General features: G+C 47.9%; 2 protein-coding genes across 2 annotated transcripts; both read left to right on the top strand.

The window, feature by feature from the left end:
• The first annotated feature begins 11,444 nt into the window (after nt 1-11,444).
• On the top strand, nt 11,445-39,181 carry LOC129867620 (lipoma-preferred partner homolog). The gene is made up of 3 exons (XM_055941136.1): nt 11,445-11,617; nt 13,190-13,310; nt 29,560-39,181. Exons 1-3 carry the CDS (start codon nt 11,478-11,480, stop codon nt 29,686-29,688), a joined length of 390 nt encoding a protein of 129 aa, XP_055797111.1. The 5' UTR covers nt 11,445-11,477; the 3' UTR covers nt 29,689-39,181.
• A 20,379-nt stretch (nt 39,182-59,560) lies between these two features.
• LOC129866583 (uncharacterized) lies at nt 59,561-61,636 on the top strand. Its single transcript, XM_055939330.1, has 2 exons — nt 59,561-59,656; nt 59,975-61,636. The coding sequence occupies exons 1-2, from the start codon at nt 59,561-59,563 to the stop codon at nt 61,634-61,636; spliced, it is 1,758 nt and encodes a 585-aa protein (XP_055795305.1).
• Nucleotides 61,637-66,245: the final 4,609 nt, after the last annotated feature.

Below are 66,245 nucleotides of genomic sequence, written 5' to 3'. Positions count from 1 at the left end.
AGAGAGAGAGGCAGAGAGAGAGAGAGAGAGAGAGAGACAGAGAGAGAGAGAGAGAGAGACAGAGAGAGAGAGAGAGAGAGAGAGAGAGAGAGACCTGCGGGACAGCCAGTGAAAAATGCAAAGTAATATTGATAATATTTCCCATTTAGCTTAGTTTTGTTTTGTCTTTCATACCAGGTCATATGTCTTCTCAAGTCATATTGACACTGGTCTACTACCAGGTCATGTGTCTTCTCAAGTCATATTGACACTGGTCTACTACTGTTGCTTTAATTTATTGTTGTTCTGATTAATATTGTTGTTGTAGTTGTTGTTAATGGTAATCCCATGTACACTACTACTGTTATTATTGCTGTTGGTCCCACCATTTATTTGTATATAAATATATATATATTTTGTATATATATACATATATATTTGATTTTTATTTTTCGATATGTATACTTTGACAATGTAAGTAATAACGAACCTACCATGTCAATAAAGTCAATTGAATTGAATTGAATTGAGAGAGAGAGAGAGAGATGCATAGAGAGTGGAGGAGAGAGGCAGGGGTAGAGAGTGGAGGAGAGAGTGGAGGGGAGAGTGAAGGAGAGAGGCAGGGGTAGAGAGTGGAGGAGAGAGTGGAGGGGAGAGTGAAGGAGAGAGGCAGGGGTAGAGAGTGGAGGAGAGAGGCAGGGGTAGAGAGTGGAGGAGAGAGGCAGGGGTAGAGAGTGGAGGAGAGAGGCAGGGGTAGAGAGTGGAGGAGAGAGGCAGGGGTAGAGAGTGGAGGAGAGAGGCAGGGGTAGAGAGTGGAGGAGAGAGGCAGGGGTAGAGAGTGGAGGAGAGAGGCAGGGGTAGAGAGTGGAGGAGAGAGGCAGGGGTAGAGAGTGGAGGAGAGAGGCAGGGGTAGAGAGTGGAGGAGAGAGGCAGGGGTAGAGAGTGGAGGAGAGAGGCAGGGGTAGAGAGAGGAGGAGAGAGGCAGGGGTAGAGAGTGGAGGAGAGAGGCAGGGGTAGAGAGTGGAGGAGAGAGGCAGGGGTAGAGAGAGGAGGAGAGAGGCAGGGGTAGAGAGTGGAGGAGAGAGGCAGGGGTAGAGAGTGGAGGAGAGAGGCAGGGGTAGAGAGAGGAGGAGAGAGGCAGGGGTAGAGAGAGGAGGAGAGAGGCAGGGGTAGAGAGAGGAGGAGAGAGGCAGGGGTAGAGAGTGGAGGAGAGAGGCAGGGGTAGAGAGAGGAGGAGAGAGGCAGGGGTAGAGAGTGGAGGAGAGAGGCAGGGGTAGAGAGTGGAGGAGAGAGGCAGGGGTAGAGAGTGGAGGAGAGAGGCAGGGGTAGAGAGAGGAGGAGAGAGGCAGGGGTAGAGAGTGGAGGAGAGAGGCAGGGGTAGAGAGTGGAGGAGAGAGGCAGGGGTAGAGAGTGGAGGAGAGAGGCAGGGGTAGAGAGTGGAGGAGAGAGGCAGGGGTAGAGAGTGGAGGAGAGAGGCAGGGGTAGAGAGTGGAGGAGAGAGTGGAGGAGAGAGTGGAGGAGAGAGGCAGGGGTAGAGAGTGGAGGAGAGAGTGGAGGGGTAGAGAGTGGAGGAGAGAGGCAGGGGTAGAGAGTGGAGGAGAGAGGCAGGGGTAGAGAGTGGAGGAGAGAGGCAGGGGTAGAGAGTGGAGGAGAGAGGCAGGGGTAGAGAGTGGAGGAGAGAGGCAGGGGTAGAGAGTGGAGGAGAGAGGCAGGGGTAGAGAGTGGAGGAGAGAGGCAGGGGTAGAGAGTGGAGGAGAGAGGCAGGGGTAGAGAGTGGAGGAGAGAGGCAGGGGTAGAGAGTGGAGGAGAGAGGCAGGGGTAGAGAGAGGAGGAGAGAGGCAGGGGTAGAGAGTGGAGGAGAGAGGCAGGGGTAGAGAGTGGAGGAGAGAGGCAGGGGTAGAGAGTGGAGGAGAGAGGCAGGGGTAGAGAGTGGAGGAGAGAGGCAGGGGTAGAGAGTGGAGGAGAGAGGCAGGGGTAGAGAGTGGAGGAGAGAGGCAGGGGTAGAGAGTGGAGGAGAGAGGCAGGGGTAGAGAGTGGAGGAGAGAGGCAGGGGTAGAGAGTGGAGGAGAGAGGCAGGGGTAGAGAGAGGAGGAGAGAGGCAGGGGTAGAGAGTGGAGGAGAGAGGCAGGGGTAGAGAGTGGAGGAGAGAGGCAGGGGTAGAGAGTGGAGGAGAGAGTGGAGGAGAGAGTGGAGGAGAGAGGCAGGGGTAGAGAGTGGAGGAGAGAGTGGAGGGGAGAGTGAAGGAGAGAGGCAGGGGTAGAGAGTGGAGGAGAGAGGCAGGGGTAGAGAGTGGAGGAGAGAGTGGAGGAGAGAGGCAGGGGTAGAGAGTGGAGGAGAGAGGCAGGGGTAGAGAGTGGAGGAGAGAGGCAGGGGTAGAGAGAGGAGGAGAGAGGCAGGGGTAGAGAGTGGAGGAGAGAGGCAGGGGTAGAGAGTGGAGGAGAGAGGCAGGGGTAGAGAGAGGAGGAGAGAGGCAGGGGTAGAGAGTGGAGGAGAGAGGCAGGGGTAGAGAGTGGAGGAGAGAGGCAGGGGTAGAGAGTGGAGGAGAGAGGCAGGGGTAGAGAGTGGAGGAGAGAGGCAGGGGTAGAGAGTGGAGGAGAGAGGCAGGGGTAGAGAGTGGAGGAGAGAGGCAGGGGTAGAGAGTGGAGGAGAGAGGCAGGGGTAGAGAGAGGAGGAGAGAGGCAGGGGTAGAGAGTGGAGGAGAGAGGCAGGGGTAGAGAGAGGAGGAGAGAGGCAGGGGTAGAGAGTGGAGGAGAGAGGCAGGGGTAGAGAGTGGAGGAGAGAGGCAGGGGTAGAGAGTGGAGGAGAGAGTGGAGGAGAGAGTGGAGGAGAGAGGCAGGGGTAGAGAGTGGAGGAGAGAGTGGAGGGGAGAGTGAAGGAGAGAGGCAGGGGTAGAGAGTGGAGGAGAGAGTGGAGGAGAGAGGCAGGGGTAGAGAGTGGAGGAGAGAGGCAGGGGTAGAGAGTGGAGGAGAGAGTGGAGGAGAGAGGCAGGGGTAGAGAGTGGAGGAGAGAGGCAGGGGTAGAGAGAGATGCAGTGATCCGGTAAATGTCTAAGCACAGCACAAGCCCCCCGCACACCTTCCCCGTCCCATCAGCCAATCACGTGGCCTGTCAGTCAGCTAATTGATCACACTCAGATGATGTCTCTATCTCCTTCCCTGCCCTCCTCCTCTCCCACCTCTCCCTCCTCTCTCCTTCCCTCCTCTTCCTCCTCTCCCTCCTCTCCCTCCTCTCTCTCTTCTCCCTCCCTCTCTCCTTCCCTCCTCTCTCTCCCTCCTCTCTCTCTTCTCCCTCCCTCTCTCCTTCCCTCCTCTCCCACCTCTCCCTCCTCTCTCCTTCCCTCCTCTCCCTCCTCTCCCTCCTGTCCTTCCCTACCCTCCTCTCTCTCCTCTCCCTCCTCTCTCCCCTCTCCCCCCTCTCTCTCCTTCCTCTCTCTCCTCTCCCTCCTCTCTCCCCTCTCCCTCCTCTTTCCCCTCTCCCTCCTCTCTCTCCCTCCTCTCCCTCCTCTCTCTCCCTCCTCTCCCTCCTCTCCCTCCTATCCTTCCCTGCCCTCCTCTCTCTCCTCTCCCTCCCCTGTCTCCCTCCCTCCCTCCCCACCTCCAGTCCCCTGTAATTGCAGACCTGTTTAGAGTGGGCCAATCTTTATTTATGAAATATTGGAGTAACAAGCGACAGCGTATCGTAGATATTAAGGAGAGGGATGTCTGAGATCAGTCACAGTTGGATGAGTCTGCCACGTCCCCCTACGGTCTGCCTGCCCAGCGAGTCTGCCAACCTGGAGGGTCTGCCACGTCCCCCTACGGGCTGCCTGCCCAGCGAGTCTGCCAACCTGGAGGGTCTGCCACGTCCCCCTACGGGCTGCCTGCCCAGCGAGTCTGCCACGTCCCCCTACGGTCTGCCTGCCCAGCGAGTCTGCCAACCTGGAGGGTCTGCCACGTCCCCCTACGGGCTGCCTGCCCAGCGAGTCTGCCACGTCCCCCTACGGTCTGCCTGCCCAGCGAGTCTGCCAACCTGGAGGATCTGCCACGTCCCCCTACGGGCTGCCTGCCCAGCGAGTCTGCCACGTCCCCCTACGGGCTGCCTGCCCAGCGAGTCTGCCAACCTGGAGGGTCTGCCACGTCCCCCTACGGGCTGCCTGCCCAGCGAGTCTGCCAACCTGGAGGCTCTGCCACGTCCCCCTACGGGCTGCCTGCCCAGCGAGTCTGCCAACCTGGAGGGTCTGCCACGTCCCCCTACGGGCTGCCTGCCCAGCGAGTCTGCCAACCTGGAGGGTCTGCCACGTCCCCCTACGGGCTGCCTGCCCAGCGAGTCTGCCAACCTGGAGGGTCTGCCACGTCCCCCTACGGGCTGCCTGCCCAGCGAGTCTGCCAACCTGGAGGATCTGCTACGTCCCCCTACGGGCTGCCTGCCCAGCGAGTCTGCCAACCTGGAGGGTCTGCCACGTCCCCCTACGGGCTGCCTGCCCAGCGAGTCTGCCAACCTGGAGGGTCTGTCACGTCCCCCTACGGGCTGCCTGACCAGCGAGTCTGCCAACCTGGAGGGTCTGCCACAACCCTACGGGCTGCCTGCCTAGCGAGTCTGCCAACCTGGAGGAGGAAAACCTGCAGTCATCAAGTATTTACTGCTCCCGCCAACCCACTCACCAATCAGAGAGGGGGGAACGTCGGTCGCTAGGCGGCTGAAAAACGACTGTGTTTGAGAATAAAATGCTGATCAGAGTCCCTCAGTTCACAGAGAGAGGGAGAAACAGAGAGAGAGGGTGAGAGAGGTGGAGAGAAACAGAGAGTGACAGAGAGAGTGACAGACAGAAAAAGGGAGAAACAGAAAATGAGAGAGAGTGACAGACAGAGAAAGGGAGAAACAGAAAATGAGAGAGAGTGACAGACAGAGAAAGGAAGAAACAGAAAATGAGAGAGAGCGACAGACAGAGAAAGGGAGAAACAGAAAATGAGAGAGAGCGACAGACAGAGAAAGGGAGAAACAGAAAATGAGAGAGAGCGACAGACAGAGAAAGGGAGAAACAGAAAATGAGAGAGAGCGACAGACAGAGAAAGGGAGAAACAGAAAATGAGAGAGAGTGACAGACAGAGAAAGGGAGAAACAGAGTGACAGAGAGAGAGACAGAGAAAGTTTCAAAATTCAATTCAAGGGGCTTTATTGGCATGGGAAACATATGTTAACATTGCCAAAGCAAGTGAGGTAGACAATATACAAAAGTGAAACATACAATACAAATTAACAGTAAACATTACACATACAGAAGTTTCAAAACAATAAAGACATTACAAATGTCATATTATATATATACAGTGTTGTAACATTGTACAAATGGTTAAAGCACACAAGTTAAAATAAGTAAGCATAAATATGGGTTGTATTTACAATGGTGTTTGTTCTTCACTGGTTGCCCTTTTCTTGTGGCAACAGGTCACACATCTTGCTGCTGTGATGCAACACTGTGGAATTTCACCCAGTAGATATGGGAGGTTATCAAAATTGGATTTGTTTTCGAATTCTCTCTCTCTATCCTCTCTCTCTCTCTCCTCTCTCTGTCTCTCTCTCCTCTCGTCTCTCTCTCTCTCCCTCTGTCTCTCCTCTCTCTCCTCTCTCTGTCTCTCCTCTTTCTCTCTCTCTCTCTCTCTCTCTCTCTCTCTCTCTCTCTCTCTCTCCTCTCTTTGTCTCTCCTCTTTCTCTCTCTCTCCCCTCTGTCTCTCTGGAGTTAGTTGTGTTAGGGTGCTATGGGTGGTGTCAGATTGCTGTCACTTGTTGTGACATTTCTTTCTTATGTATTTGTCTTTTCCCCTGCTGCCAGCTGCTGTCTTTTCCCCTGCTGCCAGCTAAGTGATTTATTTTAGTGGTGACCTAGACTACATTGTTGGTGAGTTAGTGGCTTTTTGTTCGGTGGGAGTAGGGGATGGCGTCTCACGTGGAGAAGCCGTCCCCGTCTCTCCTTCGACCGGTTCAGGTGTGTGCCTGGGCCCGGATGTGACAGAGTAGGATGCTCTCCTCGCTGTGGAAAAACACGAAGGCTGTGAAAAACCGTTCAACTACGTTGTGAATTAAACCAGTGTTTCTGAAAGAGGAGTAACTTGTCAACAGGCTGGATGATGATGATGATGATGATGATGATGATGATGATGATGATGATGATGTCTCACGCTGCTTTTCTCCAGGACCTGACACGACAACTCGTTATGGGAACTTCGCCAGGTCCAATGAGAGTAATTACTTGAATATCAAATCCCGTTCGTTGAAACACGTTGTCGAGTCTGGCTTCAGATCTGAGAGCGGGCAGGCCCCGACCGCCAAACCCCAGAGGTCCAGACTCAACCCCAAACATCGGAGTGAAAAGATTCTCCCGTACTGTTGATGTAAACGTTGATGATGTTGATGTAGCCGAGGTTGCTGTGGCGGGGAGCTCAAGGGCGGGCGTGTGACTCCTGGGTGTGGCTACCGGCTGACTCCGAGGGTAATACACCTATCTTACAGAGGACGGAGAATGATGTGTCCAGTGTAATTACAGACACCTGGGTGATGTGCCCAGTGTAATTACAGACACACAGGGTGATGTGCCCTGTGTAATTACAGACACGCAGGGTGATGTGCCCTGTGTAATTACAGACACGCAGGGTGATGTGTCCAGTGTAATTACAGACACACAGGGTGATGTGTCCAGTGTAATTACAGACACACAGGGTGATGTGCCCTGTGTAATTACAGAGACCTGGTGATGTGCCCTGTGTAATTAGAGACATGCAGGGTGATGTGCCCTGTGTAATTACAGACACGCAGGGTGATGTGCCCTGTGTAATTACAGAGACCTGGTGATGTGCCCAGTGTAATTACAGACACATTACAGTGATGTGCCCTGTGTAATTACAGACACGCAGGGTGATGTGCCCTGTGTAATTACAGACACGCAGGGTGATGTGCCCTGTGTAATTACAGACACGCAGGGTGATGTGCCCTGTGTAATTACAGACACACAGGGTGATGTGTCCAGTGTAATTACAGACACACAGGGTGATGTGCCCAGTGTAATTACAGACACGCAGGGTGATGTGTCCAGTGTAATTACAGACACGCAGGGTGATGTGCCCTGTGTAATTACAGACACACAGGGTGATGTGCCCTGTGTAATTACAGACACGCAGGGTGATGTGCCCGGTGTAATTACAGACACACAGGGTGATGTGCCCTGTGTAATTACAGACACACAGGGTGATGTGCCCTGTGTAATTACAGACACGCAGGGTGATGTGCCCTGTGTAATTACAGACACACAGGGTGATGTGCCCTGTGTAATTACAGATACACAGGGTGATGCACCCAGTGTTATTACAGACACGCTCCTTTTGATGGGGTAGAAGGCCCTTCACAGCTTTTAGGAAGTTACCTGTGGTGCTGATATTTAGGCCGAGGTACGTATCGTTTTTTTGTGTGCTCTAAGGCAACGCTGTCTAGATCTTTTTGTCTTACTGAGATTTACTGTCAGGGCCCAGGTCTGACAGAATGTGTGCAGAAGATCTAGGTGCTGCTGTAGGCCCTCCTTGGTTGGGGACAGAAGCAGCAGATCATCAGCGAACATTTGACTTCAGATTCTAGTAGGGTGAGGCCAGGCGCTGCAGACTGTTCTAGTGCCCGCGCCAATTCGTTGATATATATGTTGAAGAGGGTGGGGCTTAAGCTGCATCCCTGTCTCACACCACGGCCCTGTGGAAAGAAATTCATTTTTTTGCCAATTTTAACCTCTCTGGGGCAGGTGGGATGCAATCGTCCCACCGGCCAATAGCCAGGGAAAATAAAGCGCGCCAAATTCAAATAAAATTATATAAAAATCAAACTTTCATTAAATCACACATGTAAGATACCAAATTAAAGCTACACTCGTTGTGAATCCAGCCAACATGTCAGATTTCAAAAAGGCTTTTCGGCGAAAGCATAAGATGCTATTATCTGATGATAGCACAATGTCAACAAAGAGAGTAGCATAATTCAACACTGCAAGCACGACACAAAATGCAGAAATAAAATATAAATCATGCCTTACCTTTGACGAAATTCTTTTGTTGGTACTCCAATATGTCCCATAAACATCACAAATGGTCCTTTTGTTCGATTAATTCCGTCGATATATATCCAAAATGTCCATTTGGACCGTTTCATCCAGAAAAACACAGCTTCCAACTTTCGCCAAGTCACTACAAAATATATCAAAAGTTACAGGTGAACTTTACCAAAACATTTCAAACTACTTTTGTAATACAACGTTAGGTATTTTTAAACGTTAATAATCAATCAATTTGAAGACGGGATGATCTGTGTTCAATACAAAAAAGAAAACAAACTGACGCAACTTTTTTCGTAACGTGCCACTCTCAAAAAATTTACTTCATGTGACCCTCATTTACGATAGCCCTACTTCTTCATTACACAAAGGAATAACCTCAACCGATTTACAAGGACTGGTGACATCCAGTGGAAGCGGTAGGAACTGCAAGCAAGTCCATTAGAAATCTGGTGTCTCTAAGAAAACTAATTGAAATGACAGTGACATCAAAAAAATAAAAATTCTGAATGGTTTGTCCTCAGGGTTTTGCCTGCTACATAAGTTCTGTTATTCTCACAGACATGATTCAAACAGTTTTAGAAACTTCAGAGTGTTTTCTATCCGAATCTACTAATCATATGCATATCTTATATTCTGGGGATGAGTAGCAGGCAGTTGAATTTTGGCATGCTATTTATCCGAAAGTGAAAATGTTGCCCCCTGCCAACAAGAAGTTAACCACTTACTTGTTGTTTGTGTACATGGATTTTATAGTGTCGTATGTTTTACCCCCAACACCACTTTCCATCAGCTTGTATAGCAGGCCCTCGAGCAAAATTGAGTCAAAAACGTTTTGGGAATCAACAAAGCATGAGAAGACTTTGCCTTGTTTTGTTTTTGGTTTTTTTGTCAGTTAGGGTGTGCAGGGTGAATACGTGGTCTGTTTTACGGTAATTTGGTAAACATACAATTTGACATTTGCTCAGTACGTTGGTATAAAGGGATTTGGGAGACAGGATTGTGTCATCGTTTTTTTTTTATTAAGCCCAAATTAAGGCGTGCCGTGTAAAGGACACGGGGACGAAGACCAAACAAACACGTCACCAAAACACATCCGTGTCAAGTACATTGTTCTCACTGAGGAAATGTACGAGTCTGCTGTTAATCAGTTAGTGGAGGACTAGTCTAGTCTGCTGTTAATCAGTTAGTGGAGGACTAGTCTAGTCTGCTGTTAATCAGTTAGTGGAGGACTAGTCTAGTCTGCTGTTAATCAGTTAGTGGAGGACTAGTCTAGTCTGCTGTTAATCAGTTAGTGGAGGACTAGTCTAGTCTGCTGTTAATCAGTTAGTGGAGGACTAGTCTAGTCTGCTGTTAATCAGTTAGTGGAGGACTAGTCTAGTCTGCTGTTAATCAGTTAGTGGAGGACTAGTCTAGTCTGCTGTTAATCAGTTAGTGGAGGACTAGTCTAGTCTGCTGTTAATCAGTTAGTGGAGGACTAGTCTAGTCTGCTGTTAATCAGTTAGTGGAGGACTAGTCTAGTCTGCTGTTAAATACAATGCAGAGGATTTTCCCAAGGTTGCTGTTGACGCGTATCCCCCGGTAGTTATTGGGGTAAAATTTGTCTCCACTTTTGTGGATTGGGGAGGATCAGTTCTTGGTTCCAAATATTGGGGAAGATGCCAGATCTGAGGATGGGGGGTGAGTGGAGAGAGAGTATATTTTGATGGCTGGAAACTCTTTTTACAGTTGTGGTTCTTACTGCAATGCTGAGTGAGTATGATACTCAACTGTATGTTACAATTACCCTCTATGTCTCTGATCTTCTTCCCCATCTTAAGTTCAATTACCCTCTATGTCTCTGATCTTCTTCCCCATCTTAAGTTCAATTACCCTCTATGTCTCTGATCTTCTTCCCCATCTTAAGTTCAATTACCCTCTATGTCTCTGATCTTCTTCCCCATCTTAAGTTCAATTACCCTCTATGTCTCTGATCTTCTTCCCCATCTTAAGTTCAATTACCCTCTATGTCTCTGATCTTCTTCCCCATCTTAAGTTCAATTACCCTCTATGTCTCTGATCTTCTTCCCCATCTTAAGTTCAATTACCCTCTATGTCTCTGATCTTCTTCCCCATCTTAAGTTCAATTACCCTCTATGTCTCTGATCTTCTTCCCCATCTTAAGTTCAATTACCCTCTATGTCTCTGATCTTCTTCCCCATCTTAAGTTCAATTACCCTCTATGTCTCTGATCTTCTTCCCCATCTTAAGTTCAATTACCCTCTATGTCTCTGATCTTCTTCCCCATCTTAAGTTCAATTACCCTCTATGTCTCTGATCTTCTTCCCCATCTTAAGTTCAAGTCAGTCAATTGATACAACATGTTCAGTCGGATGATGTCAAAAAGTTTAACCAATTGGAATTTGTGGTCTGTATATTTTATCATTTAGGATATCGTCAACAACACAGACATTTTTTGGGTTGGAGGGTTTGTATTTTGTCCTGTAGCTCATTCAAGGTAATTGGAGAATCCAGTGGGTTCTGGTAGTTTTTAATAGTTGATTCTAAGATTTGTATTTGATCCCCGAAGTGGTTAGAGTCTTTGGATTCTTCAACTATATTGAGCTGATTCCTGACGTGCTGTTCCTTCTTTTTCCGTAGTGTATTTCTGTATTGTTTTAGTGATTCTCCAGAGTGAAGGCGTAGACTCAGGTTTTCTGGGTCTCTATGTTTTTGGTTCAACAGGTTTCTCTATTTCTTTCTTAGGTTTTTGCATTCTTCATCAAACCATTTGTCATTGTTTTTCATTGTCTTCGGGTTGTCTGTATGAAATGTTTAGATTTTATAAGGTTTTCTATTTGAGATTTCTAGATTTGATAGGGAAGCTGAAAGGTCAAATATACTGTTAAGGTTTCCTACTGCCAAGTTTACACCTTCACTATTACAGTGGAACGTTTTACCCAGGAAGTTGTCTAAAAGAGATTGAATTTGTTGTTGCCTAATAGTTTTTTGGGTAGGTTTCCACACTACTTTCCTTCCATCTATAGCATTTCTTAATATCATTCAGTTCCTATTGGCTTTGATGCCTCTCTCTCCCTCCTACATGGCTGGGGAGGCCAGACCTCAGACTCAACAGCAGGATAATATGTTCGGTCAATTAAAGGAGACTGACTGATCTATTCCTCTCAATTCAATTCAAGGGGCTTTATTGGCATGGGAAACATGTGCTAACATTGCCAAAGCAAGTGAGGTAGACAATACCTCACTTGCTCACAATACCTTGCTCACAATGCCTCTCTATCCCTCCTACATGGCTGGGGAGGCCATACCTCAGACTCAACAGCAGGATAACATGTTGGTCAATTAAAGGAGACTGACTGATCTATTCCTCTCTCTCTCTCTCTGCGTGTTTCAGAACACCCTGGAGTCCTGTAACATCTGCAGTAAACCCATCATGGAGCGTATCCTGCGGGCGACAGGGAAGGCCTACCACCCCCACTGCTTCACCTGTGTGGTGTGTCAACGCAGCCTGGACGGTATCCCGTTCACCGTGGACGCTGCCAACCACATCCACTGCATCGACGACTTCCACAAGTAAGGGGCTGCCGCCAACTCACACGGACGGACACACGCTCCCCCCGCACATTACCATCGACACACACACACACACACACACACACACACACACACACACACACACACACACACACACACACACACACACACACACACACACACACACACACACACACACACACACACGCACACACACACAAGTATGTTAATAGGTCATAAATAGGCTATAAATTAATGCCTAGTTTATGAGGAGAGAAACAGAAGTACAAATGTCACTCTCACTACCTCACATTCAGTAAGTACAGGAGTCGTGTAGCGTACCCCTGTGGGTCAATTCCTCATCACAAGTCTGACCTCAACAAAGCAATCTCTGTGTTGAAGAACAGATTAGGCTTTTTTTTTTCACTGCCTGAGCTGTAATCTCACGAAGCCACCACCCACCTCACTTCCTGCTTCTGAGCCAATCACCAAGCCACCACCTACCTCACTTCCTGGTTCACTTCCTGGTTCTGAGCCGTTCATTGGGCCTCACGTCCAATCACCTGATAGGAGCAGAAACCTCTGTCTTCACTTCCTCATGGGTGTTCTTGTTAGAGAGGCCTGTTCCTCCAGTAGGAGTTTCCTATATGACTTTAGTTCAATGAGGCTTGAAGATCAGTAGTATTTGTATCTCTTTCTCTCTCAATTCAATTCAAAGGGCTTTATTGGCATGGGAGACATATGTTTAAATTGCCAAAGCAAGTGAAATAGACAGGAAGTTAACAAGTGGAATAGTAAACAAGGGAAATAAACAAAAAAATGTAAAAGAATAAAGACATTTCAAATGTCATACTATGTCTATATACAGTGTTGTAACGATGTACAAAAGGGAAAATAAATAAGCATAAATATGGGTTGTATTTACAATGGTGTTTGTTCTTCACTGGTTGCCCTTTTCTTGTGGCAACAGGTCACACATCTTGCTGCTGTGATGTCACACTGTGGTATTTCACCCAGTAGATATGGGAGTTTATCAAAATTTTCGAATTCTTTGTGGATCTGTGTAATCTGAGGGAAATATGTGTCTATAATATGGTGTTACATTGGGCAGGAGGTTAGGAAGTGCAGCTCAGTTTCCACCTCGTGTTGTGGGCCTTCGGTGGCCTTTCTCAATTACAAGGCTATGCTCACTGAGTCTCTACATTGTCAAGGATTTTCTTAATTTTGGGTCAGTCACAGTGGTCAGGTATTCTGCTATTGTGTACTGTCTGTTTAGAGCCAAATAACATTCCAGTTTGCTTAGGTCTAATTGTGTTACTGTCCTGGGGCTCTCTGGGCCTCTCTCTCGTCTCTGTCTCTGTCTCTCTTCTCTGTCTCTCTCTCTCTGTTTCTCATCTCTCTGTCTCTGGTCTCTGTCTCTCATCTCTGTCTCTCTCTCTCTCTGTCTCTCTGTCTCTCTCTCTGTCTTCTCTGTCTCTCATCTCTCTGTCTCTGGTCTCTGTCTCTCTCTCTGTCTTCCCTGTCTCTCATCTCTCTGTCTCTGGTCTCTGTCTCTCTCTCTGTCTTCCCTGTCTCTCTTTTTCTGTCTCTCTCCTCTGTCTCCCCCATTAGGAAGTTTGCCCCTCGTTGCTGTGTGTGTTCTGAGCCCATCATGCCAGCTCCAGGCCAGGAAGAGACTGTTCGTATCGTCGCCTTGGATCGAGACTTCCACGTTCAGTGTTACCGCTGTGAGGTGTGTATCTATAATGTTATCTCTGTGAGGTGTGTATCTACAGTGTTATCTCTGTGAGGTGTGTATCTACTATACAGTGTTACCTCTGTGAGGTGTGTATCTACAGTGTTACCTCTGTGAGGTGTGTATCTACTATACAGTGTTACCTCTGTGAGGTGTGTATCTACTATACAGTGTTACCTCTGTGAGGTGTGTATCTACAGTGTTACCTCTGTGAGGTGTGTATCTACAGTGTTACCTCTGTGAGGTGTGTATCTACAGTGTTACCTCTGTGAGGTGTGTATCTATAATGTTACCTCTGTGAGGTGTGTATCTACAGTGTTACCTCTGTGAGGTGTGTATCTACAGTGTTATCTCTGTGATGTGTATCTACAGTGTTACCTCTGTGAGGTGTGTATCTACAGTGTTACCTCTGTGAGGTGTGTATCTACTATACAGTGTTACCTCTGTGAGGTGTGTATCTACTATACAGTGTTACCTCTGTGAGGTGTGTATCTACTATACAGTGTTACCTCTGTGAGGTGTGTATCTACTATACAGTGTTACCTCTGTGAGGTGTGTATCTACAGTGTTACCTCTGTGAGGTGTGTATCTACTATACAGTGTTACCTCTGTGAGGTGTGTATCTACTATACAGTGTTACCTCTGTGAGGTGTGTATCTACTATACAGTGTTATCTCTGTGAGGTGTGTATCTACTATACAGTGTTACCTCTGTGAGGTGTGTATCTACTATACAGTGTTACCTCTGTGAGGTGTGTATCTACAGTGTTACCTCTGTGAGGTGTGTATCTACTATACAGTGTTACCTCTGTGAGGTGTGTATCTACTATACAGTGTTACCTCTGTGAGGTGTGTATCTACTATACAGTGTTACCTCTGTGAGGTGTGTATCTACTATACAGTGTTACCTCTGTGAGGTGTGTATCTACTATACAGTGTTACCTCTGTGAGGTGTGTATCTACAGTGTTATCTCTGTGAGGTGTGTATCTACTATACAGTGTTATCTCTGTGAGGTGTGTATCTACTATACAGTGTTACCTCTGTGAGGTGTGTATCTACAGTGTTACCTCTGTGAGGTGTGTATCTACAGTGTTACCTCTGTGAGGTGTGTATCTACTATACAGTGTTATCTCTGTGAGGTGTGTATCTACTATACAGTGTTACCTCTGTGAGGTGTGTATCTACTATACAGTGTTACTGCTGTGAGGTGTGTATCTACAGTGTTACCTCTGTGAGGTGTGTATCTACTATACAGTGTTACCTCTGTGAGGTGTGTATCTACAGTGTTACCTCTGTGAGGTGTGTATCTACTATACAGTGTTACCTCTGTGAGGTGTGTATCTACAGTGTTACCTCTGTGAGGTGTGTATCTACTATACAGTGTTACCTCTGTGAGGTGTGTATCTACTATACAGTGTTACTGCTGTGAGGTATGTATCTACTATACAGTGTTACCTCTGTGAGGTGTGTATCTACAGTGTTACCTCTGTGAGGTGTGTATCTACTATACAGTGTTACCTCTGTGAGGTGTGTATCTACTATACAGTGTTACCTCTGTGAGGTGTGTATCTACTATACAGTGTTATCTCTGTGAGGTGTGTATCTACAGTGTTACCTCTGTGAGGTGTGTATCTACAGTGTTACCTCTGTGAGGTGTGTATCTACTATACAGTGTTACCTCTGTGAGGTGTGTATCTACAGTGTTACCTCTGTGAGGTGTGTATCTACTATACAGTGTTACCTCTGTGAGGTGTGTATCTACAGTGTTACCTCTGTGAGGTGTGTATCTACAGTGTTACCTCTGTGAGGTGTGTATCTACTATACAGTGTTACCTCTGTGAGATGTGTATCTACAGTGTTACCTCTGTGAGGTGTGTATCTACTATACAGGGTTACCTCTGTGAGGTGTGTATCTACAGTGTTACCTCTGTGAGGTGTGTATCTACAGTGTTACCTCTGTGAGGTGTGTATCTACAGTGTTACCTCTGTGAGGTGTGTATCTACTATACAGTGTTACCTCTGTGAGGTGTGTATCTACTATACAGTGTTACCTCTGTGAGGTGTGTATCTACTATACAGTGTTACCTCTGTGAGGTGTGTATCTACTATACAGTGTTACCTCTGTGAGGTGTGTATCTACTATACAGTGTTACCTCTGTGAGGTGTGTATCTACTATACAGTGTTACCTCTGTGAGGTGTGTATCTACTATACAGGGTTACCTCTGTGAGGTGTGTATCTACAGTGTTACCTCTGTGAGGTGTGTATCTACTATACAGTGTTACCTCTGTGAGGTGTGTATCTACTATACAGTGTTACCTCTGTGAGGTGTGTATCTACTATACAGTGTTATCTCTGTGAGGTGTGTATCTACAGTGTTACCTCTGTGAGGTGTGTATCTACAGTGTTATCTCTGTGAGGTGTGTATCTACTATACAGTGTTATCTCTGTGAGGTGTGTATCTACTATACAGTGTTACCTCTGTGAGGTGTATATCTACAGTGTTACCTCTGTGAGGTGTGTATCTACAGTGTTACCTCTGTGAGGTGTATATCTACAGTGTTACCTCTGTGAGGTGTATATCTACTATACAGTGTTACCTCTGTGAGGTGTGTATCTACAATACAGTGTTACCTCTGTGAGGTGTGTATCTACTATACAGTGTTACCTCTGTGAGGTGTGTATCTACAGTGTTATCTCTGTGAGGTGTGTATCTACTATACAGTGTTACCTCTGTGAGGTGTGTATCTACAGTGTTATCTCTGTGAGGTGTGTATCTACTATACAGTGTTACCTCTGTGAGGTGTGTATCTACAGTGTTATCTCTGTGAGGTGTGTATCTACTATACAGTGTTACCTCTGTGAGGTGTGTATCTACTATACAGTGTTACCTCTGTGAGGTGTGTATCTACAGTGTTACCTCTGTGAGGTGTGTATCTACTATACAGTGTTACCTCTGTGAGGTGTGTATCTACTATACAGTGTTACTGCTGTGAGGTATGTATCTACTATACAGTGTTACCTCTGTGAGGTGTGTATCTACAGTGTTACCTCTGTGAGGTGTGTATCTACTATACAGTGTTACCTCTGTGAGGTGTGTATCTACTATACAGTGTTACCTCTGTGAGGTGTGTATCTACTATACAGTGTTATCTCTGTGAGGTGTGTATCTACAGTGTTACCTCTGTGAGGTGTGTATCTACAGTGTTACCTCTGTGAGGTGTGTATCTACTATACAGTGTTACCTCTGTGAGGTGTGTATCTACAGTGTTACCTCTGTGAGGTGTGTATCTACTATACAGTGTTACCTCTGTGAGGTGTGTATCTACAGTGTTACCTCTGTGAGGTGTGTATCTACAGTGTTACCTCTGTGAGGTGTGTATCTACTATACAGTGTTACCTCTGTGAGATGTGTATCTACAGTGTTACCTCTGTGAGGTGTGTATCTACTATACAGGGTTACCTCTGTGAGGTGTGTATCTACAGTGTTACCTCTGTGAGGTGTGTATCTACAGTGTTACCTCTGTGAGGTGTGTATCTACAGTGTTACCTCTGTGAGGTGTGTATCTACTATACAGTGTTACCTCTGTGAGGTGTGTATCTACTATACAGTGTTACCTCTGTGAGGTGTGTATCTACTATACAGTGTTACCTCTGTGAGGTGTGTATCTACTATACAGTGTTACCTCTGTGAGGTGTGTATCTACTATACAGTGTTACCTCTGTGAGGTGTGTATCTACTATACAGTGTTACCTCTGTGAGGTGTGTATCTACTATACAGGGTTACCTCTGTGAGGTGTGTATCTACAGTGTTACCTCTGTGAGGTGTGTATCTACTATACAGTGTTACCTCTGTGAGGTGTGTATCTACTATACAGTGTTACCTCTGTGAGGTGTGTATCTACTATACAGTGTTATCTCTGTGAGGTGTGTATCTACAGTGTTACCTCTGTGAGGTGTGTATCTACAGTGTTATCTCTGTGAGGTGTGTATCTACTATACAGTGTTATCTCTGTGAGGTGTGTATCTACTATACAGTGTTACCTCTGTGAGGTGTATATCTACAGTGTTACCTCTGTGAGGTGTGTATCTACAGTGTTACCTCTGTGAGGTGTATATCTACAGTGTTACCTCTGTGAGGTGTATATCTACTATACAGTGTTACCTCTGTGAGGTGTGTATCTACAATACAGTGTTACCTCTGTGAGGTGTGTATCTACTATACAGTGTTACCTCTGTGAGGTGTGTATCTACAGTGTTATCTCTGTGAGGTGTGTATCTACTATACAGTGTTACCTCTGTGAGGTGTGTATCTACAGTGTTATCTCTGTGAGGTGTGTATCTACTATACAGTGTTACCTCTGTGAGGTGTGTATCTACAGTGTTATCTCTGTGAGGTGTGTATCTACTATACAGTGTTACCTCTGTGAGGTGTGTATCTACTATACAGTGTTACCTCTGTGAGGTGTGTATCTACAGTGTTATCTCTGTGAGGTGTGTATCTATAATGTTACCGCTGTGAGGTGTGTATCTACTATACAGTGTTATCTCTGTGAGGTGTATATCTACTATACAGTGTTACCTCTGTGAGGTGTATATCTACTATACAGTGTTATCTCTGTGAGGTGTATATCTACTATACAGTGTTACCTCTGTGAGGTGTGTATCTACTATACAGTGTTACCTCTGTGAGGTGTGTATCTACAGTGTTACCTCTGTGAGATGTGTATCTACTATACAGTGTTATCTCTGTGAGGTGTGTATCTACTATACAGTGTTACCTCTGTGAGGTGTGTATCTACAGTGTTACCTCTGTGAGGTGTGTATCTACAGTGTTATCTCTGTGAGGTGTGTATCTACTATACAGTGTTACCTCTGTGAGGTGTGTATCTACTATACAGTGTTACCTCTGTGAGGTGTGTATCTACTATACAGTGTTACCTCTGTGAGGTGTGTATCTACTATACAGTGTTACCTCTGTGAGGTGTGTATCTACAGTGTTATCTCTGTGAGGTGTGTATCTACTATACAGTGTTACCTCTGTGAGGTGTGTATCTACTATACAGTGTTACCTCTGTGAGGTGTGTATCTATAATGTTACCGCTGTGAGGTGTGTATCTACTATACAGTGTTACCTCTGTGAGGTGTATATCTACTATACAGTGTTATCTCTGTGAGGTGTGTATCTACTATACAGTGTTATCTCTGTGAGGTGTGTATCTACTATACAGTGTTACCTCTGTGAGGTGTGTATCTACTATACAGTGTTACCTCTGTGAGGTGTGTATCTACAGTGTTACCTCTGTGAGGTGTGTATCTACAGTGTTATCTCTGTGAGGTGTGTATCTACTATACAGTGTTACCTCTGTGAGGTGTGTATCTACTATACAGTGTTACCTCTGTGAGGTGTGTATCTACAGTGTTATCTCTGTGAGGTGTGTATCTACTATACAGTGTTACCTCTGTGAGGTGTGTATCTACTATACAGTGTTACCTCTGTGAGGTGTGTATCTACAGTGTTATCTCTGTGAGGTGTGTATCTACTATACAGTGTTACCTCTGTGAGGTGTGTATCTATAATGTTACCGCTGTGAGGTGTGTATCTACTATACAGTGTTATCTCTGTGAGGTGTATATCTACTATACAGTGTTACCTCTGTGAGGTGTATATCTACTATACAGTGTTATCTCTGTGAGGTGTATATCTACTATACAGTGTTACCTCTGTGAGGTGTGTATCTACAGTGTTACCTCTGTGAGGTGTGTATCTACAGTGTTACCTCTGTGAGGTGTGTATCTACTATACAGTGTTACCTCTGTGAGGTGTGTATCTACTATACAGTGTTACCTCTGTGAGGTGTGTATCTACTATACAGTGTTACCTCTGTGAGGTGTGTATCTACAGTGTTACCTCTGTGAGGTGTGTATCTACTATACAGTGTTATCTCTGTGAGGTGTGTATCTACTATACAGTGTTACCTCTGTGAGGTGTGTATCTACTATACAGTTTTACTGCTGTGAGGTGTGTATCTATAATGTTACCGCTGTGAGGTGTGTATCTACTATACAGTGTTACCTCTGTGAGGTGTATATCTACTATACAGTGTTATCTCTGTGAGGTGTGTATCTACTATACAGTGTTATCTCTGTGAGGTGTGTATCTACTATACAGTGTTACCTCTGTGAGGTGTGTATCTACTATACAGTGTTACCTCTGTGAGGTGTGTATCTACAGTGTTACCTCTGTGAGGTGTGTATCTACAGTGTTATCTCTGTGAGGTGTGTATCTACTATACAGTGTTACCTCTGTGAGGTGTGTATCTACTATACAGTGTTACCTCTGTGAGGTGTGTATCTACAGTGTTATCTCTGTGAGGTGTGTATCTACTATACAGTGTTACCTCTGTGAGGTGTGTATCTACTATACAGTGTTACCTCTGTGAGGTGTGTATCTACAGTGTTATCTCTGTGAGGTGTGTATCTACTATACAGTGTTACCTCTGTGAGGTGTGTATCTATAATGTTACCGCTGTGAGGTGTGTATCTACTATACAGTGTTATCTCTGTGAGGTGTATATCTACTATACAGTGTTACCTCTGTGAGGTGTATATCTACTATACAGTGTTATCTCTGTGAGGTGTATATCTACTATACAGTGTTACCTCTGTGAGGTGTGTATCTACAGTGTTACCTCTGTGAGGTGTGTATCTACAGTGTTACCTCTGTGAGGTGTGTATCTACTATACAGTGTTACCTCTGTGAGGTGTGTATCTACTATACAGTGTTACCTCTGTGAGGTGTGTATCTACTATACAGTGTTACCTCTGTGAGGTGTGTATCTACAGTGTTACCTCTGTGAGGTGTGTATCTACTATACAGTGTTATCTCTGTGAGGTGTGTATCTACTATACAGTGTTACCTCTGTGAGGTGTGTATCTACTATACAGTTTTACTGCTGTGAGGTGTGTATCTACTATACAGTGTTACCTCTGTGAGGTGTGTATCTACAGTGTTACCTCTGTGAGGTGTGTATCTACTATACAGTGTTACCTCTGTGAGGTGTGTATCTACTATACAGTGTTACCTCTGTGAGTTGTGTATCTACTATACAGTGTTACCTCTGTGAGGTGTGTATCTACTATACAGTGTTACCTCTGTAAGGTGTGTATCTACAGTGTTACCGCTGTGAGGTGTGTATCTACTATACAGTGTTACTGCTGTGAGGTGTGTATCTACTATACAGTGTTACCTCTGTGAGGTGTGTATCTACTATACAGTGTTACCTCTGTGAGGTGTGTATCTACAGTGTTACCTCTGTAAGGTGTGTATCTACAGTGTTACCGCTGTGAGGTGTGTATCTACAGTGTTACCTCTGTGAGGTGTGTATCTACAGTGTTACCTCTGTGAGGTGTGTATCTACTATACAGTGTTACCTCTGTGAGGTGTGTATCTACTATACAGTGTTACCTCTGTGAGGTGTGTATCTACTATACAGTGTTACCTCTGTGAGGTGTGTATCTACAGTGTTACCTCTGTGAGGTGTGTATCTACTATACAGTGTTATCTCTGTGAGGTGTGTATCTACAGTGTTACCTCTGTGAGGTGTGTATCTACAGTGTTACCTCTGTGAGGTGTGTATCTACAGTGTTACCTCTGTGAGGTGTGTATCTACAGTGTTACCTCTGTGAGGTGTGTATCTACAGTGTTATCTCTGTGAGGTGTGTATCTACTATACAGTGTTATCTCTGTGAGGTGTGTATCTACAGTGTTACCTCTGTGAGGTGTGTATCTATAATGTTACCTCTGTGAGGTGTGTATCTACTATACAGTGTTACCTCTGTGAGGTGTGTATCTACAGTGTTACCTCTGTGAGGTGTGTGTCTACTATACAGTGTTACCTCTGTGAGGTGTGTATCTACAGTGTTACCTCTGTGAGGTGTGTATCTACTATACAGTGTTACCTCTGTGAGGTGTGTATCTACTATACAGTGTTACCTCTGTGAGGTGTGTATCTACAGTGTTATCTCTGTGAGGTGTGTATCTACTATACAGTGTTATCTCTGTGAGGTGTGTATCTACAGTGTTATCTCTGTGAGGTGTGTATCTACTATACAGTGTTATCTCTGTGAGGTGTGTATCTACTATACAGTGTTACCTCTGTGAGGTGTGTATCTACTATACAGTGTTACCTCTGTGAGGTGTGTATCTACTATACAGTGTTACCTCTGTGAGGTGTGTATCTACTATACAGTGTTACCTCTGTGAGGTGTGTATCTACTATACAGTGTTACCTCTGTGAGGTGTGTATCTACTATACAGTGTTACCTCTGTGAGGTGTGTATCTACTATACAGTGTTACCTCTGTGAGGTGTGTATCTACTATACAGTGTTACCTCTGTGAGGTGTGTATCTACTATACAGTGTTACCTCTGTGAGGTGTGTATCTACAGTGTTACCTCTGTGAGGTGTGTATCTACAGTGTTATCTCTGTGAGGTGTGTATCTACTATACAGTGTTACCTCTGTGAGGTGTGTATCTACAGTGTTATCTCTGTGAGGTGTGTATCTACTATACAGTGTTACCTCTGTGAGGTGTGTATCTACTATACAGTGTTACCTCTGTGAGGTGTGTATCTACAGTGTTATCTCTGTGAGGTGTGTATCTACTATACAGTGTTACCTCTGTGAGGTGTGTATCTATAATGTTACCGCTGTGAGGTGTGTATCTACTATACAGTGTTATCTCTGTGAGGTGTATATCTACTATACAGTGTTACCTCTGTGAGGTGTATATCTACTATACAGTGGTATCTCTGTGAGGTGTATATCTACTATACAGTGTTACCTCTGTGAGGTGTGTATCTACAGTGTTACCTCTGTGAGGTGTGTATCTACAGTGTTACCTCTGTGAGGTGTGTATCTACTATACAGTGTTACCTCTGTGAGGTGTGTATTTACTATACAGTGTTACCTCTGTGAGGTGTGTATCTACTATACAGTGTTACCTCTGTGAGGTGTGTATCTACAGTGTTACCTCTGTGAGGTGTGTATCTACTATACAGTGTTATCTCTGTGAGGTGTGTATCTACTATACAGTGTTACCTCTGTGAGGTGTGTATCTACTATACAGTGTTACTGCTGTGAGGTGTGTATCTACTATACAGTGTTACCTCTGTGAGGTGTGTATCTACAGTGTTACCTTTGTGAGGTGTGTATCTACTATACAGTGTTACCTCTGTGAGGTGTGTATCTACAGTGTTACCTCTGTGAGGTGTGTATCTACTATACAGTGTTATCTCTGTGAGGTGTGTATCTACAGTGTTACCTCTGTGAGGTGTGTATCTACAGTGTTACCTCTGTGAGGTGTGTATCTACAGTGTTACCTCTGTGAGGTGTGTATCTACAGTGTTACCTCTGTGAGGTGTGTATCTACAGTGTTATCTCTGTGAGGTGTGTATCTACTATACAGTGTTATCTCTGTGAGGTGTGTATCTACAGTGTTACCTCTGTGAGGTGTGTATCTATAATGTTACCTCTGTGAGGTGTGTATCTACTATACAGTGTTACCTCTGTGAGGTGTGTATCTACAGTGTTACCTCTGTGAGGTGTGTATCTATAATGTTACCTCTGTGAGGTGTGTATCTACAGTGTTACCTCTGTGAGGTGTGTGTCTACTATACAGTGTTACCTCTGTGAGGTGTGTATCTACAGTGTTACCTCTGTGAGGTGTGTATCTACTATACAGTGTTACCTCTGTGAGGTGTGTATCTACTATACAGTGTTACCTCTGTGAGGTGTGTATCTACAGTGTTATCTCTGTGAGGTGTGTATCTACTATACAGTGTTATCTCTGTGAGGTGTGTATCTACAGTGTTATCTCTGTGAGGTGTGTATCTACTATACAGTGTTATCTCTGTGAGGTGTGTATCTACTATACAGTGTTACCTCTGTGAGGTGTGTATCTACTATACAGTGTTACCTCTGTGAGGTGTGTATCTACTATACAGTGTTACCTCTGTGAGGTGTGTATCTACTATACAGTGTTACCTCTGTGAGGTGTGTATCTACTATACAGTGTTACCTCTGTGAGGTGTGTATCTACTATACAGTGTTACCTCTGTGAGGTGTGTATCTACTATACAGTGTTACCTCTGTGAGGTGTGTATCTACAGTGTTACCTCTGTGAGGTGTGTATCTACAGTGTTATCTCTGTGAGGTGTGTATCTACTATACAGTGTTACCTCTGTGAGGTGTGTATCTACTATACAGTGTTACCTCTGTGAGGTGTGTATCTACTATACAGTGTTACCTCTGTGAGGTGTGTATCTACAGTGTTACCTCTGTGAGGTGTGTATCTACTATACAGTGTTATCTCTGTGAGGTGTGTATCTACAGTGTTACCTCTGTGAGGTGTGTATCTACAGTGTTACCTCTGTGAGGTGTGTATCTACAGTGTTACCTCTGTGAGGTGTGTATCTACAGTGTTACCTCTGTGAGGTGTGTATCTACAGTGTTATCTCTGTGAGGTGTGTATCTACTATACAGTGTTATCTCTGTGAGGTGTGTATCTACAGTGTTACCTCTGTGAGGTGTGTATCTATAATGTTACCTCTGTGAGGTGTGTATCTACTATACAGTGTTACCTCTGTGAGGTGTGTATCTACAGTGTTACCTCTGTGAGGTGTGTATCTATAATGTTACCTCTGTGAGGTGTGTATCTACAGTGTTACCTCTGTGAGGTGTGTGTCTACTATACAGTGTTACCTCTGTGAGGTGTGTATCTACAGTGTTACCTCTGTGAGGTGTGTATCTACTATACAGTGTTACCTCTGTGAGGTGTGTATCTACTATACAGTGTTACCTCTGTGAGGTGTGTATCTACAGTGTTATCTCTGTGAGGTGTGTATCTACTATACAGTGTTATCTCTGTGAGGTGTGTATCTACAGTGTTATCTCTGTGAGGTGTGTATCTACTATACAGTGTTATCTCTGTGAGGTGTGTATCTACTATACAGTGTTACCTCTGTGAGGTGTGTATCTACTATACAGTGTTACCTCTGTGAGGTGTGTATCTACTATACAGTGTTACCTCTGTGAGGTGTGTATCTACTATACAGTGTTACCTCTGTGAGGTGTGTATCTACTATACAGTGTTACCTCTGTGAGGTGTGTATCTACTATACAGTGTTACCTCTGTGAGGTGTGTATCTACTATACAGTGTTACCTCTGTGAGGTGTGTATCTACTATACAGTGTTACCTCTGTGAGGTGTGTATCTACTATACAGTGTTACCTCTGTGAGGTGTGTATCTACAGTGTTACCTCTGTGAGGTGTGTATCTACAGTGTTATCTCTGTGAGGTGTGTATCTACTATACAGTGTTACCTCTGTGAGGTGTGTATCTACAGTGTTATCTCTGTGAGGTGTGTATCTACTATACAGTGTTACCTCTGTGAGGTGTGTATCTACTATACAGTGTTACCTCTGTGAGGTGTGTATCTACAGTGTTATCTCTGTGAGGTGTGTATCTACTATACAGTGTTACCTCTGTGAGGTGTGTATCTATAATGTTACCGCTGTGAGGTGTGTATCTACTATACAGTGTTACCTCTGTGAGGTGTGTATCTATAATGTTACCGCTGTGAGGTGTGTATCTACTATACAGTGTTATCTCTGTGAGGTGTATATCTACTATACAGTGTTACCTCTGTGAGGTGTATATCTACTATACAGTGTTATCTCTGTGAGGTGTATATCTACTATACAGTGTTACCTCTGTGAGGTGTGTATCTACAGTGTTACCTCTGTGAGGTGTGTATCTACAGTGTTACCTCTGTGAGGTGTGTATCTACTATACAGTGTTACCTCTGTGAGGTGTGTATTTACTATACAGTGTTACCTCTGTGAGGTGTGTATCTACTATACAGTGTTACCTCTGTGAGGTGTGTATCTACAGTGTTACCTCTGTGAGGTGTGTATCTACTATACAGTGTTATCTCTGTGAGGTGTGTATCTACTATACAGTGTTACCTCTGTGAGGTGTGTATCTACTATACAGTGTTACTGCTGTGAGGTGTGTATCTACTATACAGTGTTACCTCTGTGAGGTGTGTATCTACAGTGTTACCTTTGTGAGGTGTGTATCTACTATACAGTGTTACCTCTGTGAGGTGTGTATCTACTATACAGTGTTACCTCTGTGAGTTGTGTATCTACTATACAGTGTTACCTCTGTGAGGTGTGTATCTACTATACAGTGTTACCTCTGTAAGGTGTGTATCTACAGTGTTACCGCTGTGAGGTGTGTATCTACTATACAGTGTTACTGCTGTGAGGTGTGTATCTACTATACAGTGTTACCTCTGTGAGGTGTGTATCTACTATACAGTGTTACCTCTGTGAGGTGTGTATCTACAGTGTTACCTCTGTAAGGTGTGTATCTACAGTGTTACCGCTGTGAGGTGTGTATCTACAGTGTTACCTCTGTGAGGTGTGTATCTACAGTGTTACCTCTGTGAGGTGTGTATCTACTATACAGTGTTACCTCTGTGAGGTGTGTATCTACTATACAGTGTTACCTCTGTGAGGTGTGTATCTACTATACAGTGTTACCTCTGTGAGGTGTGTATCTACTATACAGTGTTACCTCTGTGAGGTGTGTATCTACTATACAGTGTTACCTCTGTGAGGTGTGTATCTACTATACAGTGTTACCTCTGTGAGGTGTGTATCTACAGTGTTACCTCTGTGAGGTGTGTATCTACAGTGTTATCTCTGTGAGGTGTGTATCTACTATACAGTGTTACCTCTGTGAGGTGTGTATCTACAGTGTTATCTCTGTGAGGTGTGTATCTACTATACAGTGTTACCTCTGTGAGGTGTGTATCTACTATACAGTGTTACCTCTGTGAGGTGTGTATCTACAGTGTTATCTCTGTGAGGTGTGTATCTACTATACAGTGTTACCTCTGTGAGGTGTGTATCTATAATGTTACCGCTGTGAGGTGTGTATCTACTATACAGTGTTATCTCTGTGAGGTGTATATCTACTATACAGTGTTACCTCTGTGAGGTGTATATCTACTATACAGTGTTATCTCTGTGAGGTGTATATCTACTATACAGTGTTACCTCTGTGAGGTGTGTATCTACAGTGTTACCTCTGTGAGGTGTGTATCTACAGTGTTACCTCTGTGAGGTGTGTATCTACTATACAGTGTTACCTCTGTGAGGTGTGTATCTACTATACAGTGTTACCTCTGTGAGGTGTGTATCTACTATACAGTGTTACCTCTGTGAGGTGTGTATCTACAGTGTTACCTCTGTGAGGTGTGTATCTACTATACAGTGTTATCTCTGTGAGGTGTGTATCTACTATACAGTGTTACCTCTGTGAGGTGTGTATCTACTATACAGTGTTACTGCTGTGAGGTGTGTATCTACTATACAGTGTTACCTCTGTGAGGTGTGTATCTACAGTGTTACCTCTGTGAGGTGTGTATCTACTATACAGTGTTACCTCTGTGAGGTGTGTATCTACTATACAGTGTTACCTCTGTGAGTTGTGTATCTACTATACAGTGTTACCTCTGTGAGGTGTGTATCTACTATACAGTGTTACCTCTGTAAGGTGTGTATCTACAGTGTTACCGCTGTGAGGTGTGTATCTACTATACAGTGTTACTGCTGTGAGGTGTGTATCTACTATACAGTGTTACCTCTGTGAGGTGTGTATCTACTATACAGTGTTACCTCTGTGAGGTGTGTATCTACAGTGTTACCTCTGTAAGGTGTGTATCTACAGTGTTACCGCTGTGAGGTGTGTATCTACAGTGTTACCTCTGTGAGGTGTGTATCTACAGTGTTACCTCTGTGAGGTGTGTATCTACTATACAGTGTTACCTCTGTGAGGTGTGTATCTACTATACAGTGTTACCTCTGTGAGGTGTGTATCTACTATACAGTGTTACCTCTGTGAGGTGTGTATCTACAGTGTTACCTCTGTGAGGTGTGTATCTACTATACAGTGTTATCTCTGTGAGGTGTGTATCTACAGTGTTACCTCTGTGAGGTGTGTATCTACAGTGTTACCTCTGTGAGGTGTGTATCTACAGTGTTACCTCTGTGAGGTGTGTATCTACAGTGTTACCTCTGTGAGGTGTGTATCTACAGTGTTATCTCTGTGAGGTGTGTATCTACTATACAGTGTTATCTCTGTGAGGTGTGTATCTACAGTGTTACCTCTGTGAGGTGTGTATCTATAATGTTACCTCTGTGAGGTGTGTATCTACTATACAGTGTTACCTCTGTGAGGTGTGTATCTACAGTGTTACCTCTGTGAGGTGTGTATCTATAATGTTACCTCTGTGAGGTGTGTATCTACAGTGTTACCTCTGTGAGGTGTGTGTCTACTATAAAGTGTTACCTCTGTGAGGTGTGTATCTACAGTGTTACCTCTGTGAGGTGTGTATCTACTATACAGTGTTACCTCTGTGAGGTGTGTATCTACTATACAGTGTTACCTCTGTGAGGTGTGTATCTACAGTGTTATCTCTGTGAGGTGTGTATCTACTATACAGTGTTATCTCTGTGAGGTGTGTATCTACTATACAGTGTTACCTCTGTGAGGTGTGTATCTACTATACAGTGTTACCTCTGTGAGGTGTGTATCTACTATACAGTGTTACCTCTGTGAGGTGTGTATCTACTATACAGTGTTACCTCTGTGAGGTGTGTATCTACTATACAGTGTTACCTCTGTGAGGTGTGTATCTACTATACAGTGTTACCTCTGTGAGGTGTGTATCTACTATACAGTGTTACCTCTGTGAGGTGTGTATCTACTATACAGTGTTACCTCTGTGAGGTGTGTATCTACTATACAGTGTTATCTCTGTGAGGTGTGTATCTACAGTGTTACCTCTGTGAGGTGTGTATCTACTATACAGTGTTACCTCTGTGAGGTGTGTATCTACAGTGTTACCTCTGTGAGGTGTGTATCTACAGTGTTACCTCTGTGAGGTGTGTATCTACTATACAGTGTTACCTCTGTGAGGTGTGTATCTACTATACAGTGTTACCTCTGTGAGGTGTGTATCTACAGTGTTATCTCTGTGAGGTGTGTATCTACTATACAGTGTTATCTCTGTGAGGTGTGTATCTACTATACAGTGTTACCTCTGTGAGGTGTGTATCTACTATACAGTGTTACCTCTGTGAGGTGTGTATCTACTATACAGTGTTACCTCTGTGAGGTGTGTATCTACTATACAGTGTTACCTCTGTGAGGTGTGTATCTACTATACAGTGTTACCTCTGTGAGGTGTGTATCTACTATACAGTGTTACCTCTGTGAGGTGTGTATCTACTATACAGTGTTACCTCTGTGAGGTGTGTATCTACTATACAGTGTTACCTCTGTGAGGTGTGTATCTACTATACAGTGTTATCTCTGTGAGGTGTGTATCTACAGTGTTACCTCTGTGAGGTGTGTATCTACTATACAGTGTTACCTCTGTGAGGTGTGTGTTTTGTGTAATTGTACTGTATGTACTTCATGAACTGCACAGAGTATACCAAACATTAGGGACACCTTTCTAATATTGAGTTGCCCCCCTGCTTGACATTAGAACAGCCTCAATTCATCGGGTCGTGGACTCAAGACTTAAAAATCCTTCTTTAACTTGTCTCCTCCCCTTCATCTACACTGATTGAAGTGGATTTAACAGGTGACATCAATAAGGGATCATAGCTTTCACCTGGATTCACCTGGTCAGTCTGTCATGGAAAGATGTTTGGTCAACTCTGTGTATATCAGCCATGTGTAATGTTTGGTAGAGCATGGTGACAGATGTCTGTCTCTCACGTGTCTGCCTGTCTGTGTGTGCCTCTCACGTGTCTGCCTGTCTGTGTCTGTCTCTCACGTGTCTGCCTGTCTGTGTCTGTCTCTCACGTGTCTGCCTGTCTGTGTGTGCCTCTCACGTGTCTGCCTGTCTGTGTGTGTCTCTCACGTGTCTGCCTGTCTGTGTGTCTCTCACGTGTCTGCCTGTCTGTGTGTGTCCCTCACGTGTCTGCCTGTCTGTGTGTGTCTCTCACGTGTCTCCCTGTCTGTGTGTGTCCCTCACGTGTCTGCCTGTCTGTGTGTGTCCCTCACGTGTCTGCCTGTCTGTGTGTGTCCCTCACGTGTCTGCCTGTCTGTGTGTGTCTCTCACGTGTCTGCCTGTCTGTGTGTGTCCCTCCCCTGCAGGACTGTGGTTCTCTGCTGTCTGAGGGGGACAACCAGGGCTGTTACCCTCTGGACGGCCATGTCCTCTGTAAGAGCTGTAACACCAGTCGTATCCAGGCCCTCACCGCCAAGGCTACCACTGACCTCTGAGCCCCCAGCCCTGCTACCCCGCTTCCCGCTAAGCGCTCCCCCGGTCCAGCCCGGTCACCTCTACTGCCTGGCTGGCTGCCCTTCAGCCCGACACGCACACACACACACACACACACACACCCACACGCACACACACACACACACACACACACGCACGCATCTATGAATATTATGAAATTGCTAATGGGGAGAAACGAGGATGTGATGTCCCTGAAATGTTGACAGTCTCGGTACGATCGTCAGCCTGTTGATACCTTTATTGCTGTCGTTATTATTATATTATTATTAATGCCTGTTCCCTCTACTTGCATTTACTCTTTGACATTGTAGTCGCCTAGCAGACACCCCTTATTCAGAGAGATTCACAGTAGAGTCAGCAGACACCCCTTATTCAGAGAGATTCACAGTAGAGTCAGTAGACACCCCTTATTCAGAGAGATTCACAGTACAGTCAGTAGACACCCCTTATTCAGAGAGATTCACAGTAGAGTCAGCAGACACCCCTTATTCAGAGAGATTCACAGTAGAGTCAGTAGACACCCCTTATTCAGAGAGATTCACAGTACAGTCAGTAGACACCCCTTATTCAGAGAGATTCACAGTACAGTCAGTAGACACCCCTTATTCAGAGAGATACACAGTACAGTCAGTGTACATCTTTGATTTCTTCCTCATTTTTATTGCTGTTGTTTCTCCTAGTTGACTAGCAGATTGTCTCCTGTCCTGTCATGTCATGGGTGCGGACCAATTGGTAGCCTATTCCCTATATACAAGTCTAGTACTTTGGGCCATGGTTTACAATAGTGTACTGTAATAGGGAATAGGCTGTCATTTGTGACGTCTCCGCGGTCCTTCATTCCAATATGCCCGAGCTGATCTGGTCTCTCTGATCTCTGGCCTGTTTAACATCTTCACAGTACTTAATTAAGCCATAAAGCATGACTGGGGTGTGGTATATTGGCCATATACCACAAATCCCCGAGGTGTCTTATTGCTATTATAAACTGGTTACCAATGTAATTAGAGCAGTAAAAATAAAATGTTTTGTCATACCTGTGGTATACGGTCTGGTTGTCAGCCAATCAGCATTCAGGGCTGGAAACACCCAGTTTATAATAGAAGATATTCAACACGTGGAGAAGAGACTGATTGGCTGACTGGCTGACTGGCTGGCTGACTGACTGGCTGGCTGGCTGACTGACTGGCTGACTGACTGACTGGCTGGCTGGCTGGCTGACTGACTGGCTGACTGACTGGCTGGCTGGCTGGCTGACTTACTGACTGGCTGACTGACTGATTGGCTGACTGACTGGCTGGCTGGCTGGCTGACTTACTGACTGGCTGACTGGCTGGCTTGCTGGCTGACTGGCTGACTGATTGACTGACTGACTGATTGGCTGACTGACTTACTGACTGGCTGGCTGACTTACTGACTGGCTGGCTGACTTACTGACTGGCTGGCTGACTGGCTGACTGATTGGCTGGCTGGCTGACTTACTGACTGGCTGACTGCCTGGCTGGCTTGCTGGCTTGCTGACTGGCTGGCTGGCTGGCTGGCTGGCTGACTGGCTGGCTGACTGGCTGACTGACTGGCTGACTGACTGACTGGCTGACTGGCTGACTGACCTTTTTAAATTCCAGTCAATTCAGGATGTAAAACAAACTCCCAATTCCAAATGTTCCTCATTGAAAAACATTGAAGCGAATTGGAATTTCAGTGTACTTCCTGAATTGACTGGAATTGAAATGGAATTGACCCCAGCCCTGGCTTAATGTATACAGAGAGTGGACCAAGCCTCTCAACCGTGACCTCTCAACTCTAACAGATGGTTCCTAAGCCGTGACCTCTCAACTCTAACAGATGGTTCCTAAGCCGTGACCTCTCAACTCTAACAGATGGTTCCTAAGCCGTGACCTCTCAACTCTTAACAGCTGGTTCCTAAGCCGTGACCTCTCAACTCTTAACAGCTGGTTCCTAAGCCGTGACCTCTCAACTCTTAACAGCTGGTTCCTAAGCCGTGACCTCTCAACTCTTAACAGCTGGTTCCTAAGCCGTGACCTCTCAACTCTTAACAGCTGGTTCCTAAACCGTAACCTCTGAACTCTTAACAGCTGGTTCCTAAGCCGTGACCTCTCAACTCTTAACAGCTGGTTCCTAAGCCGTGACCTCTCAACTCTTAACAGCTGGTTCCTAAACCGTAACCTCTGAACTCTTAACAGATGGTTCCTAAGCTGTGACCTCTCAACTCTTAACAGATGGTTCCTAAGCCGTGACCTCTCAACTCTTAACAGCTGGTTCCTAAACCGTAACCTCTGAACTCTTAACAGATGGTTCCTAAGCTGTGACCTCTGAACTCTTAACAGATGGTTCCTAAGCCGTGACCTCTCAACTCTTAACAGATGGTTCCTAAGCCGTGACCTCTCAACTCTTAACAGCTGGTTCCTAAGCCGTGACCTCTCAACTCTTAACAGCTGGTTCCTAAACCGTAACCTCTCAACTCTTAACAGCTGGTTCCTAAGCCGTGACCTCTGAACTCTTAACAGCTGGTTCCTAAGCCGTGACCTCTGAACTCTTAACAGCTGGTTCCTAAGCCGTGACCTCTGAACTCTTAACAGCTGGTTCCTAAGCCGTGACCTCTGAACTCTTAACAGCTGAGTTAGCTGAATGCTCTGCCTGCCGGAATCCATTTTCATCACACCTCTTGTCTATAAGGAGAGAGGAACGGGTTGTCAGTTTTTATAAGAAACGTTGTTTTATGTTTTTTTTTCTTCGAATGCTGAGAATGCGTCATAAATAGCACCCTATTCTCTATCTAGTGCACTACTTTTGGCCAGAGCTCTATGGGCCGTTTGTCAAACGTAGTGCACTATGAAGGGAATAGGGTGCCATTTGGTACGGAACCACAGATGAACAGCAACTCCCCAGATCCCACAGCAAACATCCAGCCTGCTCTATGTAACGAACAAACACCGTGAGTGATAAACACACATCACGATGGTCCACCAAACATCCAGCCTGCTCTATGTAACGAACAAACACCGTGAGTGATAAACGCACATCACGATGGTCCTCCAAACATCCAGCCTGCTCTATGTAACGAACAAACACCGTGAGTGATAAACACACATCACGATGGTCCTCCAAACATCCAGCCTGCTCTATGTAACGAACAAACACCGTGAGTGATAAACGCACATCATGATGGTCCTCCAAACATCCAGCCTGCTCTATGTAACGAACAAACACCGTGAGTGATAAACACACATCACGATGGTCCACCAAACATCCAGCCTGCTCTATGTAACGAACAAACACCGTGAGTGATAAACGCACATCACGATGGTCCTCCAAACATCCAGCCTGCTCTATGTAACGAACAAACACCGTGAGTGATAAACACACATCACGATGGTCCTCCAAACATACAGCCTGCTCTATGTAACGAACAAACACCGTGAGTGATAAACACACATCACGATGGTCCTCCAAACATCTAATTATGTGTTGTTGTTGAAACAGGATGTACTGTACAGTTGAAGAAGTCGGAAGTTTACGTACACCTTCGCCAAGTACACTTCAACTGAGTTTTTCACAATTCCTGACTTGTAATCCTAGTAAAAAAATTCCCTGTCCTAGGTCAGTTAGGATCACCACTTTATTTTAAGAATGTGAAATGTCAGAATAATATTAGAGAGAATTATTTATTTCAGCTTTTATTTCTTTCATCACATTCCCAGTGGGTCAGAAGTTTACATACACTCAATTAGTATTTGGTAGCATTGCCTTTAAAATTGTTTAACTTGGGTCAAACGTTCGAAATGTCTAAAGCCATGACATCATTTTCTGGAATTTTCCAAGCTGTTTAAAAGGCACAGTCAATTTAAGTGTATGTAAACTTCTGACCCACTGGAATTGTGATACAGTGAAGTATAAGTGAAATAATCTGTCTGTAAACAATTGTTGGAAAAATGACTTGTGTCACGCACAAAGTAGATGTCCTAACCTACATGCCAAAACTATAGTTTGTTAACAAGACATTTGTAGAGTGGTTGAAAAATGAGTTTTAATGACTCCAACCTAAGTGTATGTAAACTTCTGACTTCAACTGTATTTAATCCTTTTGAAGTTATAATATTGCATTGATTTGGAGTGGCGATGAGTTGTCATGGTGATTCTGAGGCCTTAACTAAAGGAGACCAAAGTCTGTTCAATACTTCGCTCAGTCATGATACAATGATATACTTCTTTAAGCCAAGTAGAATAATGCCTATCTTATTCATAATAAAATGATGTACTTCTTTAAGCCAATTACGATGCTTTTCTGACTTGATGCACATCTCAGTTCACTGTATTAATTTAGAGAGTTTACAGTAATTCACATCCCAGTTCACTGTATTAATTTAGAGAGTTTACAGTATTTCACATCCCAGTTCACTGTATTAATTTACAGTAATTCACATCCCAGTTCACTGTATTAATTTGGAGAGTTTACAGTAATTCACATCCCAGTTCACTGTATTAATTTAGAGAGCATACAGTAATTCACATCCCAGTTCACTGTATTAATTTAGAGAGTTTACAGTAATTCACATCACAGTTAGCTGTATTAATTTAGAGAGTTTACAGTAATTCACATCCCAGTTCACTGTATTAATTTAGAGAGTAATTCACATCCCAGTTCACTGTATTAATTTAGAGTTTATACAGTAATTCACATCCCAGTTCACTGTATTAATTTAGAGATTATACAGTAATTCACATCCCAGTTCACTGTATTAATTTAGAGAGCATACAGTAATTCACATCCCAGTTCACTGTATTAATTTAGAGAGTTTACAGTAATTCACATCACAGTTAGCTGTATTAATTTAGAGAGTTTACAGTAATTCACATCCCAGTTCACTGTATTAATTTAGAGAGTAATTCACATCCCAGTTCACTGTATTAATTTAGAGTTTATACAGTAATTCACATCCCAGTTCACTGTATTAATTTAGAGATTATACAGTAATTCACATCCCAGTTCACTGTATTAATTTAGAGAGTATACAGTAATTCACATCCCAGTTTACTGTATTCATTTAGAGAGTTTACAGTAATTCACATCCCAGTTCACTGTATTCATTTAGAGAGTTTACAGTAATTCACATCCCAGTTCACTGTATTAATTTAGAGAGTTTACAGTAATTCAGTTCCATACACAAGGTTAAGAGATACTCTTACAGAGTATCCGTATAGAAATGCTGATAAGAATCTCTTTCTGGGAAATAAATTGAAAAGAAGCAGAAAGAGACGTTATGCAAGTTGCAACATATAAACATCGCTGTCAGTGATCGCTATAAACATCTCTGTCAGTGATCGCTATAAACATCTCTGTCAGTGATCGCTATAAACATCTCTGTCAGTGATCGCTATAAACATCTCTGTCAGTGATCGCTATAAACATCTCTGTCAGTGATCACTATAAACATCTCTGTCAGTGATCGCTATAAACATCTCTGTCAGTGATCGCTATAAACATCTCTGTCAGTGATCGCTATAAACATCTCTGTCAGTGATCGCTATAAACATCTCTGTCAGTGATCGCTATAAACATCTCTGTCAGTGATCGCTATAAACATCTCTGTCAGTGATCGCTATAAACATCTCTGTCAGTGATCGCTATAAACATCTCTGTCAGTGATCGCTATAAACATCTCTGTCAGTGATCGCTATAAACATCTCTGTCAGTGATCGCTATAAACATCTCTGTCAGTGATCGCTATAAACATCTCTGTCAGTGATCGCTATAAACATCTCTGTCATTTTCCCTTAAAACGATCTGGTTCAGCATTCATTGGCTGGAGGCCACGGTGGTAATCAAATCAAATCAAAAGGTACAAACCTGTAGAGAGCTGTTAGATTTATTATCCCTCTGTGTGTTTTCTTGGTTTAAGTAAATAAGTATTTTCTGAACCGAAGTGGTTTAAAGTACTGTAAGTTTTAAAAAAATATTACTTTAAAGTACTACTTAAGTAGTTTTTTGGGGGGTATCTGTACTTTACTATTTATATTTTTGACAACTTTTATTTTTACTTCACAACATTCCTAAAGGAAAATAATGTACTTTTTTACTCTCATACATTTTCCCCTGACACCCAAAAGTATGTGTTACATTCAGCATTCTCAAGCAGGACAGCAATACGGTCCAATTCACACACTTTATCGAGAGACGGTTATCCCCACTGCCTCTGATCTGGTGCACTCCACTAAGCACACACCGTGCGTTTGTAAATTACTTCAGAGTGGTGGAGTGTGTCCCCCGGCTATCCGTAAATTAAAAAACTTAAGAGAATATCATGCCGTCGGGAATTTGATTTATAGCCTTTTTTACTTTATCCTAACAGTTTAGTACTTTTCCCACCGTTGTACTTGAAGTACATTTTAAAACCAGATACTTTTTTACTCAAGTGGTATTTTAACTGGGAGATTTTCACTTTTACTCGAGTCATTTTCTATTAAGGTATCTTTCATTTGACTCAAATAGGACATTGAAGTAGTTGTTCCTGCTATAAACTCACTATTTTGTTTTTTTGATCTAAAATAAATAAATAAACAAAAGAAGATTCATATCGATGTTGTAATTGTTTTTGTATAATTAATTGCATTGACATTTTATTCCTAAAGATATGGAGAACATTTGACTATTAAAGGAGATACTATTTCAACAGATTTGACCGTACACATAGTTCTTCGTGAAACCCCTTTTTTTGTCAAAAACAATCCTCGTGCTTTAGGTCTACGCTGTGTTGTGAGTCACTGTTTCCGTCTATAGGTTTTTACCCCATTGACATCCATCCATTTGTTTTATGTGGTGTGTAGGCTCATCTCTTAGATGAATTGTAGATGGGACAAGAAGGGAGTATGATATTCCCTGACACATTTACTCCGAATGAGTGTTTGAAACATGTGGTGGAAATATTTTCAAGTCTCATGTACTGCAGGTTGATCTTTTTTTTTTAGGCCTATGTTATCTTCACAAATTAATTCCTTAATTAAATGTACTTGGAATAAACGTTTAATTACTAATTCTCTCTAATAACTCTCTCTATCGTGATGTGAAAAAAGCCAAACAAAACATAATTTGACATTGTGACTTCCTTCTTACGTGGCTTGTTATTGTTTCCCAGTGAGACCCCCCTCAGCCCTGTTCTTTGTGTTGCAACGTGCATGTTGGGTGATGGGTACGGTGTCTTTTTTGGGCCTATGATTGTCTAAGGCTGTGCTAACTGTCTGTGGCTAGTTCATCTGTTCACATACAAACAAGTGGCGCTATAGGAGCATATTGTTATCCAGTAGGGCTGAAGGATGTACGGTCATCACCAAGCCCTAACCAAGGTAGAGAGGGGGTCGGAACCCATACTGAAGGCTGTACTGTCATCACCAGACCCTAACCAAGGTAGAGAGGGGTCTGAACCCATACTGAAGGCTGTACTGTCATCACCAGGCCCTAACCAAGGTAGAGAGGGGGTCTGAACCCATACTGAAGGCTGTACTGTCATCACCAGACCCTAACCAAGGTAGAGAGGGGGTCTGAACCCATACTGAAGGCTGTATGGTCATCACCAGACCCTAACCAAGGTAGAGAGGGGGTCTGAACCCATACTGAAGGCTGTACCATCATCACCAGACCCTAACCAAGGTAGAGAGGGGGTCTGAACCCATACTGAAGGCTGTACCATCATCACCAGACCCTAACCAAGCTAGAGAGGGGTCTGAACCCATACTGAAGGCTGTACCATCATCACCAGACCCTAACCAAGGTAGAGAGGGGTCTGAACCCATACTGAAGGATGTACCATCATCACCAGACCCTAACCAAGGTAGAGAGGGGTCTGAACCCATACTGAAGGCTGTACCATCATCACCAGACCCTAACCAAGGTAGAGAGGGGTCTGAACCCATACTGAAGGATGTACCATCATCACCAGACCCTAACCAAGGTAGAGAGGGGTCTGAACCCATACTGAAGGCTGTACCATCATCACCAGACCCTAACCAAGGTAGAGAGGGGTCTGAACCCATACTGAAGGCTGTACTGTCATCACCAGGCCCTAACCAAGGTAGAGAGGAGGTCTGAACCCATACTGAAGGCCGTATGGTCATCACCAGACCCTAACCAAGGTAGAGAGGGGGTCTGAACCCATACTGAAGGCTGTACCATCATCACCAGACCCTAACCAAGGTAGAGAGGGGGTCTGAACCCATACTGAAGGCTGTATGGTCATCACCAGACCCTAACCAAGCTAGAGAGGGGTCTGAACCCATACTGAAGGCTGTACCATCATCACCAGACCCTAACCAAGGTAGAGAGGGGTCTGAACCCATACTGAAGGCTGTATGGTCATCACCAGGCCCTAACCAAGGTAGAGAGGGGTCTGAACCCATACTGAAGGCTGTACCGTCACCACGACACCAATACTAGTATTTTAATCCACAATGGACAGTTGTCACACATTATTTAAATACATTTTTACTCTAATACCATACCAAGGAAGTAACGGATGGCTCGATCAGGTCGATCGATATACCGGTAGCCTCATTGTGTCCCCCTCCCTTTGCTCATCAAAGCTTTGCTATTTTTTTTTTTTTACATTTAAACAATTATTGATATAAACAAGTATATGAGGTGACAGAAACGGCTTGAGGGGACAGGAAGAAAGTGTTTGTGTTGTGTTACGTACATTCTTCCATTCCATTGTATTTCTGTTGTCAACAACAGCCACTTTTTTAATTTTGTATTTTTTTTTTGCTGCAAATTGTCTTTGGCTACATTCTCCATGCCTGTAGCACAGCTTGTACTGTGTCCCAAATGGTGCCCTATACCCTATGTAGTGCACTACTTTTGGACTAGATCTCTAAGGGTCCTGCTCTGAAGTAGTGGACGATAGAGGGCATAGGATACCCTTTGGGGCAGACGCTCTGTGTCATCTACAGTAATGTCGTACCTTTCCATGTCTAACAGGTACTATTTAGCACTCTGAAATATCATGAGTGGTGATGTGTGATACGGACAGAGGAGGCTGGTGATGGGAGGACGGGTCGTAGTAAATGGCTGGAACGGTGTAAATGGAATATAGCGTCAGACAAATGGAAACCGCGTGTTTTGGAGTGTCTTTGATACCGATCCATTTCATCCGGTTCCAGACGTTACCACGGGCCCATCCTCCGATTTATAGTGACACCAGCCACCGCTGGATACGTGCGTGAGCAACACATGGAACGTCGAATTGCCAATGATAAGATGATATAGTCATTGATGTAATGTAATCCAATAAAACACGATGTGACCCTCTGCTGCTAAAGTTAATTACACCCTAATTTTTTGGCTGTACACATTGTACGCCACGTCTTATTGGCTGTACACATTGTACGCTACATTACATTGGACCTTTGGCAGGAACATCTTGTCATGTTAAATCCAATTCCTTCAATAAAAGCTTTGCAACAGCCCCGTGTGTGTGTGTGTGTGTGTGTGTGTGTGTGTGTGTGTGTGTGTGTGTGTGTGTGTGTGTGTGTGTGTGTGTGTGTGTGTGTGTGTGTGTGTGTGTGTGTGTGTGTGTGCGTGCGTGCGTGCGTGCGTGCGTGCGTGCGTGCGTGCGTGCGTGCGTGCGTGCGTGCGTGCGTGCGTGCGTGCGTGCGTGCGTGCGTGCGTGCGTGCGTGCGTGCGTGCGTGCGTGCGTGCGTGCGTGCGTGCGTGCGTGCGTGCGTGCGTGCGTGCGTGCGTGCGTGCGTGCGTGCGTGCGTGCGTGCGTGTGTGAGAGCGTGTGTGAGAGCGTGTGTGAGAGCGAGTATGAGACTGACTTCAATTTGAAAACATCTGTTTCCCTGCCTGTTAGATGAAATGTTTGTACTAGGTTTGGCCCATAACAGTTAAAGAATGTAGCTGGAACCCATTAAGTATATAGGTTAGCCAGGTTAGCCAAAGTGTTATCTCAAAAGTAACACTGTTAGGCTCCGTTCCAAATGGCGGCCTATTCCCTATGTAGTTCACTACTTTTCGAGATATTAGCTGATGTACGAAGGGCTATATAAAATAAAATAAAGAGTAGAAAAAAAAATAGAGTCATACAGGCCCTGGTCAAAAGTAGTACACTATTTAGGGAATAGGGTAGCATTGGGACTCAGTGTACTGTATATATTAGGGAATAGGGTAGCATTGGGACTCAGTGTACTGTATATATTAGGGAATAGGGTGCCATTGGGACTCAGTGTACTGTATATATTAGAGAATAGGGTAGCATTGGGACTCAGTGTACTGTATATATTAGGGAATAGGGTAGCATTGGGACTCAGTGTACTGTATATATTAGGGAATAGGGTAGCATTGGGACTCAGTGTACTGTATATATTAGGGAAGAGGGTTCCATTGGGACTCAGTGTACTGTATATATTAGGGAATATGGTAGCATTGGGACTCAGTGTACTGTATATATTAGGGAATAGGGTGCCATTGGGACTCAGTGTACTGTATATATTAGAGAATAGGGTAGCATTGGGACTCAGTGTACTGTATATATTAGGGAATAGGGTAGCATTGAAAACCTGCTCCAGAGCGCTCAGGACCTCAGATTGGGGTGAAGGTTCCAACAGGACAACAACCCTAAGCACACAGCCAAGACAACGCAGGAGTGGCTTCGGGACAGGTCTCTGAATGTCCTTGACTGGCCCTGCCAGAACCCGGACTTGAACCCGATCGAACGTCTCTGGAGAGACCTGAAAATAGCTGTGCGGCGACACTCCCAATCCAACCTGACAGAGCTCGAGAGGATCTGCGGAGAAGAACGGGAGAAACTCCCCAAAATACAGGGGTGCCAAGCTTGTAGCGTCATACCCAAGAAGAATCGAGGCTGTATAATCACTGGCAAAAGTGCTTCAACAAAGTACTAAGTAAAGGGTCTGAATTCTTCTCTGACTGCACTGTATCACATTTAGCCTACATGTACACCGGGTCCCCACATATCCCACTCCAAATAGCCTGAAGCCACGGGGCTCTTCTCACAGCCTGTATTTTCCTACCTGGGACCATTGCGAACCGTAAGTCAGGATTTTTGACCTGGTTTACATGTACATTGAACAACACAGCAGCTTTATGGCATGTTTTGTTATTTCTGTATAATAAATAAAAAAAATCGACAACATCGTTGATTCTTTTACAATGGGGGGGATCAATACGAAAGAATGTTTTTGTGGTCGAAGGAAATTCATCGTTACATCGAATGTCGACTCTGAGGAACTTGGAAGCCCCCTTGAAGTTTCTGAGGAGACGTTTAAAAAAGCTCTTTCGTCTCAACATCTGCCCGGTGTTTTGCCTCGTGCGCAATGTCTGTTCACTCCCATGGACACTTTTAACTCAAATCGAATTACTTTTTTTATTGTGACTAATGTGACTAATTCAACAGGTGTAGACCTTACTGGGAAATTCTTACGGGCCCTTTCCTAACTATGCAGAGTTCAAAGGTAAGAACAATGACCTAGATAAACAGGAAATAACACAATAAAATAACAATAACAGTCAATGTCCAGGGGTACGAGGTAGTTGAGGAAATAACGAGGCCATATACAAGAGTGTGAATGTGAATGTATGTTTAGTCGTATTATGTGTTTTGTGTCTGTGTTGGAGTGTGAGTGTAGTAGTATGAGTCAGTGTGTGGGTAGAGTCCAGTCAGTGTGTAGGTAGAGTCCAGTCAGTGTGTGGGTAGAGTCCAGTCAGTGTGTGGGTAGAGTCCAGTCAGTGTGTGGGTAGAGTCCAGTCAGTGTGTGGGTAGAGTCCAGTCAGTGTGTGGGTAGAGTCCAGTCAGTGTGTGGGTAGAGTCCAGTCAGTGTGTGGGTAGAGTCCAGTCAGTGTGTGGGTAGAGTCCAGTCAGTGTGTGGGTAGAGTCCAGTCAGTGTGTGGGTAGAGTCCAGTCAGTGTGTGAGTAGAGTCCAGTCAGTGTGTGGGTAGAGTCCAGTGTGTGGGTAGAGTTCAGTCAGTGTGGGGGTAGAGTCCAGTCAGTGTGTGGGTAGAGTCCAGTCAGTGCGTGGGTAGAGTCCAGTCAGTGTGTGGGTAGAGTCCAGTCAGTGTGTGGGTAGAGTCCAGTCAGTGTGTGGGTAGAGTCCAGTGTGTGGGTAGAGTCCAGTCAGTGTGTGGGTAGAGTTCAGTCAGTGTGTGGGTAGAGTCCAGTCAGTGTGTGGGTAGAGTCCAGTGTGTGGGTAGAGTCCAGTCAGTGTGTGGGTAGAGTCCAGTCAGTATGTGGGTAGAGTCCAGTCAGCGTGTGGGTAGAGTTCAGTCAGCGTGTGGGTAGAGTCCAGTCAGCGTGTGGGTAGAGTCCAGTCAGTGTGGGTAGAGTCCAGTCAGTGTGTGGGTAGAGTCCAGTCAGTGTGTGGGTAGAGTCCAGTCAGTGTGTGGGTAGAGTCCAGTCAGTGTGTGAGTAGAGTCCAGTCAGTGTGTGGGTAGAGTCCAGTCAGTGTGTAGGTAGAGTCCAGTCAGTGTGTGGGTAGAGTCCAGTCAGTGTGTGGGTAGAGTCCAGTCAGTGTGTGGGTAGAGTCCAGTCAGTGTGTGAGTAGAGTCCAGTCAGTGTGTGAGTAGAGTCCAGTCAGTGTGTGGGTAGAGTCCAGTCAGCGTGTGGGTAGAGTCCAGTCAGTGTGTAGGTAGAGTCCAGTCAGTGTGTGGGTAGAGTCCAGTCAGTGTGTGGGTAGAGTCCAGTCAGTGTGTGGGTAGAGTCCAGTGTGTGGGTAGAGTCCAGTGTGTGGGTAGAGTCCAGTCAGTGTGTGGGTAGAGTCCAGTCAGTGTGTGGGTAGAGTCCAGTGTGTGAGTAGAGTCCAGTCAGTGTGTGGGTAGAGTCCAGTCAGCGTGTGGGTAGAGTCCAGTCAGTGTGTAGGTAGAGTCCAGTCAGTGTGTGGGTAGAGTCCAGTCAGTGTGTGGGTAGAGTCCAGTCAGTGTGTGGGTAGAGTCCAGTCAGTGTGTGGGTAGAGTCCAGTGTGTGGGTAGAGTCCAGTGTGTGGGTAGAGTCCAGTCAGTGTGTGGGTAGAGTCCAGTCAGTGTGTGGGTAGAGTCCAGTGTGTGGGTAGAGTCCAGTCAGTGTGTGGGTAGAGTCCAGTGTGTGGGTAGAGTCCAGTCAGTGTGTGGGTAGAGTCCAGTGTGTGGGTAGAGTCCAGTGTGTGGGTAGAGTCCAGTCAGTGTGTGGGTAGAGTTCAGTCAGTGTGTGGGTAGAGTCCAGTCAGTGTGTGGGTAGAGTCCAGTGTGTGGGTAGAGTCCAGTCAGTGTGTGGGTAGAGTCCAGTCAGCATGTGGGTAGAGTCCAGTCAGCGTGTGGGTAGAGTTCAGTCAGCGTGTGGGTAGAGTCCAGTCAGCGTGTGGGTAGAGTCCAGTCAGTGTGGGTAGAGTCCAGTCAGTGTGTGGGTAGAGTCCAGTCAGTGTGTGGGTAGAGTCCAGTCAGTGTGTGAGTAGAGTCCAGTCAGTGTGTGGGTAGAGTCCAGTCAGTGTGTGGGTAGAGTCCAGTCAGTGTGTGGGTAGAGTCCAGTCAGTGTGTGGGTAGAGTCCAGTCAGTGTGTGGGTAGAGTCCAGTCAGTGTGTGGGTAGAGTCCAGTCAGTGTGTGAGTAGAGTCCAGTCAGTGTGTGAGTAGAGTCCAGTCAGTGTGTGGGTAGAGTCCAGTCAGTGTGTAGGTAGAGTCCAGTCAGTGTGTGGGTAGAGTCCAGTCAGTGTGTGGGTAGAGTCCAGTCAGTGTGTGGGTAGAGTCCAGTGTGTGGGTAGAGTCCAGTGTGTGGGTAGAGTCCAGTGTGTGGGTAGAGTCCAGTCAGTGTGTGGGTAGAGTCCAGTCAGTGTGTGGGTAGAGTCCAGTGTGTGAGTAGAGTCCAGTCAGTGTGTGGGTAGAGTCCAGTCAGCGTGTGGGTAGAGTCCAGTCAGCGTGTAGGTAGAGTCCAGTCAGTGTGTGGGTAGAGTCCAGTCAGTGTGTGGGTAGAGTCCAGTCAGTGTGTGGGTAGAGTCCAGTCAGTGTGTGGGTAGAGTCCAGTGTGTGGGTAGAGTCCAGTGTGTGGGTAGAGTCCAGTCAGTGTGTGGGTAGAGTCCAGTCAGTGTGTGGGTAGAGTCCAGTGTGTGGGTAGAGTCCAGTCAGTGTGTGGGTAGAGTCCAGTGTGTGGGTAGAGTCCAGTCAGTGTGTGGGTAGAGTCCAGTGTGTGGGTAGAGTCCAGTGTGTGGGTAGAGTCCAGTCAGTGTGGGGGTAGAGTCCAGTCAGTGTGTGGGTAGAGTCCAGTGTGTGGGTAGAGTCCAGTCAGTGTTTGGGTAGAGTCCAGTCAGTGTGTGGGTAGAGTCCAGTCAGTGTGTGGGTAGAGTCCAGTCAGTGTTTGGGTAGAGTCCAGTCAGTGTTTGGGTAGAGTCCAGTCAGTGTGTGGGTAGAGTCCAGTCAGTGTGTGGGTAGAGTTCAGTCAGTGTGTGGGTAGAGTCCAGTCAGTGTGTGGGTAGAGTCCAGTGTGTGGGTAGAGTCCAGTCAGTGTGTGGGTAGAGTCCAGTCAGTATGTGGGTAGAGTCCAGTCAGCGTGTGGGTAGAGTTCAGTCAGCGTGTGGGTAGAGTCCAGTCAGCGTGTGGGTAGAGTCCAGTCAGTGTGGGTAGAGTCCAGTCAGTGTGTGGGTAGAGTCCAGTCAGTGTGTGGGTAGAGTCCAGTCAGTGTGTGGGTAGAGTCCAGTCAGTGTGTGAGTAGAGTCCAGTCAGTGTGTGGGTAGAGTCCAGTCAGTGTGTAGGTAGAGTCCAGTCAGTGTGTGGGTAGAGTCCAGTCAGTGTGTGGGTAGAGTCCAGTCAGTGTGTGGGTAGAGTCCAGTCAGTGTGTGAGTAGAGTCCAGTCAGTGTGTGAGTAGAGTCCAGTCAGTGTGTGGGTAGAGTCCAGTCAGCGTGTGGGTAGAGTCCAGTCAGTGTGTAGGTAGAGTCCAGTCAGTGTGTGGGTAGAGTCCAGTCAGTGTGTGGGTAGAGTCCAGTCAGTGTGTGGGTAGAGTCCAGTGTGTGGGTAGAGTCCAGTGTGTGGGTAGAGTCCAGTCAGTGTGTGGGTAGAGTCCAGTCAGTGTGTGGGTAGAGTCCAGTGTGTGAGTAGAGTCCAGTCAGTGTGTGGGTAGAGTCCAGTCAGCGTGTGGGTAGAGTCCAGTCAGTGTGTAGGTAGAGTCCAGTCAGTGTGTGGGTAGAGTCCAGTCAGTGTGTGGGTAGAGTCCAGTCAGTGTGTGGGTAGAGTCCAGTCAGTGTGTGGGTAGAGTCCAGTGTGTGGGTAGAGTCCAGTGTGTGGGTAGAGTCCAGTCAGTGTGTGGGTAGAGTCCAGTCAGTGTGTGGGTAGAGTCCAGTGTGTGGGTAGAGTCCAGTCAGTGTGTGGGTAGAGTCCAGTGTGTGGGTAGAGTCCAGTCAGTGTGTGGGTAGAGTCCAGTGTGTGGGTAGAGTCCAGTGTGTGGGTAGAGTCCAGTCAGTGTGTGGGTAGAGTTCAGTCAGTGTGTGGGTAGAGTCCAGTCAGTGTGTGGGTAGAGTCCAGTGTGTGGGTAGAGTCCAGTCAGTGTGTGGGTAGAGTCCAGTCAGCATGTGGGTAGAGTCCAGTCAGCGTGTGGGTAGAGTTCAGTCAGCGTGTGGGTAGAGTCCAGTCAGCGTGTGGGTAGAGTCCAGTCAGTGTGGGTAGAGTCCAGTCAGTGTGTGGGTAGAGTCCAGTCAGTGTGTGGGTAGAGTCCAGTCAGTGTGTGAGTAGAGTCCAGTCAGTGTGTGGGTAGAGTCCAGTCAGTGTGTAGGTAGAGTCCAGTCAGTGTGTGGGTAGAGTCCAGTCAGTGTGTGGGTAGAGTCCAGTCAGTGTGTGGGTAGAGTCCAGTCAGTGTGTGAGTAGAGTCCAGTCAGTGTGTGAGTAGAGTCCAGTCAGTGTGTGGGTAGAGTCCAGTCAGCGTGTGGGTAGAGTCCAGTCAGTGTGTAGGTAGAGTCCAGTCAGTGTGTGGGTAGAGTCCAGTCAGTGTGTGGGTAGAGTCCAGTCAGTGTGTGGGTAGAGTCCAGTGTGTGGGTAGAGTCCAGTGTGTGGGTAGAGTCCAGTGTGTGGGTAGAGTCCAGTCAGTGTGTGGGTAGAGTCCAGTCAGTGTGTGGGTAGAGTCCAGTGTGTGAGTAGAGTCCAGTCAGTGTGTGGGTAGAGTCCAGTCAGCGTGTGGGTAGAGTCCAGTCAGCGTGTAGGTAGAGTCCAGTCAGTGTGTGGGTAGAGTCCAGTCAGTGTGTGGGTAGAGTCCAGTCAGTGTGTGGGTAGAGTCCAGTCAGTGTGTGGGTAGAGTCCAGTGTGTGGGTAGAGTCCAGTGTGTGGGTAGAGTCCAGTCAGTGTGTGGGTAGAGTCCAGTCAGTGTGTGGGTAGAGTCCAGTGTGTGGGTAGAGTCCAGTCAGTGTGTGGGTAGAGTCCAGTGTGTGGGTAGAGTCCAGTCAGTGTGTGGGTAGAGTCCAGTGTGTGGGTAGAGTCCAGTGTGTGGGTAGAGTCCAGTCAGTGTGTGGGTAGAGTCCAGTCAGTGTGGGGGTAGAGTCCAGTCAGTGTGTGGGTAGAGTCCAGTGTGTGGGTAGAGTCCAGTCAGTGTTTGGGTAGAGTCCAGTCAGTGTGTGGGTAGAGTCCAGTCAGTGTGTGGGTAGAGTCCAGTCAGTGTTTGGGTAGAGTCCAGTCAGTGTGTGGGTAGAGTCCAGTCAGTGTGTGGGTAGAGTCCAGTCAGTGTGTGGGTAGAGTCCAGTCAGTGTGTGTGGGTAGAGTCCAGTCAGTGTGTGTGGGTAGAGTCCAGTCAGTGTGCGGGTAGAGTCCAGTCAGTGTGTGGGTAGAGTCCAGTGTGTGGGTACAGTCCAGTCAGTGTGGGGGTAGAGTCCAGTCAGTGTGTGGGTAGAGTCCAGTCAGTGTGGGTAGAGTCCAGTCAGTGTGTGGGTAGAGTCCAGTCAGTGTGTGGGTAGAGTCCAGTCAGTGTGTGGGTAGAGTCCAGTCAGTGTGTGGGTAGAGTCCAGTCAGTGTGGGTAGAGTCCAGTCAGTGTGGGGGTAGAGTCCAGTCAGTGTGTGGGTAGAGTCCAGTGTGTGGGTAGAGTCCAGTCAGTGTGTGGGTAGAGTCCAGTCAGTGTGATGGTAGAGTCCAGTGTGATGGTAGAGTCCAGTGTGTGAGTAGAGTCCAGTCAGTGTGTGGGTAGAGTCCAGTGTGTGGGTAGAGTTCAGTCAGTGTGTGGGTAGAGTCCAGTCAGTGTGTGGGTAGAGTCCAGTGTGTGAGTAGAGTCCAGTCAGTGTGTGGGTAGAGTCCAGTCAGTGTGTGGGTAGAGTCCAGTCAGTGTGTGGGTAGAGTCCAGTCAGTGTGTGGGTAGAGTCCAGTCAGTGTGGGTAGAGTCCAGTCAGTGTGTGGGTAGAGTCCAGTCACTGTGTGGGTAGAGTCCAGTCAGTGTGTGGGTAGAGTCCAGTCAGTGTGTGAGTAGAGTCCAGTCAGTGTGTGGGTAGAGTCCAGTCAGTGTGTAGGTAGAGTCCAGTCAGTGTGTGGGTAGAGTCCAGTCAGTGTGTGGGTAGAGTCCAGTCAGTGTGTGGGTAGAGTCCAGTCAGTGTGTGAGTAGAGTCCAGTCAGTGTGTGAGTAGAGTCCAGTCAGTGTGTGGGTAGAGTCCAGTCAGCGTGTGGGTAGAGTCCAGTCAGCGTGTAGGTAGAGTCCAGTCAGTGTGTGGGTAGAGTCCAGTCAGTGTGTGGGTAGAGTCCAGTCAGTGTGTGGGTAGAGTCCAGTGTGTGGGTAGAGTCCAGTGTGTGGGTAGAGTCCAGTCAGTGTGTGGGTAGAGTCCAGTCAGTGTGTGGGTAGAGTCCAGTGTGTGAGTAGAGTCCAGTCAGTGTGTGGGTAGAGTCCAGTCAGCGTGTGGGTAGAGTCCAGTCAGCGTGTAGGTAGAGTCCAGTCAGTGTGTGGGTAGAGTCCAGTCAGTGTGTGGGTAGAGTCCAGTCAGTGTGTGGGTAGAGTCCAGTCAGTGTGTGGGTAGAGTCCAGTGTGTGGGTAGAGTCCAGTGTGTGGGTAGAGTCCAGTCAGTGTGTGGGTAGAGTCCAGTCAGTGTGTGGGTAGAGTCCAGTGTGTGGGTAGAGTCCAGTCAGTGTGTGGGTAGAGTCCAGTGTGTGGGTAGAGTCCAGTCAGTGTGTGGGTAGAGTCCAGTGTGTGGGTAGAGTCCAGTGTGTGGGTAGAGTCCAGTCAGTGTGGGGGTAGAGTCCAGTCAGTGTGTGGGTAGAGTCCAGTGTGTGGGTAGAGTCCAGTCAGTGTTTGGGTAGAGTCCAGTCAGTGTGTGGGTAGATTCCAGTCAGTGTGTGGGTAGAGTCCAGTCAGTGTTTGGGTAGAGTCCAGTCAGTGTGTGGGTAGAGTCCAGTCAGTGTGTGGGTAGAGTCCAGTCAGTGTGTGGGTAGAGTCCAGTCAGTGTGTGTGGGTAGAGTCCAGTCAGTGTGTGTGGGTAGAGTCCAGTCAGTGTGCGGGTAGAGTCCAGTCAGTGTGTGGGTAGAGTCCAGTGTGTGGGTAGAGTCCAGTCAGTGTGGGGGTAGAGTCCAGTCAGTGTGTGGGTAGAGTCCAGTCAGTGTGGGTAGAGTCCAGTCAGTGTGTGGGTAGAGTCCAGTCAGTGTGTGGGTAGAGTCCAGTCAGTGTGTGGGTAGAGTCCAGTCAGTGTGTGGGTAGAGTCCAGTCAGTGTGGGTAGAGTCCAGTCAGTGTGGGGGTAGAGTCCAGTCAGTGTGTGGGTAGAGTCCAGTGTGTGGGTAGAGTCCAGTCAGTGTGTGGGTAGAGTCCAGTCAGTGTGATGGTAGAGTCCAGTGTGTGAGTGGAGTCCAGTCAGTGTGTGGGTAGAGTCCAGTGTGTGGGTAGAGTTCAGTCAGTGTGTTGGTAGAGTCCAGTCAGTGTGTGGGTAGAGTCCAGTGTGTGAGTAGAGTCCAGTCAGTGTGTGGGTAGAGTCCAGTCAGTGTGTGGGTAGAGTCCAGTGTGTGGGTAGAGTTCAGTCAGTGTGTGGGTAGAGTCCAGTCAGTGTGTGGGTAGAGTCCAGTCAGTGTGTGGGTAGAGTCCAGTCAGTGTGTGGGTAGAGTCCAGTCAGTGTGTGGGTAGAGTCCAGTCAGTGTGTGGGTAGAGTCCAGTGTGTGGGTAGAGTCCAGTCAGTGTGTGGGTAGAGTTCAGTCAGTGTGTGGGTAGAGTCCAGTCAGTGTGTGGGTAGAGTCCAGTGTGTGGGTAGAGTCCAGTCAGTGTGTGGGTAGAGTCCAGTCAGTATGTGGGTAGAGTCCAGTCAGTGTGTGGGTAGAGTTCAGTCAGTGTGTGGGTAGAGTCCAGTCAGTGTGTGGGTAGAGTCCAGTCAGTGTGTGGCTAGAGTCCAGTCAGTGTGTGGGTAGAGTCCAGTCAGTGTGTGGGTAGAGTCCAGTCAGTGTGTGGGTAGAGTCCAGTCAGTGTGTGGGTAGAGTCCAGTCAGTGTGGGTAGAGTCCAGTCAGTGTGGGTAGAGTCCAGTCAGTGTTTGGGTAGAGTCCAGTCAGTGTTTGGGTAGAGTCCAGTCAGTGTGTGGGTAGTTTCCAGTCAGTGTGTGGGTAGAGTCCAGTCAGTGTGTGGGTAGAGTCCAGTCAGTGTGTGGGTAGAGTCCAGTCAGTGTGTGGGTAGAGTCCAGTGTGTGAGTAGAGTCCAGTCAGTGTGATGGTAGAGTCCAGTGTGTGAGTAGAGTCCAGTCAGTGTGTGGGTAGAGTCCAGTGTGTGGGTAGAGTCCAGTCAGTGTGATGGTAGAGTCCAGTGTGTGAGTAGAGTCCAGTCAGTGTGTGGGTAGAGTCCAGTGTGTGGGTAGAGTTCAGTCAGTGTGTGGGTAGAGTCCAGTCAGTGTGTGGGTAGAGTCCAGTGTGTGAGTAGAGTCCAGTCAGTGTGTGGGTAGAGTCCAGTCAGTGTGTGGGTAGAGTCCAGTCAGTGTGTAGGTAGAGTTCAGTCAGTGTGTGGGTAGAGTCCAGTCAGTGTGTGGGTAGAGTCCAGTCAGTGTGTGGGTAGAGTCCAGTCAGTGTGTGGGTAGAGTCCAGTCAGTGTGTGGGTAGAGTCCAGTCAGTGTGTGGGTAGAGGCCAGTCAGTGTGTGGGTAGAGTCCAGTCAGTGTGTGGGTAGAGTCCAGTGTGTGGGTAGAGTCCAGTCAGTGTGTGGGTAGAGTTCAGTCAGTGTGTGGGTAGAGTCCAGTCAGTGTGTGGGTAGAGTCCAGTGTGTGGGTAGAGTCCAGTCAGTGTGTGGGTAGAGTCCAGTCAGTATGTGGGTAGAGTCCAGTCAGTGTGTGGGTAGAGTACAGTCAGTGTGTGGGTAGAGTCCAGTCAGTGTGTGGGTAGAGTCCAGTCAGTGTGTGGCTAGAGTCCAGTCAGTGTGTGGGTAGAGTCCAGTCAGTGTGTGGGTAGAGTCCAGTCAGTGTGTGGGTAGAGTCCAGTCAGTGTGGGTAGAGTCCAGTCAGTAGGTGGGTAGAGTCTAGTCAGTGTGTGGGTAGAGTCCAGTCAGTGTGTGGGTAGAGTCCAGTCAGTGTGTGGGTAGAGTCCAGTCAGTGTGGGTAGAGTCCAGTCAGTGTGTGGGTAGAGTCCAGTCAGCGTGTGGGGTATAGTCCAGTCAGCGTGTGGGTAGAGTCCAGTCAGCGTGTGGGTAGAGTCCAGTCAGTGTGTGGGTAGTGTCCAGTCAGCGTGTAGGTAGAGTCCAGTCAGTGTGGGTAGAGTCCAGTCAGTGTGGGTAGAGTCCAGTCAGTAGGTGGGTAGAGTCTATCCAGTGTGTGGGTAGAGTTCAGTCAGTGTGTGGGTAGAGTCCAGTCAGTGTGTGGGTAGAGTCCAGTGTGTGAGTAGAGTCCAGTCAGTGTGTGGGTAGAGTCCAGTCAGTGTGTGGGTAGAGTCCAGTCAGTGTGTGGGTAGAGTCCAGTGTGTGGGTAGAGTTCAGTCAGTGTGTGGGTAGAGTCCAGTCAGTGTGTGGGTAGAGTCCAGTCAGTGTGTGGGTAGAGTCCAGTCAGTGTGTGGGTAGAGTCCAGTCAGTGTGTGGGTAGAGTCCAGTCAGTGTGTGGGTAGAGTCCAGTCAGTGTGTGGGTAGAGTCCAGTGTGTGGGTAGAGTCCAGTCAGTGTGTGGGTAGAGTTCAGTCAGTGTGTGGGTAGAGTCCAGTCAGTGTGTGGGTAGAGTCCAGTGTGTGGGTAGAGTCCAGTCAGTGTGTGGGTAGAGTCCAGTCAGTATGTGGGTAGAGTCCAGTCAGTGTGTGGGTAGAGTTCAGTCAGTGTGTGGGTAGAGTCCAGTCAGTGTGTGGGTAGAGTCCAGTCAGTGTGTGGCTAGAGTCCAGTCAGTGTGTGGGTAGAGTCCAGTCAGTGTGTGGGTAGAGTCCAGTCAGTGTGTGGGTAGAGTCCAGTCAGTGTGTGGGTAGAGTCCAGTCAGTGTGGGTAGAGTCCAGTCAGTGTGGGTAGAGTCCAGTCAGTGTGTGGGTAGAGTCCAGTCAGTGTGTGGGTAGAGTCCAGTCAGTGTGTGGGTAGAGTCCAGTCAGTGTGTGGGTAGAGTCCAGTCAGTGTGTGGGTAGAGTCCAGTCAGTGTGTGGGTAGAGTCCAGTGTGTGGGTAGAGTCCAGTGTGTGAGTAGAGTCCAGTCAGTGTGATGGTAGAGTCCAGTGTGTGAGTAGAGTCCAGTCAGTGTGTGGGTAGAGTCCAGTGTGTGGGTAGAGTCCAGTCAGTGTGATGGTAGAGTCCAGTGTGTGAGTAGAGTCCAGTCAGTGTGATGGTAGAGTCCAGTGTGTGAGTAGAGTCCAGTCAGTGTGTGGGTAGAGTCCAGTGTGTGGGTAGAGTTCAGTCAGTGTGTGGGTAGAGTCCAGTCAGTGTGTGGGTAGAGTCCAGTCAGTGTGTGGGTAGAGTCCAGTCAGTGTGTGGGTAGAGTCCAGTCAGTGTGGGTAGAGTCCAGTCAGTGTGTGGGTAGAGTCCAGTCAGCGTGTGGGGTATAGTCCAGTCAGCGTGTGGGTAGAGTCCAGTCAGCGTGTGGGTAGAGTCCAGTCAGTGTGTGGGTAGTGTCCAGTCAGCGTGTAGGTAGAGTCCAGTCAGTGTGGGTAGAGTCCAGTCAGTGTGGGTAGAGTCCAGTCAGTAGGTGGGTAGAGTCTATCCAGTGTGTGGGTAGAGTTCAGTCAGTGTGTGGGTAGAGTCCAGTCAGTGTGTGGGTAGAGTCCAGTGTGTGAGTAGAGTCCAGTCAGTGTGTGGGTAGAGTCCAGTCAGTGTGTGGGTAGAGTCCAGTCAGTGTGTGGGTAGAGTCCAGTGTGTGGGTAGAGTTCAGTCAGTGTGTGGGTAGAGTCCAGTCAGTGTGTGGGTAGAGTCCAGTCAGTGTGTGGGTAGAGTCCAGTCAGTGTGTGGGTAGAGTCCAGTCAGTGTGTGGGTAGAGTCCAGTCAGTGTGTGGGTAGAGTCCAGTGTGTGGGTAGAGTCCAGTCAGTGTGTGGGTAGAGTCCAGTCAGTGTGTGGGTAGAGTTCAGTCAGTGTGTGGGTAGAGTCCAGTCAGTGTGTGGGTAGAGTCCAGTGTGTGGGTAGAGTCCAGTCAGTGTGTGGGTAGAGTCCAGTCAGTATGTGGGTAGAGTCCAGTCAGTGTGTGGGTAGAGTTCAGTCAGTGTGTGGGTAGAGTCCAGTCAGTGTGTGGGTAGAGTCCAGTCAGTGTGTGGCTACAGTCCAGTCAGTGTGTGGGTAGAGTCCAGTCAGTGTGTGGGTAGAGTCCAGTCAGTGTGTGGGTAGAGTCCAGTCAGTGTGTGGGTAGAGTCCAGTCAGTGTGGGTAGAGTCCAGTCAGTGTGGGTAGAGTCCAGTCAGTGTTTGGGTAGAGTCCAGTCAGTGTTTGGGTAGAGTCCAGTCAGTGTGTGGGTAGAGTCCAGTCAGTGTGTGGGTAGAGTCCAGTCAGTGTGTGGGTAGAGTCCAGTCAGTGTGTGGGTAGAGTCCAGTCAGTGTGTGGGTAGAGTCCAGTGTGTGAGTAGAGTCCAGTCAGTGTGATGGTAGAGTCCAGTGTGTGAGTAGAGTCCAGTCAGTGTGTGGGTAGAGTCCAGTGTGTGGGTAGAGTCCAGTCAGTGTGATGGTAGAGTCCAGTGTGTGAGTAGAGTCCAGTCAGTGTGATGGTAGAGTCCAGTGTGTGAGTAGAGTCCAGTCAGTGTGTGGGTAGAGTCCAGTGTGTGGGTAGAGTTCAGTCAGTGTGTGGGTAGAGTCCAGTCAGTGTTTGGGTAGAGTCCAGTGTGTGAGTAGAGTCCTGTCAGTGTGTGGGTAGAGTCCAGTTAGTGTGTGGGTAGAGTCCAGTCAGTGTGTGGGTAGAGTTCAGTCAGTGTGTGGGTAGAGTCCAGTCAGTGTGTGGGTAGAGTCCAGTCAGTGTGTGGGTAGAGTCCAGTCAGTGTGTGGGTAGAGTCCAGTCAGTGTGTGGGTAGAGTCCAGTCAGTGTGTGGGTAGAGTCCAGTCAGTGTGTGGGTAGAGTCCAGTCAGTGTGTGGGTAGAGTCCAGTCAGTGTGTGGGTAGAGTCCAGTGTGTGGGTAGAGTCCAGTCAGTGTGTGGGTAGAGTCCAGTCAGTGTGTGGGTAGAGTTCAGTCAGTGTGTGGGTAGAGTCCAGTGTGTGGGTAGAGTCCAGTGTGTGGGTAGAGTCCAGTCAGTATGTGGGTAGAGTCCAGTCAGTGTGTGGGTAGAGTTCAGTCAGTGTGTGGGTAGAGTCCAGTCAGTGTGTGGGTAGAGTCCAGTCAGTGTGTGGCTAGAGTCCAGTCAGTGTGTGGGTAGAGTCCAGTCAGTGTGTGGGTAGAGTCCAGTCAGTGTGTGGGTAGAGTCCAGTCAGTGTGGGTAGAGTCCAGTCAGTGTGGGTAGAGTCCAGTCAGTAGGTGGGTAGAGTCTAGTCAGTGTGTGGGTAGAGTCCAGTCAGTGTGTGGGTAGAGTCCAGTCAGTGTGGGTAGAGTCCAGTCAGTGTGTGGGTAGAGTCCAGTCAGCGTGTGGGGTAGAGTCCAGTCAGCGTGTGGGTAGAGTCCAGTCAGCGTGTGGGTAGAGTCCAGTCAGCGTGTGGGTAGTGTCCAGTCAGCGTGTAGGTAGAGTCTAGTGTGTGGGTAGAGTCCAGTCAGTGTGGGTAGAGTCCAGTCAGTAGGTGGGTAGAGTCTAGTCAGTGTGTGGGTAGAGTCCAGTCAGCGTGTGGGTAGAGTCCAGTCAGTGTGTGGGTAGAGTCCAGTCAGCGTGCGGGTAGAGTCCAGTCAGTGTGCGGGTAGAGTCCAGTCAGTGTGTGGGTAGAGTCCAGTCAGTGTGTGGGTAGAGTCCAGTCAGTGTGTGGGTAGAGTCCAGTGTGCGGGTAGAGTCCAGTCAGTGTGTGGGTAGAGTCCAGTGTGCGGGTAGAGTCCAGTCAGTGTGTGGGTAGAGTCCAGTGTGCGGGTAGAGTCCAGTCAGTGTGTGGGTAGAGTCCAGTCAGCGTGTGGGTAGAGTCCAGTCAGTGTGTGGGTAGAGTCCAGTCAGTGTGTGGGTAGAGTCCAGTCAGTGTGTGGGTAGAGTCCAGTCAGTGTGTGGGTAGAGTCCAGTCAGTGTGTGGGTAGAGTCCAGTGTGTGGGTAGAGTCCAGTCAGTGTGTGGGTAGAGTCCAGTCAGTGTGTGGGTAGAGTCCAGTCAGTGTGTGGGTAGAGTCCAGTGTGTGGGTAGAGTCCAGTCAGTGTGTGGGTAGAGTCCAGTCAGTGTGTGGGTAGAGTCCAGTCAGTGTGTGGGTAGAGTCCAGTCAGTGTGTGGGTAGAGTCCAGTCAGTGTGTGAGTAGAGTCCAGTCAGTGTGTGGGTAGAGTCCAGTGTGTGGGTAGAGTTCAGTCAGTGTGGGGGTAGAGTCCAGTCAGTGTGTGGGTAGAGTCCAGTCAGTGTGTGGGTAGAGTCCAGTCAGTGTGTGGGTAGAGTCCAGTCAGTGTGTGGGTAGAGTCCAGTCAGTGTGTGGGTAGAGTCCAGTCAGTGTGTGGGTAGAGTCCAGTCAGTGTGTGGGTAGAGTCCAGTCAGTGTGTGGGTAGAGTCCAGTCAGTGTGTGGGTAGAGTCCAGTCAGTGTGGGGGTAGAGTCCAGTCAGTGTGGGGGTAGAGTCCAGTCAGTGTGTGGGTAGAGTCCAGTCAGTGTGTGGGTAGAGTCCAGTGAGTGTGTGGGTAGAGTCCAGTCAGTGTGTGGGTAGAGTCCAGTCAGTGTGTGGGTAGAGTCCGGTCAGTGTGTGGGTAGAGTCCGGTCAGTGTGTGGGTAGAGTACGGTCAGTGTGTGGGTAGAGTCTGGTCAGTGTGTGGGTAGAGTCTAGTCAGTGTGTGGGTAGAGTCTAGTCAGTTTGTGGGTAGAGTCCAGTCAGTGTGTGGGTAGAGTCTAGTCAGTGTGTGGGTAGAGTCCAGTCAGTGTGTGGGTAGAGTCTAGTCAGTGTGTGGGTAGAGTCCAGTCAGTGTGTGGGTAGAGTCCAGTCAGTGTGTGGGTAGAGTCCAGTCAGTGTGTGGGTAGAGTCCAGTCAGTGTGTGGGTAGAGTCTAGTCAGTGTGTGGGTAGAGTCCAGTCAGTGTGTGGGTAGAGTCCAGTCAGTGTGTGGGTAGAGTCTAGTCAGTGTGTGGGTAGAGTCCAGTCAGTGTGTGGGTAGAGTCCAGTCAGTGTGTGGGTAGAGTCCAGTCAGTGTGTGGGTAGAGTCCAGTCAGTGTGTGGGTAGAGTCCAGTGTGTGGGTAGAGTCCAGTCAGTGTGTGGGTAGAGTCCAGTGTGTGGGTAGAGTCCAGTCAGTGTGTGGGTAGAGTCCAGTCAGTGTGTGGGTAGAGTCCAGTCAGTGTGTGGGTAGAGTCCAGTCAGTGTGTGGGTAGAGTCCAGTGTGTGGGTAGAGTCCAGTCAGTGTGTGGGTAGAGTCCAGTCAGTGTGTGGGTAGAGTCTAGTCAGTGTGTGGGTAGAGTCCAGTCAGTGTGTGGGTAGAGTCCAGTGAGAGTGTGGGTAGAGTCCAGTCAGTGTGTGGGTAGAGTCCAGTCAGCGTGTGGGTAGAGTCCAGTGAGAGTGTGGGTAGAGTCCAGTCAGTGTGTGGGTAGAGTCCAGTGAGAGTGTGGGTAGAGTCTAGTGAGAGTGTGGGTAGAGTCCAGTCAGTGTGTGGGTAGAGTCCAGTCAGCGTGTGGGTAGAGTCTAGTCAGTGTGTGGGTAGATTCCAGTCAGCTTGTGGGTAGAGTCTAGTCAGTGTGTGGGTAGAGTCCAGTCAGTGTGTGGGTAGAGTCCAGTCAGTGTGAGTGTAGTAGTATGAGTCAGTGTGTGGGTAGAGTCCAGTCAGTGTGTGGGTAGAGTCCAGTCAGCGTGTGGGTAGAGTCCAGTCAGCGTGTTGGTAGAGTCCAGTCAGCGTGTGGGTAGAGTCCAGTCAGTGTGTGGGTAGAGTCCAGTCAGTGTGTGGGTAGAGTCCAGTCAGTGTGTGGGTAGAGTCCAGTCAGTGTGTAGGTAGAGTCCAGTCAGTGTGTGGGTAGAGTCCAGTCAGTGTGTGGGTAGAGTCCAGTCAGTGTGTGGGTAGAGTCCAGTCAGTGGTAGAGTCCAGTCAGTGTGTGGGTAGAGTCCAGTCAGTGTGTGGGTAGAGTCCAGTCAGTGTGTGGGTAGAGTCCAGTCAGTGGTAGAGTCCAGTCAGTGTGTGGGTAGAGTCCAGTCAGTGTGTGGGTAGAGTCCAGTCAGTGTGTGGGTAGAGTCCAGTCAGTGTGGGTAGAGTCCAGTCAGTGTGTGGGTAGAGTCCAGTCAGTGTGTGGGTAGAGTCCAGTCAGTGTGTGGGTAGAGTCCAGTCAGTGTGTGGGTAGAGTCAGCGTGTGGGTAGAGTCCAGTCAGTGGTAGAGTCCAGTCAGTGTGTGGGTAGAGTCCAGTCATTGTGTGGGTAGAGTCCAGTCAGTGTGTGGGTAGAGTCCAGTCAGTGGTAGAGTCCAGTCAGTGTGTGGGTAGAGTCCAGTCAGTGTGTGGGTAGAGTCCAGTCAGTGTGTGGGTAGAGTCCAGTCAGTGTGTGGGTAGAGTCCAGTGTGTGGGTAGAGTCCAGTCAGTGTGTGGGTAGAGTCCAGTCAGTGTGTGGGTAGAGTCCAGTCAGTGTGTAGGTAGAGTCCAGTCAGTGTGTAGGTAGAGTCCAGTCAGTGTGTGGGTAGAGTCCAGTGTGTGGGTAGAGTCCAGTCAGTGTGTGGGTAGACTCCAGTGTGTGGGTAGAGTCCAGTCAGTGTGTGGGTAGACTCCAGTGTGTGGGTAGAGTCCAGTCAGTGTGTGGGTAGAGTCCAGTCAGTGTGTGGGTAGAGTCCAGTCAGTGTGGGGGTAGAGTCCAGTCAGTGTGTGGGTAGAGTCCAGTCAGTGTGTGGGTAGAGTCCAGTCAGTGTGTGGGTAGAGTCCAGTCAGTGTGTGGGTAGAGTCCAGTCAGTGTGTGGGTAGAGTCCAGTCAGTGTGTGGGTAGAGTCCAGTCAGTGTGGGTAGAGTCCAGTCAGCGTGTGGGTAGAGTCCAGTCAGTGTGTGGGTAGAGTCCAGTCAGTGTGGGTAGAGTCCAGTCAGCGTGTGGGTAGAGTCCAGTCAGTGTGTAGGTAGAGTCCAGTCAGTGTGTGGGTAGAGTCCAGTCAGTGTGTGGGTAGAGTACGGTCAGTGTGTAGGTAGAGTCCGGTCAGTGTGTGGGTAGAGTCTAGTCAGTGTGTTGGTAGAGTCCAGTCAGTGTGTGGGTAGAGTCCAGTCAGTGTGTGGGTAGAGTCCAGTCAGTGTGTTGGTAGAGTCCAGTCAGTGTGTGGGTAGAGTCTAGTCAGTGTAAATAGGGGGAGGGGGAGGTCAATGTAAATAGGGGGAGGGGGGAGGTCATTGTAAATAGGGGGAGGGGGGAAGTCAATGTAAATAGGGGGAGGGGGAGGTCAATGTAAATAGGGGGAGGGGGGGGTCAATGTAAATAGGGGGAGGGGGGAGGTCATTGTAAATAGGGGGGGTCATTGTAAATAGGGGGAGGTCATTGTAAATAGGGGGGTCATTGTAAATAGGGGGAGGGGGCAGGTCAATGTAAATAGGGGGAGGGGGGAGGTCATTGTAAATAGGGGGAGGGGGGGTCAATGTAAATAGGGGGGGGTCATTGTAAATAGGGGGAGGGGGGAGGTCATTGTAAATAGGGGGAGGGGGGGTCAATGTAAATAGGGGGAGGGGCAGGTCAATGTAAATAGGGGGAGGGGTGAGGTCATTGTAAATAGGGGGAGGTCAATGTAAATAGGGGGGGTCATTGTAAATAGGGGGAGGTCATTGTAAATAGGGGGGGTCATTGTAAATAGGGGGAGGGGGCAGGTCAATGTAAATAGGGGGAGGGGGGAGGTCATTGTAAATAGGGGGAGGGGGGAGGTCAATGTAAATAGGGGGAGGTCAATGTAAATAGGGGGGGGTCATTGTAAATAGGGGGAGGGGGGAGGTCATTGTAAATAGGGGGAGGGGGGGGTCAATGTAAATAGGGGGAGGGGCAGGTCAATGTAAATAGGGGGAGGGGTGAGGTCATTGTAAATATGGGAGGGGGAGGTCATTGTAAATAGGGGGAGGTCAATGTAAATAGGGGGAGGGGGCAGGTCATTGTAAATAGGGGGAGGGGGAGGTCATTGTAAATAGGGGGAGGGGGCAGGTCAATGTAAATAGGGGGAGGGGGAGGTCAATGTAAATAGGGGGAGGGGGGGGTCAATGTAAATAGGGGGAGGGGGGAGGTCATTGTAAATAGGGGGAGGGGGAGGTCATTGTAAATAGGGGGGGGGGGGGTCAATGTAAATAGTCTGGGTATTCTTTAGATGAGTTGTTCAGCAGTCTTATGGCTTGGGGGTAAAAGCTGTTAAAACCTCTCTGGTTTTAGTGGGACGCTAGTTGCAGGGCGCCAAATTCAAACAACAGAAATCTCATAATCAATATTCCTCAAACATACAAGTATTATACACCATTTTAAAGATAAACTTCTTGTTAATCAAACCACAGTGTCCGATTTCAAAAAGGCTTTACGGCGAAAGCATACCATGCGATTATGTTAGGACAGCGCCTAGCCACAAAAACCATGCAGACATTTTGCATCCAAGGAAAGGACTCACAAAAGTCACAAAAGTGATTAAATGAATCACTTACCTTTGATGATATTCATCTGGTGACACTCCCAGGACTCCATGTTACATAAGAAATGTTTGTTTTGTTTAATAAAGTCCCTCTTTATGTCCAAATACCTCCGTTTTGTTCGCGCGTTTAGTTCAGTAATCGAAAGGTACAAAGCTCACTCACAACATCCAGACGAAAAGTCAGAAAAGTTCCATTAAAGTTCGTAGAAACATGTCAAACAATGTTTATAATCAATCGTTAGGATCTTTTTATCATAAATATTCAATAATATTTCAACCGGACAATACCGTTTTCATTAGAAAGGAAAGAGAACGAACGGTGCGCTCACGGTCACGTGCGATAAAACAACTCACGGCTTTCAGCTGAGCCACTTACGCTGAGTGCTCTTATTCTCTCCCCTTTCATAACAGAAGCCTGACACAGCATTCTAAAGAATGTTGACATCTAGTGGAAGCCGTAGGAAGTGCAATCTGACCCCACAGATACTGGATAGGCATTCACTTAAAAAACGACAAACTTTAGAATTCCCACTTCCTGGTTGGATTTTTCTCAGGTTTTCGCCTGCCATATGAGTTCTGTTATACTCACAGACATTATTTTAACCATTTTGGAAACTTTAGAGTGTTTTCTATCCAAATTTATTATATGCATATTCTAGCTCCTGGGCCTGAGTAACAGGCAGTTTACTCTAGGCACGCTTTTCATTCAAGCTTCCCAATGCTGCCCCCTATCCCAATTAAGTTTTAAGGAGCATTTTGGTCCCAGACTTGGTGCTCCGGTACCACTTGCTGTGCTGTCACAGAGAGAACAGTCTGACGAGGCTGGCTGAAGTCTGACACTTTTTAGGGCCTTCCTCTGACATAGCCTGTTATAGAGGTCCTGGATGGCAGGAAGCTCGGGCCTAGAGATGTACGGCGCTGTACTCACTACCATCTGTAGCGCCTTGAGGTCACATGCCAAGCGGTTGCCGTACCAGGCGGTGATGCAACCCGTCAGGATGCTTTCAATGGTGAAGCTGTAGAATATTTGAAGGATCTGAGGACCCATGACAAATCTTTTCAGTCTCTTGAGTGGGAAGAGGCGTTGTCGTTCCCTCTTCCCGTCTGTGTTGGTGTGTTTGGACCATGATAGGTCTGTAGTGATGTGGACACAGAGGAACTAGAAGCTCTCGACCTGCCTGTTGTGGCCAGTGCGTACGGTGTTCACTCCATAGACACTTTTAACTGCCTGTTTTTCCCCCGGTCTCCTCTAATACCTCCTGCCTCACGCTGTGCCTCCCCCCTCCACGTCTCCTCAGGAGGATCATTACCTCCTGCCTCACGCTGTGCTTCCCCCCTCCACGTCTCCTCAGGAGGATCATTACCTCCTGCCTCACGCTGTGCCTCCCCCCTCCACGTCTCCTCAGGAGGATCATTACCTCCTGCCTCATGCTGTGCTTCCCCCCTCCACGTCTCCTCAGGAGGATCATTACCTCCTGCCTCATGCTGTGCCTCCCCCCCCCTCCACGTCTCCTCAGGAGGATCATTACCTCCTGCCTCACGCTGTGCCTCCCCCCTCCACGTCTCCTCAGGAGGATCATTACCTCCTGCCTCACGCTGTGCCCCCCCCCCCTCCACGTCTCCTCAGGAGGATCATTACCTCCTGCCTCACGCTGTGCCTCCCCCCCCCTCCACGTCTCCTCAGGAGGACCATTACCTCCTGCCTCATGCTGTGCCCCCCCCCCCCCTCCACGTCTCCTCAGGAGGATCATTACCTCCTGCCTCATGCTGTGCCTCCCCCCCCCTCCACGTCTCCTCAGGAGGATCATTACCTCCTGCCTCACGCTGTGCCTCCCCCCTCCACGTCTCCTCAGGAGGATCATTACCTCCTGCCTCACGCTGTGCCTCCCCCCTCCACGTCTCCTCAGGAGGATCATTACCTCCTGCCTCACGCTGTGCCTCCCCCCTCCACGTCTCCTCAGGAGGATCATTACCTCCTGCCTCACGCTGTGCCTCCCCCCTCCACGTCTCCTCAGGAGGATCATTACCTCCTGCCTCACGCAGTGCCTCCCCCCCTCCACGTCTCCTCAGGAGGATCATTACCTCCTGCCTCACGCTGTGCCTCCCCCCCCTCCACGTCTCCTCAGGAGGATCATTACCTCCTGCCTCACGCTGTGCCTCCCCCCTCCACGTCTCCTCAGGAGGATCATTACCTCCTGCCTCACGCTGTGCCTCCCCCCCCCCCTCCACGTCTCCTCAGGAGGATCATTACCTCCTGCCTCACGCTGTGCCTCCCCTCTCCACGTCTCCTCAGGAGGATCATTACCTCCTACCTCACGCTGTGCCTCCCCCCTCCACGTCTCCTCAGGAGGATCATTACCTCCTGCCTCACGCTGTGCCTCCCCCCCCTCCACGTCTCCTCAGGAGGATCATTACCTCCTGCCTCACGCTGTGCCTCCCCCCTCCACGTCTCCTCAGGAGGATCATTACCTCCTGCCTCACGCTGTGCCTCCCCCCCCTCCACGTCTCCTCAGGAGGATCATTACCTCCTGCCTCACGCTGTGCCTCCCCTCTCCACGTCTCCTCAGGAGGATCATTACCTCCTGCCTCACGCTGTGCCTCCCCCCTCCACGTCTCCTCAGGAGGATCATTACCTCCTGCCTCACGCAGTGCCTCCCCCCTCCACGTCTCCTCAGGAGGATCATTACCTCCTACCTCACGCTGTGCCTCCCCCCTCCACGTCTCCTCAGGAGGATCATTACCTCCTGCCTCACGCTGTGCCTCCCCCCTCCACGTCTCCTCAGGAGGATCATTACCTCCTGCCTCACGCAGTGCCTCCCCCCTCCACGTCTCCTCAGGAGGATCATTACCTCCTACCTCACGCTGTGCCTCCCCCCTCCACGTCTCCTCAGGAGGATCATTACCTCCTGCCTCACGCTGTGCCTCCCCCCCCCTCCACGTCTCCTCAGGAGGATCATTGAAATCCTCTGCTCTTCTTGCAGTTTATTCACCTGCATCTGGGACAGACTCATTTCAATTAGCTACTGAGTCTCTCTCTCTCTCTCTTTCTCTCTCTCTCTCTCTCTCTCTCTCTCTCTCTCTCTCTCTCTCTCTCTCTCTCTCTCTCTCTCTCTCTCTCTCTCTCTCTCTCTCTCTCTCTCTCTCTCTCTCTCTCTCTCTCTCTCTCTCTCTCTCTCTCTCTCTCTCCTTCTGTCTCTATGTCTCTCTCTCTCTCGCCCTCTCTCTGTCTCTCTCTGTCTCTCTCTCTCTCGCCCTCTCTCTCGCCCTCTCTCTCTGTCTCTCTCTCTCTCGCCCTCTCTCTCGCCCTCTCTCTCTCTCGCCCTCTCTCTCGCTCTCTCTCTCTCTCTCTCTCTCTCGCCCTCTCTCTCGCCCTCTCTCTCGCCCTCTCTCTCGCCCTCTCTCTCGCCCTCTCTCTCTCTCTCCTCTCTCTCTCTCTGTTTCTGGACTCAGATATGAAGTATGCTTACTGCTGGAATCTTGATGGAGTTGTTGAGATAACGTAGTGGCCTCCTGAAAGTCCTTTTCACTGTCGCCTTCCCAGACCGGATTTAATCCTTTCAATTTGTCATCTTCACTTGTCCTCTGCAACTCAACAGTAAATCCATTGAACGTTTCATTTTACTTCTGCAGATTTCTAAATTCAAACAGCAAACCCGAAATGTAACAGATAGGAGAGAAAGTGATCCCAAAGGATGGAACTTTAAATTCCACATGTATATTTAATTGAAGGAATTAAGGAGTCTGAGTAGAGAGCAGTAGAAAGCCTGTCCTGCCCCTCACGATTGTTTTTTTTTTTTGGGGGGGGGGGGGGGGGGGCTTTTTTGGCAGCGTATGATGGTACCCTGAATCTGAATGGTAAATTAAAAGATGTGTCACATTGTAATGCCTCCCCAGTTTGTGAGCACCGCTGCACACGTCTTCACATTGCCCTTGTGGTACAGTATCTTTATCTCGTTGTAAAGGACTTTTTTTCTTTTAACATATAAACTTTAGTACAGGGAGTATTACTGCATACAGGTGTACAGATAAGACCGGTTTGTTTCAGTTTAAAACAAGTTATTTGTCGTCACAACTCACATCAATCTGCAATACTTGAATTGTAGAGAGCATGAAGTGGAAAGACTGTTCATGGTCTGATTAACATTTAACTACTGAGTCTGTGTGTCTGTGTGTCTGTGTGTCTGTGTGTCTGTGTGTCTGTGAGTCTGTGTGTCTGTGTGTCTGTGTGTCTGTGTGTCTGTGTGTCTGTGTGTCTGTGTGTCTGTGAGTCTGTGTGTCTGTGAGTCTGTGTGTCTGTGTGTCTGTGTGTCTGTGAGTCTGTGTGTCTGTGTGTCTGTGAGTCTGTGCGTCTGTGAGTCTGGGAGTCTGTGTGTCTGTGTGTCTGTGTGTCTGTGTGTCTGTGTGTCTGTGTGTCTGTGAGTCTGGGAGTCTGTGAGTCTGTGTGTCTGTGTGTCTGTGTGTCTGTGTGTCTTTGAGTCTGTGTGTCTGTGTGTCTGTGAGTCTGTGCGTCTGTGCGTCTGTGCGTCTGTGCGTCTGTGCGTCTGTGCGTCTGTGAGTCTGTGAGTCTGTGTGTCTGTGTGTCTGTGTGTCTGTGAGTCTGTGTGTCTGTGAGTCTGTGTGTCTGTGTGTCTGTGAGTCTGTGCGTCTGTGCGTCTGTGCGTCTGTGCGTCTGTGCGTCTGTGCGTCTGTGTGTCTGTGTGTCTGTGTGTCTGTGTGTCTGTGAGTCTGTGAGTCTGGGAGTCTGTGAGTCTGTGAGTCTGGGAGTCTGGGAGTCTGTGTGTCTGTGAGTCTGGGAGTCTGGGAGTCTGGGAGTCTGGAGTCTGTGAGTCTGTGTGTCTGTGAGTCTGTGTGTCTGGGAGTCTGGGAGTCTGGGAGTCTGTGTGTCTGTGTGTCTGTGTGTCTGTGTGTCTGTGTGTCTGTGTGTCTGGGAGTCTGTGTGTCTGTGTGTCTGTGTGTCTGGGAGTCTGGGAGTCTGTGTGTCTGTGTGTCTGGGAGTCTGGGAGTCTGTGTGTCTGTGTGTCTGTGTGTCTGTGTGTCTGTGAGTCTGGGAGTCTGTGAGTCTGGGAGTCTGTGAGTCTGTGAGTCTGGGAGTCTGGGAGTCTGTGTGTCTGTGTGTCTGGGAGTCTGTGAGTCTGGGAGTCTGGGAGTCTGGGAGTCTGGTGTCTGTGTGTCTGGGAGTCTGGGAGTCTGTGTGTCTGTGTGTCTGTGTGTCTGGGAGTCTGGGAGTCTGTGTGTCTGGGAGTCTGGGAGTCTGTGTGTCTGTGTGTCTGTGTGTCTGTGTGTCTGGGAGTCTGGGAGTCTGTGTGTCTGGGAGTCTGGGAGTCTGTGTGTCTGGGAGTCTGGGAGTCTGTGAGTCTGGGAGTCTGTGAGTCTGTGTGTCTGGGAGTCTGGGAGTCTGGGAGTCTGGGAGTCTGTGAGTCTGGGAGTCTGTGTGTCTGTGAGTCTGGGAGTCTGTGTGTCTGTGTGTCTGGGAGTCTGGGAGTCTGGGAGTCTGTGAGTCTGTGAGTCTGTGAGTCTGGGAGTCTGTGAGTCTGTGAGTCTGGGAGTCTGGGAGTCTGTGTGTCTGTGTGTCTGGGAGTCTGTGAGTCTGGGAGTCTGGGAGTCTGGGAGTCTGGTGTCTGTGTGTCTGGGAGTCTGGGAGTCTGTGAGTCTGGGAGTCTGTGAGTCTGGGAGTCTGTGAGTCTGGGAGTCTGGGAGTCTGTGTGTCTGTGTGTCTGGGAGTCTGGGAGTCTGGGAGTCTGGGAGTCTGGTGTCTGTGTGTCTGGGAGTCTGGGAGTCTGTGAGTCTGGGAGTCTGTGTGTCTGGGAGTCTGGGAGTCTGGTGTCTGGGTGTCTGGGAGTCTGTGTGTCTGGTGTCTGGGTGTCTGGGAGTCTGTGTGTCTGTGAGTCTGTGTGTCTGTGTGTGTGTCTGTGTGTCTGTGCGTCTGGGTGTCTGTCTGTCTGTGAGTCTGTGAGTCTGTGTGTCTGTGTGTCTGGGAGTCTGGGAGTCTGTGAGTCTGTGTGTCTGTGTGTCTGTGTGTCTTTGAGTCTGTGTGTCTGTGTGTCTGTGAGTCTGTGTGTCTGTGATTCTGTGTGTCTGTGCGTCTGTGAGTCTGTGCGTCTGTGAGTCTGTGCGTCTGTGTGTCTGTGCGTCTGTGAGTCTGTGTGTCTGTGCGTCTGTGAGTCTGTGCGTCTGTGAGTCTGTGCGTCTGTGAGTCTGTGTGTCTGTGAGTCTGCGCCTGTGTGTCTGCGCGTCTGTGTGTCTGTGCGTCTGTGCGTCTGTGCGTCTGTGAGTCTGTGCGTCTGTGAGTCTGTGTGTCTGTGAGTCTGTGCCTGTGTGTCTGTGAGTCTGTGAGTCTGTGAGTCTGTGCGTCTGTGAGTCTGTGTGTCTGTGTGTCTATGTGTCTGTGAGTCTGTGCGTCTGTGTGTCTGTGAGTCTGTGTGTCTGTGTGTCTGTGAGTCTGCGCCTGTGTGTCTGTGAGTCTGTGAGTCTGTGAGTCTGTGTGTCTGTGAGTCTGTGTGTCTGTGTGTCTGTGAGTCTGTGCGTCTGTGAGTCTGTGTGTCTGTGTGCCTGTGTGTCTGTGTGCCTGTGCATCTGTGAGTCTGTGTGTCTGTGAGTCTGTGTGTCTGTGAGTCTGTGTGTCTGTGAGTCTGTGAGTCTGTGAGTCTGTGTGTCTGTGTGTCTGTGAGTCTGTGCCTGTGTGTCTGTGAGTCTGTGAGTCTGTGAGTCTGTGCGTCTGTGCGTCTGTGAGTCTGTGTGTCTGTGTGTCTATGTGTCTGTGAGTCTGTGCGTCTGTGTGTCTGTGAGTCTGTGTGTCTGTGTGTCTGTGAGTCTGCGCCTGTGTGTCTGTGAGTCTGTGAGTCTGTGTGTCTGTGCGTCTGTGAGTCTGTGAGTCTGTGAGTCTGTGAGTCTGTGTGTCTGTGAGTCTGTGTGTCTGTGTGTCTGTGTGTCTGTGAGTCTGTGCCTGTGTGTCTGTGAGTCTGTGAGTCTGTGCGTCTGTGAGTCTGTGCGTCTGTGTGTCTGTGCGTCTGTGAGTCTGTGTGTCTGTGTGTCTGTGTGTCTGTGAGTCTGTGCGTCTGTGTGTCTGTGAGTCTGTGTGTCTGTGTGTCTGTGAGTCTGCGCCTGTGTGTCTGTGAGTCTGTGAGTCTGTGCGTCTGTGAGTCTGTGCGTCTGTGTCTGTGTGTCTGTGCGTCTGTGAGTCTGTGAGTCTGTGTGTCTGTGCGTCTGTGAGTCTGTGCGTCTGTGTGTCTGTGTGTCTGTGAGTCTGTGTGTCTGTGTGTCTGTGAGTCTGTGCGTCTGTGAGTCTGTGTGTCTGTGTGCCTGTGTGTCTGTGTGCCTGTGCATCTGTGAGTCTGTGTGTCTGTGAGTCTGTGTGTCTGTGAGTCTGTGTGTCTGTGAGTCTGTGAGTCTGTGTGTCTGTGAGTCTGTGAGTCTGTGAGTCTGTGTGTCTGTGAGTCTGTGTGTCTGTGTGTCTGTGTGTCTGTGAGTCTGTGCCTGTGTGTCTGTGAGTCTGTGAGTCTGTGCGTCTGTGAGTCTGTGCGTCTGTGTGTCTGTGTGTCTGTGCGTCTGTGAGTCTGTGAGTCTGTGTGT

Source organism: Salvelinus fontinalis, chromosome 12, assembly GCF_029448725.1.
Source record: "Salvelinus fontinalis isolate EN_2023a chromosome 12, ASM2944872v1, whole genome shotgun sequence".
Lineage (NCBI taxonomy): Eukaryota > Metazoa > Chordata > Actinopteri > Salmoniformes > Salmonidae > Salvelinus > Salvelinus fontinalis.
This window is presented reverse-complemented; position numbering and strand designations above follow the sequence as displayed.

Coding starts and splice junctions, on each gene's coding strand:
- LOC129867620 (XM_055941136.1), top strand. CDS start 11,478: ATGGAGCGTATCCTGCGGGCGACAGGGAAGGCCTACCACCCCCACTGC. Junction 11,618..13,189: donor TGCATCGACGACTTCCACAA/GTAAGGGGCTGC, acceptor CTCCCCCATTAG/GAAGTTTGCCCCTCGTTGCT. Junction 13,311..29,559: donor TTCAGTGTTACCGCTGTGAG/GTGTGTATCTAT, acceptor CCTCCCCTGCAG/GACTGTGGTTCTCTGCTGTC.
- LOC129866583 (XM_055939330.1), top strand. CDS start 59,561: ATGGCAGGAAGCTCGGGCCTAGAGATGTACGGCGCTGTACTCACTACC. Junction 59,657..59,974: donor AGCGGTTGCCGTACCAGGCG/GTGATGCAACCC, acceptor ACGTCTCCTCAG/GAGGATCATTACCTCCTGCC.